This window comes from Leptidea sinapis, chromosome 1 (assembly GCF_905404315.1).
Source record: "Leptidea sinapis chromosome 1, ilLepSina1.1, whole genome shotgun sequence".
In the NCBI taxonomy this organism is placed as follows: Eukaryota; Metazoa; Arthropoda; class Insecta; order Lepidoptera; family Pieridae; genus Leptidea; species Leptidea sinapis.
In genome coordinates this window covers 7,156,367-7,228,455 of record NC_066265.1, presented here as the reverse complement: position 1 = coordinate 7,228,455, position 72,089 = coordinate 7,156,367, and the positions used below count along the sequence as shown (strand labels likewise).

The 72,089-nt window shown below is 36.4% G+C and overlaps 1 protein-coding gene and 1 long non-coding RNA gene across 2 annotated transcripts; both read right to left on the bottom strand.

The window, feature by feature from the left end:
- Positions 1 to 14,034: 14,034 nt before the first annotated feature.
- On the bottom strand, positions 14,035 to 16,424 carry LOC126972156 (uncharacterized). The gene is made up of 3 exons (XR_007731063.1): positions 16,308 to 16,424; positions 14,557 to 14,647; positions 14,035 to 14,093 (listed from the first exon to the last, which is right to left on the bottom strand). It is a non-coding gene; the product is annotated as an uncharacterized LOC126972156 (long non-coding RNA).
- Positions 16,425 to 34,657: 18,233 nt separating this feature from the next.
- LOC126979457 (retina and anterior neural fold homeobox protein 2-like) lies at positions 34,658 to 70,885 on the bottom strand. Its single transcript, XM_050828781.1, has 7 exons — positions 70,826 to 70,885; positions 63,416 to 63,428; positions 56,603 to 56,754; positions 55,910 to 56,050; positions 43,332 to 43,419; positions 36,116 to 36,227; positions 34,658 to 34,859 (listed from the first exon to the last, which is right to left on the bottom strand). The coding sequence occupies exons 1-7, from the start codon at positions 70,883 to 70,885 to the stop codon at positions 34,658 to 34,660; spliced, it is 768 nt and encodes a 255-aa protein (XP_050684738.1).
- Between the last annotated feature and the right edge of the window lie 1,204 nt (positions 70,886 to 72,089).

Here is a 72,089-nt window from a genome sequence, read left to right as displayed (position 1 = left end):
CTATAAGCTTGTAATTATTTCTAGTGTATCAATTATGGTTGTCGCTTATTTTACTGTACAAATTATAATGTTTATGTACGTGCAGGGGATTGCTATAAATATATTGGCCGTACATGGTCATAATATGAATATCTTTGAATTTTTCCCTTAGAGATTCTCGTGCGCTCATTTGGTATATGGCACGTACAGCTCTCTTTTGAAGTAATGAAGATATTATTTACTTCCGCTGCACTACCCCATAGTATAATACCAAACGACATAACGCTATGAAAATAGCTATAAAAGACAATTCTTGCTATATCTATGTCAGTAAGTTCTCGTATCCTTTTTACTGCAGAACCTGCTGAACTATATTTACTAGTTAAATTGTGTAAATGAGGCCCCCACTGAAGTTTGGTATCTAATATTATACACAAATAAAATTTGAAAAACAAAATCTACTGAACGATGCGGGACTCGAACCCCCGACCTCCGTGCCGGTGCTCTAATCAACTGAGCTAACCGTTCGAGTAACGTCTCATTATTAAATCTTAATTTGCTTTGTTCAACTCTCAGGTTGTGGCTTCATCTACAGGATCTCCTTTACGGTTGATAACCTGCTCAACCCTGATATTTGCATATTAGGAAATGATTACACACTCTCAAATCTCATTACCCTTAATATATAAAATATAATAATATGGACTTCATACTACACAAGCAGCATTCTAAGACGTGATAAACTAAATTCAAAGACGCAAAATCAATATTATGTAGAACACTGAAATGGAGATGGATAGGACACAATATGTTAAGGGAAACAAGAAATAATAACAGATTGGTATCCAAGAGATGGTACCTAGTAGAAGAAAAGGGCGACAAACTAAACGTTGCGTCAAAAGATGAAGTCAAAAGAGTAAAAAAGCGAAATACAGAGAGTGTACATCTTTTGATGGGGCAACTTTGTCAAAATACAAGCTGTTTAAGGGAACATGGACGACGATTGCTCTGTAAGGTGATAACGTAATATAAATAAATCATTTTACAAATAAAGTTAAGCCTGTAACTAAGGTTTATTGTAAGTGTTGTCGCCATGTGTACACGACCCTAACATAAAATTATTGAGCCAAACTATTATAAATATCACAACATTATAAAAAATATAAAACAACAATGGCGAGCAGCCACAACACTCACAATACACAAAACAACACAACCCTTCACCGTCGGCTCCCCCCCCCTCTCCCCCCACGTCTCCCGTACCGCCACAGGAGTTTGCTTCATGTCAATAATTATGATAAAGCGAAAAACCTCATTAAACACCGATCCCCATATTTATATTTATACAGGCTATTGCTAATGGCGGGTTCAGCGGCAATTTGTAATGTGTTGTGAAATATTAAACCTACATTACTTACTCGTATATTAAAATTTTGTAGTTATAAATATATTTTGAAGAATTTTGTTTTAGTTTTTGTTCTCGAAATTTATAGCTACGTACTAATTGAGATGAGAATCATATTATTATGTAAGCTGGTACAGGTAAGTTAAGCTTAACATGACACACTCGTCCAGCCTCCCGGTGTGAGGAGCCCGCGGTGGCTAGTCGTCCATCACACGCGGTGTGCTATACGATACGATATTTATCTATCTGTATTCAGTCACGTTTCATTTCTTGGCTTACTTGTCCTGTATACTCTAGATGGATAGAGGGCGTCCACAGTGCTTCACCATCCTGGAGGGTCTTGAGCTTCACTCTTCAACTTTACTTCAGGTGTTCCAATAGTCTTTACTACTACAATGACCGCTCGTTGCGGTGTACTTAGAATGGCTCGTTTACTATATCCTGAGGATTGCGATTTGTACGTTCACGCAATGAAAGCTCTACTTAACTTAGAGTAACAATGCCTGTAACAAACAGTTCTAAGCCCAACATAATACAATATATGTCGTAGTACCTACTTTCACGGTCAAAACTATATTTGCACATCTCTTTTCATCTAATTCGTACACCCTAATTTCATAATAAACTTAATATCACTTCATCTTTTAGGCAAAAAACCTAAGTTTATGATAACATTTAATTCAACTATATCTGGGCTAGGCTTACCATACAATAAATTGAACAAAGCATGCAAAACTTCCACAGACTTACTAAAAAAATGTAAAAGTTCTATCTAAAATTCTTCTAATGTAAAAATCTTTGCGATACATGCATAGGCGACACAAGGGGGAAGAGGTGGTGCGGTGAGGGCAGAAGACGCTTGCGTTGCATATTATTTTGAAATAGGTATCTAATTGTCAGTTTTATTTTAAAATGTCTTTGTTTTCTGTTGTGTAGGTAGGTCTTTAAATTAAAAAGTAAAATGTTAGTGAATTTTTAATTAAATTAATTACACACAGAAGTGTACGTATTTCATATAGATTAGTGTTAAAAAGTATGAACAAAAAGGTCGATCCAAGATATCAGTTTTAACGTCTTTTCATGCAATTAAAACAATAGTTGAAAAAAATGGAATCCCTGAATTGTCCAGCTGTTATTTTTGCGCTTGGACACATATTTATACGAATAAATAAGTGCTTAAAAACATATTTTTATTTATACTAATAAACCTGTTATCATGGGTTTGATGTACGTCTACAGAAAAGTAGCTACTATTTCAAGTTAATTGTTTGTCTTAACGATACGAATTAATGAACAATAAAATTTTACATATTGCAACAGTAAAATGATGCCGACTATAAAATTACAAACGCAAAGAGAAACAGACTTAATCCTTAAAATTCTTTCTTAACGTCTGTTACATAAGTATGTATAACGAGTATTAATTATTAACAGTAATCCTCCGGCTCTCAAAAATATAGCTAGCGTTCGCTTCACATATTACTGCCGCTGCTGTCCTGCAACCTTACACATAACAAGACGTAAAATGCTCTGAAATCGACACTCGGAAACCGTCACTTTGTTACTATTGTGTGTTCTATTGTGAAATCGCAACATACTGCACTCATTTCCGTTCACAAATTGTCACAAACGTCGATTATACGTCGCGAGTTACTCAGCTTTGCTAACACAACGGGATAAGGTCGAATATCGCTCGTCAGCGGAGCTGGGTAACTATATATTGTATGAACTGAACAATGGCTAATAATAGATCTCGCGTAATTGTTGCGGTTTGTAAAGAGATATTATAAAGCGATCAATTTCACGTAAACGTGTTTATGTGAACAAAGTGAGCTAAGATCAATAGAACCTTTCGCGATATGCGTCTGACAGAGCATTGCTGTAGCGTACGGCAATAGATCCGATGTCAAGACATAGTGACCTGATTTTAGGAATTATTTAAGGATCGTTTTTAGGTATTTGGGACAAGGTAGAAGTAAGTTAGTATACACAATTGTGGCTGGCTTATTTGTTTTGTTTACCATTCGTATTTCTTTAGTGAAACACGACATAATTATGATGTTACGTTCAGTCAATTGAAGATTGTTAGTTTTTTCTTAAACTATAATCTTTTTTTAACTTTCCCTGCATGTATCTATTTAGGTATGGAACGGACTCATTGAAGGTTTTTAGGACCCGTATCAAAGCCCGATGATAATCCTCACCTGGATCACTGGGATTGGGACTACCCAGTTAATACAACATTAATAATTGATATTCAATGTACCATCAGCCCCTTGAACCAGACAATATACAATATAAAACAAAGTTTAACTACATACACTAATAACTATTGTATGATCTTAAACGGTAAAAATTTTAATAATAAAAAAAGCAAGAATAGAAACAATTAAACATAAATTTGAAATAATATAAAAAGTATTACTTCTTAAGTACATACTAATATTAAAGGTAGTAATTAATTATTAAGATTTATTTCTTGAATATTTTAATTAACGCACACAATATCTATATAATTAAAATCATTACACAAATAAAATTTAAACAAAATTTATGAACGATGAGGGACTCGAACCTACGATCTCCGGCGTTCCGTGCCGGTGCTCTAACCAACTGAGCTAACCGTTCGAGTGACGTATCGTTAGATATACAAGAGCGACATCTCAAGTCAATTTCCTAATATTGGGGTTGAGCAGGTTATCAACTGTAATGTATCCTGTAGATGAAGCCACAACCCGAGAGTTGAACAAAGCATACAAGATTTTAAGACGATACGTCACTCGAACGGTTAGCTCAGTTGGTTAGAGCACCGGCACGGAACGCCGGAGGTCATGGGTTCGAGTCCCGCATCGCTCATACATTTTTGTTTTTCAAATTTAATTTGTGTATTAATCCTAGTAGTGAGGGTTATCACTTTAACAAATTGTTTATAATTATTATTATATTATGCTTGAGTTATGCAATATAATGGAGATCGTTTGTACTACATAGTATGGTAGCCAATAGTTTATGAGCTCTGAAGTAATTGAAACTCGTAGGAACTTTGTACTGAATCTTATTACACTCATAATATTTATGATATAATATATCAATATCATAAAGCATCATTACATGAGATTGGAAGCGCCTGTCCTTCTTTGTGTTAAGTTTTTAAATAAAAGATAATTGGCTACGACAACATGTATAATGAATACAGCGTAGATTCTTTTTTGCATATAATATTCCAAAGAGTCATTATATACCTAGTCTTGCTATAAATACTGAAACAAAGAAAAAATAATTCTATTGCAAATAACATTTTATTTTACTTGTCCTTTAAACGTTGAGGCTAGTGATCAATAGAAGCACGCACTCTTTCCATGGGGCTATTCTTCTCTGCCAATCGTATGGATTGTTTTCTTTTGACAATCATATAAAAATGACAGATTCCAAATTCAAATGTTAAATTTTGTTTATATTTAATTGTAACAGTATTTATGGCCAGACTATTACTACCTATTACTACTATAATAATTTACCTATATAATGTGGTTCCCTTACGGGCACAGCATATTCAATCATATACATATGAAGGTAATAGTGTTTTTTAAATTTACCTAACCTTACCAAAAGAGCGCACAGAAGATCAGCTTTCTCTTTTGTCGTATGGGCCAGGGTATCATTCCTCATGTGCAATGGCGGCAGGGGCGGCTGGTTGAAGTTACCAAGAGCAGATTTCGACAACGACCAAAACTTGCGTGTACCGGTCGGGTAACTGGAAAGCTGCTTGCCGATTTTGATAACGTGCTTCGATTTGCCGCTTAAAAAATCTGGAGGCACGGTTATATTCCTTTTAAGAACTTTGCAGTTCGGTTCGAACCAGGGCTGTGATCTGCCACCGATCGGTACTACAGAGCTTGGTATTTAAATATCCATGCCCTGTAGTATCACATCGGCTACTGCAACGGCGCAGGCACTAGGATCATTCGAAGGGAAACAAGCCTTGCCCCAAGGGTAGCATGCAAAAAAGGAACGCATCCTATCCCAATCGGCTGAGTTGTAGTGCCAAACGCGGCGGGTCGCTGGTGGTCTGTGATGTTGGCGTCAGATAGGCACTACACTCCTGACCAGACAATGGTCGGAAGTTCCGAGAGGGGCGTCGACAAAGACCTGGTAACCATCGGGATGTGTAGTCAGAAAGATCTAATAAGGACGGCATATATACATACATATATAATAATATAATATATAATAATACTGACACACTTTTTACACAAATTATCTTGCCCCAAGTTAAGCATATATAGCCTGTGTTATGGGTTACAAGACAATGATATATTTAATACAATATACTTACTTAAACATACATAAATTCATATAAACATACATAAATACATTTAAACATCCATGACTCGGAAACAAACATCCATATTCATCATATAAATGCTTGCACCTACCGGGATTCGAACCCGGGACCTCTAGCTTAGTAGGTAGGATCGCTAACCACTCGGCTATACATAGAAAGCATATATTAATATTACCACTATCTGTTGTCTGCCTTAAGTAATGTAAATAATTATTCTAAAATGCGAACTTACCGCTTGTACATAAACCTTAAAAGTTTTGTGAGTAGGTTTTTTGTAATATACATATTAAGAGAATTTTATTCATTACATAAAAAAATATACAATGTTTGCTTGCTTACTGAAAATTCATGCTTCTAATTTTACACACAACGAAGTTATAGGGGGCTGAAATAGGCCTGAATTGCTTCGAGAAAAGGATGGTACGGCTGTGCCGTTTTTTTGCTCGACTTAACGATATATTGAGTTCGGTAAAATCAACTCAACTACTTTCAAATAGGTACTCATCAAAGGCTGTGAATCTATTTTTTTTTTCGATATACTATACTATATGAATCTGTCTATATGTAAAAGCGTTTTTTTTTGTGAAAAATAAACGATAAATGACTGACATCGAAATAATTACTCATGTAATGAATAAACTTAAAGAATAAAATATGAAATAAAATTTTATGCCTATATCTTGAAAATTAATTCTATTAAATGTATAATTACGTTTATATCTTATCCCTAACTTACACTTAAACACAGGTTTGTTACCCACCTGGAATTTGTTTAGTAAGGACTGAGGGAACGCCCCTACTTTTTCCTTATTCAATCAATACCGATATAAAAATCCACAAATCCAATATACACAAAAAATAAGTCCCTAAGTATGAATCAATGTCTCATCTTTAATTTAGTCCCAGCTCTTCGTCACCATCGATAGCACTTACTCAATACTAAAAATCCTTTTCTTAGAACATATTAGCATAATCTTCAAATTTTTAACGTATAAAGTACCAATTCATAAAAATGTGTCTAAACTTTCTTTTTGTCGAAAGTAATTAAGTTCCTTCGCGTAAAGAAATCTATTGTCAGTAATGTTGCAATGTGTGGGTGAGCTCTAACTGACCAAGGAGGCTCCTTGGGACCACCCTGCACAAATCCTTTTATGATAGAGTTGTTAGTTAATGTAATCCTCAACACAATGTCCGCGGTGAGGAAGCACGCTCGAACAAGCCATCGCTCGGTTCTTGTAAATATTTGTGTCAATTAGTTAAGCGCGGTGGCACCTTACTACGCTTTCATTTTGACAATCTATTATTTACTTTATCACGTGTGCATAAAGTTTATATTTGTAGTAGAATTCTATGAGAGTATTTTAAACTTCGATTTAGTTATAACAACATTTATAAAGATTGAGTTGGTCATTGTTGATGACCAATGTTATACCAACAGTGATGTGAATGTGGCTTATAATATCTCAGGCACCGCCGGAAGTGTCCTCGACTATGAAGAAGGTGTTTAAATTGAAAAAAAGTGTTTTTATGAGTCGCGGTGGTGAGGCCACTCGCTCACTGTTAATTTATATTGACTGTAATGATACTGTACGGGTGTTACTTGCAATAGATATTCATTATTATATAATTTGTTAAAAGAAAAATTAATTAATAGTTAATAATAATATTGCATGCCAGAAATGGCCGATAACATTGATACCTTAAAACTATTTACACCCATTGTTACATGTTTTCTAGCAAAATAAAGGATTTATGATTATGATTTATGAAGAAAAATGCTTCGAAAGTTGACACGAATTAATAGTAGTTTTACAATATAAATATTGAACATAAATCATAGAACTTTATTCACACAAATCTTCAAGGATTTAAGCTTTCTATTGTAATGTCTAAGTTGTACGATATCTACTAAATATTACAATGTATTTTTTTATGGAATAGGAGGTCAAACGAGCGTCCACCACCGCCCACATTCACTTGCAACACCAGAGGAATCACAGGAGCGTTGCCAGCCTAGTAGTAATGTAGTTGTATCATAACCATAACCCAGTTTTCGACTTTTGTTGGAGATAAACATTACTTCGCATTTTTATCAGTTTTCACTCATAACGTTTTTATAAATTTTATTTATATCTTATAACAGTACTATTATATATAATATGTTGTTTCGTTTGGCCATCAACAATGCCTTTCCAATCCTACCATACACATCCCATCACCTTATTGCGAGCTAACCGGGGTTTTGCCATAATTTGTGAAGCCTGACAATTGACGAACACTTTTTCAGGATCTTCTTAGCATTCGTGGTCCACTTTTCATCACCAGTCTTTTCTTCCCAATCTCTTCTACAACAGCTTGATTTCATTACGTTCCATTAAACAATCTTAAGTGAGTACACGGTTAAATAGTTTTCTTTCATCAAGCTTCAAAAAAAGGCGGGTCACCGATATTTCGAAATTTTATTTATGTACCTAGCTTTATTCAAACGGTTCACAATCTTGCTCCAACTGTTTAAAAATGGCGTTCATTTTTACCGTAACAGAGCGACCAGAGTGATGTGCTTTTTTGACATGAAAATTCCCGAATTAAAATCGCTTAAACCAACTTTGTGGTTTTCTTATTGACACTACAATAAGTCCACAATCGTCACAACATTATTCGCGGCTTCCGTTGCATTTTTGCCTTTTGTATTTTTTTTATATTATAATTAAATACATTGTTCTACATGCCTAATATAAATTTACAGTCTCAATCTCAAAAACAGAAACAAAGAGGCACCTTTAAATTAAATTCCTCTAGATGGCTCACTAGTAAACCCTGTGCAGAGCCAACCAGTGATTACCGTCTGCTATGTAATTTTATATAATGTTAATAATTAATGAAATAGAACTAAGACTGACACTTAAACAATATTTATCTAACTTTAAAGTTCTTTCTGTTCTACAACAAAATTTTATCTTTTGATAATTGAAATGTAAATTTTGTAACCCGACCTAATAATACACACATTAAAAAGTCTAAGCAAGTACATGTTGTACTAATTTCAATTTTAGGATGGTTTTTCACATTATAACGTTGTATTTTATTTTTAAAATAATATTTTTAGGGACCTATGATGTAAAAATAACAACTGTTGTTTTTATAAGTACTTTTCGTAACAGAAATCAACAATATTTGAATATACTGCAGAAACTAAGGTACATAAGCAACTAAACATTTAAAAAAAAAGTAAAAATTCTAAAGAAAATGAATTAATTTTGAAAGAATAGGATAATTTAATACAAAGTATGGCCTCCTCTGCTATTCAGAACTTGTCGGCAACGATTATTGATTGAATTAATGAGACTCTTTATGTCATCTTGCGGTATTCGCTCCCAATGGAATTGTAGCAAATCCTTCAGCTGTTGGATTGTTGTCACTCCGTCCAAGTCCTTCAAAACATGTCTCTGGAGCATGTCCCATGCTTGCTTGATGGGGTTGAGGTCTGGCGATTGTGTAGGCCAGGGCAATACCCGGACGTTCTCCGTTGCCAAGTATTGACTGGTTTGCCGAGCTGTATGTGAACGCGCATTGTCATGCATTAACGTAAAATCGGAGCCAAAGGTTTATGCAAATGGATGGACATAAGGTCTGAGAATATCCTCAACGTAATTTTCAGCGTTTATGTTTCTATTAACAAAAACGAGCTCAGTTCGCCTGTTCTACATAATACCCGCCCATACCATAACTGTTGAGCCGCTGTATGGATGAACTTCCTGAATGCACCTGAGCCTTTCAATATTTCCGGGCTGACGGTACACTCGCACCCTTCTTGTATCAGACCGAAACCCGAATCGTGACTCATTGGAAAACATAATTTTATCCATTGTTCCTGGGTCCATGTTCTGCTTTCTCTACACCATTCATTACGACGAGCGCGAATCCCGTGACGTATCGGTGGGCACCTAATTGGGCGTCGAGCTCTTAGGCCGTACTCATGCAGTCGATTACGCACAGTTTGGGGACTCAAATCAACATCACTTGAATTTTGTAGCCTCAAACTTATCTCTCGAGCGGTTAACATCGGCTGGCGTCTTGCAGTCATTTGTATGTACCGGTTTTTCCGAGTGGATGTACTACTTTTACGGCCTGAATGCTGTTTAGCGGGTTCCCTTGTATTATTGTAGCGCTGCCAAAGACGACAAAAAACACTTCTATGAATGCCAAAAGGCCGAGATACCTGAGATTGATTACTTCCCGCTTGCAACATCCCTACAACATTTCATTTGCCGTCAAATAACCTCGGTACATGACGTAACGAATATCTAACAATACAATTTTGTCGCTAACTTTATTTAAATTGTTGGTAAAATTATAAAATCAAGACTAAACGTACCAATAAAAATGCACTTAAATTCAAACATTCCTTTTCATTTAATTTTATGAAAAAAACAAAACATAATCGATTTTTTTCTTACAAAAAGCCAGTATGTTTTCAATAACAAAAAAGTTTACATACCTATCTACTTTGAGTGAATAAATTCTTAGAAATTAATTAATATAAATGGTTAATTTGTAATATCATGCATGTTGCTTAGAAGTTTTGATGTGTGTATAATAAGTTCGTACGTCAACATCGTAGTGTGCGTAATATAATTTATCAATGTGTTTTGAGCACAGAGAAACTTCTGCAACTCTAGATTTGGTGGTAAGCAAGAGAAGCTAAATGACGACAGCTTTCTCAAAACTGTTTTCATTTTATTTCACTCTAAAATGTGCTCCACAAACAACATGATTCAGAGTTCCACAGAACAATGAAGCAAATAAAGTTTCATGCTGTTTCTTATCAAAACCGCGTTTCTGTATGTTTTAGTTCACTCTCGAAAAGTTTGTTTTCATATGTGACTCAGCACAAACAGTTAACAAACCTTTTTCAAAGAAATGCTTCCACATACAAGTAGTCGATATCCGAACGACCGAGCCTTGCTCGGATTTTAAAGAAAAAAAAACTAATAGGACATCTAGATTCGAACCGGAGTCTTCTACTTTCTGGATCACCCAATGTCCCATTTTAGCTGTAATAGTCTTGTATATAATGGCGAAATTAACCTTTGTATTCTAATGTCCTCCTGATTCTCCTTGAAAACAGAGAAATTTTTTTATTGAATTTATCGTCTCTGAAGTCCCATGTATACTAAATTTTATGAAAATCGTTTGAGCCGTTTCCAAGATCAGATTTATATATATATATATATATATATACACGAGTATAACTAGCTGACTCAACAGACGTTGTTCTGTTCATAATGAAAATAATAATAGTTTAAAAAAAACTAAAAAGCACGCTATATATAAAATTCAACTAAAATACAGAAATAAATTTAAATTGAAAATAGTGAAAAAAAAAATACATTTTATTGTAAAAAAAAGCGTGGGGTGTAGAAGAATTATTATTTCAATAATATCTTAAAAAGCACCCCACGCTTTTTTTTACAATAAAATAAATTTTTTTTACACTATTTTTAATTTAAATTAATTTTCTATTTTTTAGGTGAATTTTATATATAGCGTGCTTTTTAGTTTTTTATAACTATTGTTTATTTTTAATTTTTTAGTTAATTTTCTATAAAAGCGTATTTTTAAAACTATTAAGTACTTTAACATCAATTCCTGCCTTATTGACGATAGATGAAAATTATATAAATTAACAAAAATCATATTTTATCAAATTAGTGTAATGTTATCGGTCCTCGATAAATCTACAAAGTTTGAACGAAATCTAGCCGTTTAAAGTGGGTCAAAATCGCGCCCAAAGAGACTTCTTTGTAACCGACTGGTTACAAACATACAACCATACAGGTGAAGCTAATATAAAGCGTATAAAAACTCTTACGGGTGGAATTTCGTAAAATTCTTAGCTGACCTCTACTCGGCGAATGGAACATTCCTACCAAATTTCAAGTCTCTACGGCTTATGGCTTATGGCTTATATACGTGGAAATCTCTTATATATATAGATATATATACATATATACAAGAATTGCTCGTTGAAAGATATAAGATAAATCATCCTCTAATTATTTAAATGAATTCACACTAATCTTGTAACTTGTTATCTTAAATTAAATGCTAAAAATGGAATGTCAGAGACGTTTTTTGCAAATCTTCTCTTCGGGGTTTTGTAAATACAAAATTCACTTAAAGTCTAAATAAAAATTACTTTATTAACACAAAATCAACTCATTGCTCGTCAACGTCAACCACAAAAAATACAATATAAATACATGCTAATTACACAAAACTTTATTCATATATAAATATATTTAAAATAATGCAATCTAGTAAAATAAATTGCACACACTACATCTTACCTGCTCCGTGTACCCCCTCATCGATCTCATCGCTAAAATAATTAATATAATTTTAAAGGATAACTCATAATCAAACACTGTATCATAATAATATAACTTTATTGTGTCGCATATATAGTGTTAGGATGTAGTGTCAAACACTGGTTTTCTTTCTACATTGGAGCCACTTCTATTAGGTTATTACTTCTTATTTTTATTTTTCATATAACATCTTTTATCAATATAACAGTTAAATGGTCGCTAGTTTTTTACTAGTGCAAAAGTTGCGAGTGCATTTTTACAAATACACCGCTAACTGACGTCCGCGACATTTACTCAATCGCGATTAGCTATTACCTGTGACATGATGTCTCGATCATAACGAAAAATATTGCAATCATTAGATAAATAAATAATAGTTCTATGAGAAATATTGTTCTTCGTTAGACACTCGTGATAGAATTTTATAACAGTTGCATACAAATATGACATCTATTTTATAGAAGGTAAAGGTGCTAATTGTAGAGTAATTTAGTTACCATTCTCTCTAGCGTTAAATAGTCAAATTAATTGTTTAGGAATCCAGAAAGCGATAACAGTATGAAACATGTATTCCAAAGCTATAAGAGCGCTTAATATAAGAATTGGATACTGCGTTTTCTGGCATTGATTAGTTGAAATTGATCCTTAGTGGTGGATTTAGATTGTGATTGGAACATGAAATGGAAAAATATAATAATATTGATTTTGACATTTTAAACTAAATTCTATGGTTGTAAAAAGCGTTAATTTTGAGCAACAAAAAAGAAGTTTTCGTCAAAGTCGCATTTATAAGTTGTTGCCAATTCTATCATTGTTTTCTGAACTTATTTAACTGATTTGCAAATGTGTGAGTTTTGGTGACATTGGTTCCTATACTACGGAAGTTTAAAATGTTATCATAATTATTACTTTTTATAACGGTTATCAATGTCTTGGTATAATTGAATTTATGTATTTTTTTAATAGTATAAAAGTATATTGATTAAGGCTAAAAATTTTAAAAGATTAACATCATAATATTTGTAATATGCTAAAGGTAGATCTTGGGGTGTATGTGGTTCCTTATGGAGTACCGCGGAAATTACTCTAGCGCCTCGTACTAGTAAGGAGACGAAGAGTATCAGTAGAACTCTCCATCGGAGAGCTTGATGGCGTAGATGTGGAGCGCGCGGAACTCACAGAACTGGTCGGTGCACCAGCCGCCGTGACCATCCGTGCAGCGGCAGGAGTCACACTCATCCATATACTTCTCGCCAGGGATGCACTTGAAGAAAGGGTTCTTAACCACTGCGGACATAAGTCGAATCGAAAAGTTAAAAGAATTGACCATGTTGATTCACTGAAACACGCTATCAAAGATTATAGTAATATTAGCGTTTTCAATTATTATTTAAGTATTATTCGGGCGTCCAAGTCCTGTCTTTAGGGCTGACCACACGGAAAGGAAGTTATTAGTCGTTGTGTACACCCGAGTCCGACATATGGACTCGTTGGGGTGTCTTCAATACATAAATGTATTTTCCTCCTCTAAAATAACATAAAAGATTCTGTATTTATTTAATCATATAAAAGTAACAATTGGTTATAGTGAGTGACATATAAGGAACCTGCCTACTGCGGTCATCTGACAGACAGACTGACTGAAATCAGACAGACTGGCAGCTGGCACCGTCACGCGTTACGTTACGAAGTGGTTTACCCTCCTACAGTTATCAGTTAAAAAAAGTATTATTTTTATGAACACTACAAACTGGAATCCTGATTCTCACCCACTGACCACTGACCTGTACACCTGAGGCAGGGCGTGCTCCGCTCACACAACGCGGTCACTGTGGGCTCGCAATAAACACACGAGGGCATCGCTCGGCACGCCCCAGAGTCCTGACTCTCACACAGAAGACAGTTCCTATTCTCCGGAATCAATGTTTGCGAAGTCTCTTCCTCCCAATACTGGTGTGGGGGCTTGGGTTTCACGAAGTGCGATACGACGTATCTGATCAGAAAATATTTTAGTCCATTTACAACCATACATTTCGGTTTTTTTGTGTATTCTGGTAATTATGTTGTATTTAACTACAGATCAACTAATGTTAGTCCTTTGTGTGTATGATTACAAATTGATTCCCAGTTTTGTACATTTTATAGCTTAAAATTAATATAAATGAGGAATAGTGTAGGTCCTAGTACTCTCCCTTCAGGAGCTCCAAAGCTTTTGTTATAATACTGACTCATATACCATCCCAGTTTAATCCATTGTTTTCCTCTTATACCTGTATGTTCCCATATAAATGGGTATTGGTCCTTATTCTTGACCTTATGGTCAAGAATATGTATACAAGGCATTTCGTCTCATGTCTTATAGTAAGGATCTTAGCATTTTACCAAGAGTGGCGTCATTCTCCTCTACAAAAATTTAAGTCCTCCGTAGCTGGTATAATGGAGCAGGGTTCACTTACGCCTGGGATCCAGGTCTGAAGATGGGCGGGGAGTGTTCTTCGGAGCCCACCGAGCTGAGAGTCCCGGCCAGCGGCCCTCTACTGCGCCCGTCTGTTACATGAGACCATTTCATTAATCTAAATTATTATCATATATTTTCGAATTGACACATACATAATAATTCACATATCTATGTTAGCGTATGGTAACTTTGATTGACGTAAATTGTCCTGCCAGTAAATGTTCCTGTCACCTTTTGACTGAATGTTTTCTAATTGATGTATCTTACTGAAAAAAAATCATTTTGCAAAATAAATGCAAATTTATTTGTATGTTGGTAGTTAATTATGATTGAAATAATTAAGTTGGTTATTGAAAATTGAACGGTGTAGACCCTTTTGTGCATACACTTATCAATTAATTACAACTAATCGACTAATATGCCTTATGAAAGAGAAGAGACATTCGTTGATGGAGAAAACGAATAATATCTTCGGTTTATTTAAGGTTCTATATTAATAAATTGGTGATGACCAATCCGACTTTGGTTATCACTGACCTGGCGATGTTCGTTGGTCCATCATATTCGGTAAGTATTTTTTATTTCCAATAATACAATATCAAGCATTTAACTCTTTTACTTTATTGTACTGAGCAAATTGTTTAAACTTTACTTCACGAATTAATACAATAATGTAAAACAATTTATAATACAACAGATTGAAAGTGTAAAGGTGGCATTAAGAACAGTGGTAATATAACATTTAGTAACAGAACCTAATACGTGTTTATGTTCCGCCCTACATGACACGTCCGGCTGTTCAAAGAGGGTTGTTGATTTTTATTGAAGTTGTTTTAGTGAAGTTGAGTTAATTGTTTACAAAAAACTTTTACAAAAATTATACCACTTTTAAACGTGCATGTGCAACTACTCTTACGAGAAGAATTAAAAACTCGATAGAAAAATTTAATTTCTCGGGCTTAGTATTGAATTGAGCCATATTTACCCTGTAGTAAATATGTTTTACAAATGCAGAGCTGACTTTTAATAGTATTATATACTGATTTACAGAATGTAAAAAAATATGTATTTAAAATTATCGATACACCAATACAGAACTTGTTAACTTATGTTAATTATTATTAATTAAAATAAGCAAATTGGAAATGAACTGATCTTCAATAGTTCAATCCGCACTCATGTCATATGGAAGAAACTGATACTAGGTACAGTATCTGGGGAGGGTCCTAGAGGTGAGAACGGTACTCCATGTGAGTCCGTGCTCACCTCTGGGCAGAGGCAAGGAATAGAACGGAGCCTTGCGGGACTTGAGTGTTCATGGGTTTAAAGTTGGAGTGGGTACGTTCGATAACAACCTTGATGCTCCGATATGCCAAAAAGCTAGTGGAGGAGTGTGACATTTGGCATAATAAAAAAAAAAAATTCCAACCTTGTATACATTCTCTGTGAAGTGTTAAACAAGGAGTATGTAAATATATTTAAAACAAATTTCTGTACAATATTTTGCTTGTTCACTGTCAACGTTCATTTAGTGTAGCCACGAGTGTACCCGAGAAATTACAATGTCACTAAAACCAGGCCATTAAATTGTAAGAAATTAAATCGATTGACAATCTACCGTTTTATTATAATATCACTAGTGAAATTGTAATATCAAGGCTTTGACAATATAACTACGACACTGAACACTGAACAACAGATGTGAAATATTTTTTTTTCAACAGCAGTTGCCCTGGGCTCTGTACATACCAGAAGTCTCCATGAAGATCGCTGCGGTGTCCCGGGGCCAGTGCACCCCGCTCAACAACAGCCAGCACCCGAACAGCCTCATATCGCTGTGTGGCTCGTATGGTATCGAATAGCACAAATCAGCGCTGATCGTTTTGCCGCCAATTAGTGCGCCATCGGCTCGTGAGCGTATACAGGCTGTTGCGGATTTGTGTTATTGGCGTCGATTAATATTATTCGCAATAAAAACAATGAGTACTTTTTACAACTCTCATGATTTTAAGCGTTTCCGAGTTCTTCGTATAGCACATAATTATCTCGTTGCAGACTGAACTCATTTTTTGTTAAGTTTTTGCTGTACCTTCAGTTTGTCGTATATGTCACTAGAGGAGTCATCATTCTACTCACTTCAAAATAAAATACTAGAATTATAAGGATAAATCAAAACATAAATTAAAAATAGCAAACACACATATTTTGTTTATAAAAATATAAAACATATCAAAATGGTGAAGTATATATAAAGTTGCATGGCTCGTTTGTCTTGAACTTATATTAGGCTAAATAGTTGGCTTTATTATAAATCTACAAGTTAACATTATGGTTATGACAGTTACTAGCAAATTCACTCATGCGCCTACTTACACATATAACATTATCAAGAATATTTTGAGAGGCAACTTTGGAGTGTTTTGCCAAAATATGTCAAACTGTATTTTCTGCGTTTATGATATTCACGTATTATTTTCAATATTTTGAATAAGTGAAGTTATGTTTTTCTGTATAAATTATGCATGGTAACAGAGTTTTATTCGTATTAATATAGACATAAAGCAAGCTCCCTGTATAGTATCGAAAGCCGATTTAAGCAATTATAATGCAAGGTGCGGTGCGGGGGCAAGGGGTTACCGATCGCAATACCAATTATATTGCAACTAGTTTTATGATCCTGTTGCAGCGCGACTTATGAGTACCGCCGACACGGCATACGCCCGGCTTTGTTTGCAGATTACTGCAATACTTATACGTGATAGAAAACAATGCTTTGCATCTGACCTCCTATAATATCTTAACCTATAATATCGGGACTGACTCCATTCATCGATGCATTCTGTTGATCTCAACACTCACTCTTTATAACAATAATCACCACCATCATGTTCCTTACACAAGCAATCAATTTCAATCAATCAAGGTTAAGAGGTTGATGTATCCAATATATGATAATTTATATTTATACAGTTCATTCTTTATGACTTTTTTATAAAATATTTGTAATTATTTAAATACGATTCATATTAAAATACTCTATTTGATTGAAAAGAGTGGCCGTTGAGTCTTGTATGTGCTTCTCACGAGCTCAACTTTTTACGAATATAATATGGTAACTTCAGTAATTTAAAAGAAATATATGTAGTGACGATTCAAAAACCCTTAGCTTTAACATTATTGAATAGTGTTTATTTGACTTTGACATCATTACAAATTTATTAACCATCCGTTACAGTTGCAGATTTTCTTGTAAAGTAATTTATTTATTTACGATTAAATTATCATGCTTTCATATATTGTTCATAGGATTGCATTTTATCGCATCGGTAGCTTCTAATATTGTGTAACGTATAGTAATATTATCTGGACTTCATATAGATACTACATTCATTCTTACTACTTGAGAAATACATTTTCATTTTGCATCTATCTAGGTTAAATCTAAATTCGACTAAGCGATTGCAATCAACGGCGAAATATGCTCCGCACGTTTTTTTTTTTAATTTTCACACACTTTTTAAATGGCTCGCGTTCGGTTATCTTTATCATACAGGCAACATGCTAGAACAATGTTTGTGACTAGAAATTTTACTTACTATCAATATCCACATTCCAAATTCAAATCACTTTCAGGTGCTAGCACATAAAGAGGTACAAAATATTTGGAAAAAAGTTCATATTTTGTTTATTTCTGTGCCTTAGATTTTGATGAAGGGCTGTGTAGAGTAAAAATATCTAGGTAGAGAGCTGTCGAAGTCTAACTTATAAAAATACATTAAAAACGTCACTCGAATATTTGGATAAGTGGAAGAGGTCGGAAGGAACACGAGAGGTTGCGGGGTCAAGTCCCGCATCGTTCATAAATTTTGGTTATAACTTTAATTTAATTATTCCTAGAAGTGAGGGATATCACTTTAAAAATAACAGATTTGAAAAAGCGACATCTCAAGGCAATTTCCTAATATGCAAATATTGGGGTTAAGCAGGTTATCAACTATAAGGTTGATCCTACAGGTGAAGCCACAGCTTAAGAGTTGAACATGACATACCAAGATTTACGACGGATACGTCACTCGAACGGTTGGCTCAATGGATGAACTCTTGGACACAAACCGAGAGTTTGCGGGTTGGAGTCCCGAATCCGCTACAAATTTAATTCAAAATTTACATTGCTATAGCTTTCATTATTATCTCTGTGTGTTTAATTTAACATTAATATAACATAAAGAGTGATTTGATTTGATTGCAACGGACAACCGACATAAATCGCGGGGCAGAGCTAATTAAATTCATGTAGAGTTAATATAGAGTCGTTATCGGTCAGAGATAACAGATAGCAGGTGGTAATCTATGAGCAACGAGCAGTTAATATTATTATAATGTATGTCGGTGTAATCAGTTAATATCCGCCGCCCGCCCGCTATCTCCTGGACTATATTGTCAGAGGCACACAACGTGTATCACAACCTAATTGTTTAGTTTCGCGTTATCAGCGACTATTATGAACTCATATTACAATAAAATATACATTATAGTGAATGGATATTAATTTAATGAAGTAATATGTTATAATAGTTTATAATTTTACCAGTGGGAGCCTTCCATTACCTTTGCACAGGATGCTGGCTAGATTATGGGTACACCACAACAGCGCCTATTTCTGTCGTGAAGCAGTAATGTGTAAACATTACCGTGTCTGATGGGCGCCGTAGAAAGTGAAATTGTAGTTGGTTGTTGGTCCCAATTTGAGACACTCAAATATCCACTCACGTACCCAAAATAATAATTTCGAGATATTAACCATCTTTTATATCAAATTTAAACCCATTTTAGACAAACTTAAAGCCGGTCACCGGTCTGACAATAATTTTTTTATATCTGTTTTTCACATCTCTCTAGTATACAGCTAGAGGCCAAGGTGGGCGAGGCAGGAGTCTTACACAAGACACCCAAGGCGGCAGGAAGGCCTTTTAAGGCCACTTATAAAACTTAGGGTGCAACCTTCGGCACCCTGCATGATATACTGGTAGGGTCAAAATTTGATTTATTACATTAGTAATTGAACGGCAAAAACTACCCATACAAAATTTATGCCAGATGCCTTAAGAAAATCGCGCGTTTCTAAATAGAATCGAATAGCCTGAGATCGGTCACCTTTCCGAAGGTGTGTGGTAAGTATAAGAAAGTTCTGCCAGGTAATATTTGATTGCATCTGTACCAGGGAAATGTTTGAAATATCTGTTTTTTTTTGGTTGCTTCGGAGATGGTTTCCTTGTTGAAATAAATATTACAAGTAAGGTAGATATTATCTGTAGTTGATTTCTAGTAGGTAAGTAATGTACTTGTAGCCGATTGTGACTTTTTCATAGATATATTATTATATAAATAAATAAAAAAAAGTAATAGTATAGTTGAACCATTCTGGATACGAGTTACTCTGGATAGAGATATTTGGAGCTAACTTTCAAATCGTGAGCAAATCTAAATGTAATTCAAATCTGCAGGCAAGAAGACTTCTTTATTACTTTTTTCTGATGGCTTTCAACTAAGTTTCTTTAGAAATATATAATTTGGTCGCTGAAGGAAGGCCATCTAAGACATGACACAAAAGGTTATCTAACAAATTATTATTCGTGTGACGCTTTCGCCGCGTACACAGCAAGCGGCCAGTGGATACTTACACATGACCCGGATCATCAGTCGAGTCATAGCTACAACACGAGGTCGGTGTCACCTGGTAAACTAGAATTACCCAGAGTTGCAAATTATAATGTCGATACAACTTTAAAAAACCGCTGACCGTATTTACTTAATAGTTTGCCTATGGACATCCACCTCGAGCCAAATAAATCTAGGTTTCAAACTAAGTTAAAAAAATATTTTTAAGCACCCTTCCTTAACTTAAGTCTATAGATACGAGTATATGTAAATATCTATTTTTAAAGAGACTTGTTCTTGCAGTCAAACTGTCAGAACAGTTGTGCAGGGTTTTGTCATCATTTGAATGTTATAATTTAATAAATAAATAAATAATAATAAAAAAATTGTAGCAGTGAAACCATTTCCACGTGGTTGTATGAAACTTTGTCTCTGTACCGTTTTAGTTACTCATGTGGTAACGCCATCGCTGTATTAATGCAATAATTAACCTAAAATCAACAAATAATGCGGCCGTAGCAGATCACCGAGAGTTGGTCACTCCGAGTGAACAGAGTGGCGAGCGAGCTGTTCACACACGCCGCGTAATTCCAGATCACTGCGCATCCGCGTCCTTACACTCGCTATGGGAACTTCCCACGTCTCATTATTCTTTAATTAAATTATTTGCAGCGGGATGCGGCCAAGTGTGTGCCGTATTGTGTGCGAATTAACTCACAACACTTGATTAGGTTTCTATATCACAATGGAATATTTTTTGTTTAAGACATATTTTTAGTGAAACCTAAAAACAATATATTCTTATACAAATTCGCTTTATAAAATATGAGTAAGACTAGTATGTACACGGTCGCGTTGAATTAATGAGACAGATATGAAGCTTGATATTTCAGCCAAAGCATATCAGGAGACTGTAGATCGTATTATAAAACGTCTTGGCAATACTGTACCTTGGGCTTTTGGTGCTAGGTCGACCTGTAATATTGTATTTGTTGGATGCAATGCTAATTATGACAGTAATCACGACCATCATGTTCACGAAGCATCCTCACACAAACAATTAATTCAAGCTCTAAACGTTGATGCATCCAATATACGATAATTTATATTTATACAGTTATATATTTATTACTTTTTATTATTTAAACACGACTCATATATTGGAGGCAGCACCTTACAAACTAATTTGTTATGTATATTACAGCCATTGTAAAATGCTCTATTTGATTGAAAAGAGTGGCCGTTGAGTTTATTGTATGTTCTTCTCAATTTTTTACGAACATATGGTAAATTCAATAATTTAAAAGAAACATTTATAGTGACGATTCAATAGCGCTTAACTTAAGCCTAATTGAATAAAGTTTATGTGTATATGTATATTATTTCGAAAACCTTACTCAGGACCCTTAAGTTAATTATTTTAGCATTTATTGTATAAATATAGTGCGCAGGATCCCAAACTATGACATCGTATTCAATAGTTCATATTATAAAAGTAATTACAAGGATATGAATAGTTTCTGGTTTCATATATAATTATTTTCTCTACTCGGGAAACGAACACAGACATTTGAAACACTACAGTTTTAAGCTATTTTCAGGCTACGCTATACTATTGTGATATATAGTTTAGCAAATAAGGACCTTATGCTATACTATATAGCACGGTGTTCACATTTCGCGATATAATCGCAATTATTTAGAATATATGGCAAGCTCAGTTGACCGCCATCTTTGAAGATTGCGCACACGATAGACACAATGGATTAAATACTGGATGATCTTCAAAGATCATTGAGCGATGGTGACAATGCTGAATTTGACACTGTCATTAATGCTCTGAAAGAAAATGCCAGACAATGAATATAATGGGAAGTTCGGAGAAGAAAGTGGTGATTTGAAACTTTTTGAAGATGGAAGAAGGAGGAAGAGGGAGGCTTACGATATAGCACAGCATGAACTCAGCACACGATCAATTTTATTGTGTATAGTAAGCCAATAATATATCGTACAGTGAAGTGTGAACGTGTCCATAATAATGTATGGGGCGCGATATTGTTCTACTATATGCTATTATAATATTACAGCGTAGTCTGAAAACAGCTTTATACTGCAATTTATTGGACCGCACGATATTTTTAATCCCTACCCCAAAGTCCACCAAAAAAAGTATGTTAGTACTTATGTATGCACGTAAGAAGCTATACTTCTTTGGCATAACGAAGCAAAAATCATTGAAATGATTTATTCTTCGTGCTATTCTACGTTTTTGTAAAAATCTTGCAAAGATGGCTATAACAATTAATTATTAAATCATTAATACGGCTGTATGGGTTTGAACCCTTTGCCTGTCCGAATGAAGGACCTCATAATAAAAGGATGAAGAAACCAAAACAAAAAAACGAATGACGCAAACGTCAGAATATTTTAGGAACCAACTTCAACCTGTTACTTATGTGTTACAATGATGCGCGCGCGTCTTGAAAATTTCAGCCTCATATTTTTCCATAACGCGCCTAAAGAAACTCAACAATGCCTTTCGTAATACTTATTGGCGCTATTCAACTGTTTATATTAATACTTTAGTTAGCTTGACTAATTCCCACTTATACTATCATAATACTGTAGAACTGCAATATCAATATTATTTGCTGTGGTCTCCCCTCCCCCTCCCACTACCCGCGCGCGCTAGCTCCCGTGTAAAAGAGGGTACAAATCGCTGTATAAACTTAATATCGGGACAATTTGCGGGCGCCCCGGGGCGGGGGTCACGGACAGACAAACATCTGAAGCTTTTATTGCGATGATCGTATATTGATTCCGCTCATAAGCCGCTCTTACCAGTATAATGTCATCTAATGCGGCTAATAGGGCTGCCTCCGCACTCAAATTATCCAACTATGCACAATCACGACACTCGGTCGAAGTACCGTATTTATAAAACAGTTTGCCTGAGGACATTCGACTAGATGCCAGTAAAAAAAATTGAAACCTCAACTTAAGAAATACTTATTGTCAAAATTTGTTAGACTTTAAATTAGTTTCTTTACTATATTGTTATCGATATTTGTTGACTATACTCGTTTCAACTCAATGTCATCTATGCATCAGTGTATTACAAGAGACTTGATCCTATAGACAAACTGTCCAAATAGTTTTGCGAGACTATGTTAGCTTAAGATTGTTTCTATAAATGATTAATAGTATAAAGAAATGAATAATAATAAGTATAAGAGATTCGCATTTCGTTAAATTTAGTAATATGAGTTTATATATATATATATATATTATACAACAGAGAAATCAACAATTAATTATTTTCTTGTAACCTGGATTATGTACATATCTGTACAGATGGCCGGGTCCCTTCCTATTTGACCCCCACACTTTAGACAGATAGATTTTTTAATTAAAAATCACGGCGATTACATTATAAATATTGTGACATGTTTTAAGCTTCTAATTCTTATTTGTTATAATTAAATAATTTCGGGCCATTTCAGATATATTTTACGAGGTTCATATTGAATCACAGTAACGGGATGGAATAAAAATAAAGTAACCCTTAATTCTCGGATTAATTACACAAATAATAAGATTTGTAAGAGCGACATCTCCAGTCAATTTCCTAATATGCAAATATTTTGAAGAGAACAAGGCATACAGGATTTATCGTTGATTCGTCGCTCGAACGGATGGCTCAGTTGGAAGAGCGCTCCGAGGTATCGTGAGAAGTCGCGGGTTCGAGTCCCGTATCTTTCATAAATATTGTTTTCAAATGTATTTTGTATCAATGAAAGTACAGTAGGTATGGAGCCGTCAATCATTTTAAAGACAGTTCAAAAAGTTGTATTGCGTACTATCGACAGATATACAGAGGAAATCTGTCAAAGGCTGTTGGAACTAAAATGGCTGTCCTGTTAAAACCAGAAGTCACTAAAATCCGGTTACGATTCATCACAAAACCAATATTGTGACAATTGAAGATTCCCGCTGGAACTCAGAGTTTACTGAAACTCAGGGGTATAGGTACAGGACATACCCTTATTCGAGAGATAAATATCCTTTACAGATTATACAGCTGAGAAAATTTTTAGAATTGAAAAGCATTACATCAAGCACCAGCGTCAGTCATGGTTCTAATACTACCGCGTTGCGATTGTCGTTTTATTAAAGTAGGGTTTATTTTTGTATGTTGGTGACAGCCCTAGCAACGGTACTCTCTCCACGTTTGTTGGTTGATACAGCAGCGGGGCGGCGGGGGTGACTCTCGCAGATTAACCTTATATCCCGACACATTAGCTCAACGTTAGCGTGTTGCATCCCCTCCCCCTTTTCCGTGCCCGTAGGCAGCACGTCCGCGCTGGTCGCATACTGAACACGTCCATATTGATACAATACAATAACCTCACCGCACGATAATTATAGCCATAAATAATGAAAAACGTTTAGTTAGCAGATACTCTGGATCCTATCAGCTCATAATGACGGTATCGATAAGCAACGAGAAAGAAACTCACCTTATAAGTCTAACATATCTCTACCTCTTAATAAATAAACAAACATACATAAAACTAAATAAAATGTATATTATATATTTTTTTATGAAAATAAGGGACGAGACGAGCAGGACGGTCAGCTTGTGGTCATTACAATGCCCTGCCGATTAGGATTCTTGAAAAACCCAAAAATTCTGAGCGGCACTACAATTGCGCTCGTCACCTTGAGACAGAAAATGTTTAGTTTTATTTGCTCAGTAATTTCACTAGCTACGGCGCCCTTTAGACCAAAACACAATAATGCTTACACATTACTGTTTCACGGCAGTACGAGGGCTGCACTAAAAGTATCGGGAATGGGATATTTCTACTGTTCCTGTCATATTAAAATCTTTATAATTGAAAACACATTGCTTTTAAAACTCGAATACCATTTATTTATTTAAAAAACGATTCTCGGTTTTGTCACAAGGTCTTTTCAAACATGTTTAGTCGTTGCGAAAATGGAATTGACTCGAGGAAATTCTAGAGCGATGATTTATTATGACTTTCGAAGTGGTTTAACACAAAAACATTGTGTTCACCGGATGATTTCTGCATTTGGTGATATAGCCCCATCCAAAACCACAATTTATCGCAGGTTTGTTGAACTTCACCGTGGACGTGTCAAGCTCAGTGATGATCCCCGTCAAGGTCGTCCAAAAGCTGCAGTCAGAAAATGTTGATGCTGTGCGTAAGCTGATTGAGGAAGATCGACATGTGACATACCGCGAAATTCAGGCAACTTTAGACATTGGCATGAGTCAAATACAAATAACCTTACATGAACAATTAGGTGTAGAAAAGCTGTTTTCCCGATGGATACCGGATTTGCTCTGTGAAGAGCAAAAAGCGGCTCGCGTTACTTGGTGCGTCAGAAATCTCGAAGGATTCCACGCAGGATCCTCAAAAGCTGTATACATCATCGCACCAGGTGACGAATCCTGGATATACGCGAAAGAACCCGAAACAAAAAACCAGTCCTGAGTTTGGGTGTTCGAAAATGAGTTAAAGCCAACAAAAATTGTTCGTTCACGGAGTGTTGCAAAAAAAATTGTGGCCACGTTTGTCTCCAAAACCGGCCATGTTGCGACTATTCCTCTTGAGGGACAAAAAACGGTTAATGCAGAATGATATGCTAGCATTTGTTTGCCACAGGTCGTTTCTGAACTCCGTAAAGAGAATTGCAACTGCCGCATCATCCTCCATCACGACAATGCGAGTTCTCACACCGCGCACAGAACAAAAGAGTTTTTAGAGCAACAAAACATAGAATTATAAGACCATCCGCCGTACAGCCCCGACCTAAGCCCTAATGATTTCTATACTTTCCCTAAAATAAAGAATAAATTACGTGGTCAGAGATTTTCATCACCTGAAGAAGCTGTGGACGCCTACAAAACGGCCATTTTGGAGACCCCAACTTCCGAATGGAATGGTTGCTTTAATCGTATGGAAAAATGTGTCAAATTTCGCGGAGAATACTTCGAAAAGCAATAAATACATTTTTTAATAGTAATTTTGTGTCACTTCCTTGATTCCCGAAATTTTCAGTGCCGCCCTCGTAATAGGCGCCGTCGTGGTACCCATAATCTAGCCGGCATCCTGTGCAAAGGAGCCTCCAACTGGTAAGTATATAACAAGATTACTCTGATTGTGGATCAGCCAAGAATAAGTGACCTTTCTGAGATTGGTGATGCCGTTAGTACTTTATTTTCTTTTGGTATATTCTTGCTATTACAAAAGCTATAGCTTGTTTACAGCATTGCTTAACTTATGGATGAGTATTGACTAATATAGAAGATGAAAAGCATCCGTAAGGTGTTAAGGCGGGTGAATATATGAGGTGTCCACCAATTACGTGCGCCTCCCCCCGCCCTCTCAGCCGTGAAACCTCCCACCGAGTGCTGCCCGTCTGGTACTTTAGTGCTAGTAGGTATCTACCATGTGATTAGCTGCCTTTGAGTATTATTTAAGTGGTGACAGCAAAGAGCAGAGGACTGTGTCGCTAAATACTGAGGATTTTCGCCACCATGCGGTGTGGAGGCCATATTGTTGAGAGAACAAATGTGATGTAGCGGCTACCGGTAAGTACCTATAACGATATTCATTTTTTTTTATAAATTTCCAGATAACACGGGTCTAAGAAAACAGGAACAAGAAACTCAGTGGGAAACTATTACCGGACCTATTATTATGTATATATTACAATTATTATATTCACTTGCCATATTTTTCAAATAAATTGTCATTTTTATTTTTATTATATAATGAGTGAATTCCCAGGTGATATCTTGCCACCATCTGCTAAATTTGCTATTGGAGAGATCAATTTTGGTTGCTTGTACACCATAATGGTGGAAACATTGAACAGTACTGTGTGTTCGACATAATCAGACACCTAAACAATATACATACGATATTACATTATATTGGGGCCAGATTATTTATTAACATAATAAAACCTTTGTTGTACTTCCAATATTTTGTTATAGATACGGGTTTCTGCTAGAGAGTTCATGCTGGAAGAAACCTTGTACTAAAATACTTACGGATTAATCTTGGAAAGAGATATAACGGAAAATAGAAACAGAAGGAAGTTAAGGCCCACCATCTCCACTGGCTCGGTTACGTAGAGAGCATTGAACAGGACCATGAAATGAGAAAAGCATACTCGAAACTTGTAGCGGGCCGGCGTACAGTAGGTCGCCCTATGTAGGTACAGGTGGAGAGACGGGGTGAACGCTGACCTGTGCGAGATGAATATCATAAATTGGTGTGATATCGCACAGGACCAGAATAAGTGGAGGTCTCTCGAGTCGGGCCGTGACCCAAGTCGGGTCACCGACTAATAGACTTTGGGTCGCTGCGCCGCAGTAGAAAGTAAGTATGTATCTTGGAGCTTTAAAGAGCATCTTAATCTATATATGTAAAACAAAGTCGTGTTAGTTACACCATTTATAACTCAAGAACGGCTAGACCAATTTTTTGGGTTTCTCTTAGTCCGGAATAGGATAATAAGTAATAAAATATCGAAAAGATCACAAAAAAATATTATTATAAAAACATTTATTTTCTCATACATTTTGTATGGATTGACATTTCCATGACATCTCGAGAATAGAAAGAATTCAATGAAGTTTTTTGTTAGTTTCACGATAAATGAGTAATAAAGTACAACTGACAGTGCACGTCATGTTATTCAAGTTGACTGGTAGATGCAATGACGTTCTTATGTATAGAATGTCATTGGGTGGGTGTGTTTGTTTCGAGTTTCTATCAGCTTATTGTGCCAGCTTATTGTGCCATCTTTCCCGACATAGACGTAATGCAACTAGGATTCGAAACATTGCGAATTGGACTGACGAAGAACAAGAAATTGCAGCTAAAAAGCACCGCGTTAGTATGGGCTCGACGTTGTGTTTCTGAATCACAAGAGCAAAGCGAGGCAGCCAGTAAACCTCAGAGATCAACAACTAGATAATTTTCGACGCATAAGAAGAAATTTATGAAGTACTGATTTGAATCGAGCGTTTCGATACGATTGCAGTACTGATTACCGCTTGCATACTAGCGTTCACATTGAGTCGATGGACTTTGTTTGCAAGAATTTTCCGGAGAAACGCCAGGATTGTGCTGCCTTAGTGGGAAACTACCGAATCACGACATTTTCTAGCAAACACTTAAAAATACAATGTTCGTTTCCAAATTTCCTCATGTGGGGCAGAAATTATCTAAGAACGACGATTTACTTCGACATTCAGGGTATTAATTTATTTATATTCTTACACACAATACAGTAGAAGAATAACATACCTACTATACTTATTCCTATGTATTATGTATGCTAATTCTAAAAATCAGTAATACTTAAGTGTTTACAAATCAGTAATACTTGTAATAAGACTTTGCTTTTGATTTTGTAGATACCATGACAGATTCACCATCGAATTGGATCATTGCAATCTCTCCAAGATGCATACCATAAATTTTAACAATTATATTTCATTGGCACCGTGGAGGAACAACGACATGAAGAGATCAATGCAGCAATGATAATAGCAATTCTTCAAGATCTGCAGCAACTACTTCATGAACATTTTGCATGTCGAGTTAGCCTGCAAATCTTTAATTTCCGATCCGTCTTGCATTCGCCATGACCATTAACAAATCTCAAGGCCAATTCTTGAAAGTTTGTGGTCTGAATCTAGAAAAGCCATTTCCCATGGTCAATCTATATATATACTTTTTATATAATTACACGTATATAGTCACTCATCACGATATCTCTGGAACTATAAGGCTTAGAGACTTGAAATTTGGTAGGAATATTCCTTTCGTAGTAGTAGAGGTCAGCTAAGAACGGATTTTACGAAATTCCATCGGCGAGAGTTTTACTTTAACAGAACAACGTCTGTCGGGTCCGCTAGTATTACATATAAATTAAAAACAAAAAATCATTTATTCACTGAGGGGCCGTATACTCGTTTGTCCTTCTCTTTCATAAAAAAAGTAAGTTATTCAATCATAAAAATAAATAAAACTGCGAGCACAAATGAACTTTTGTTTATGAAAATAATGGACAAGACGAGCAGGATTTTCTGCTGATGGTAATTGATACACCCTACACATTACAATGCAGTGCCTCTCAGGATTTTTGAAAAACCCAAAAATTCTGAGGGTCACTACAATTGCGCTAGTCACCTTGAGACATAAGATGTTAAGTCTCATTTGCCTAGTAATTTAAAGCTACGGCGCCCTTCAGACCAAAACACAGTAACGTTACTGCTTCACGGCAGAAATAGGCGCCGTGGTGGTACACATAGTCTAGCCGGCTTCCTGTGAAAAGGAGCCTACTGTTAAAAAATTAAATGAACTATATAATAAATATTAAAATTTAAATAAAAGACTTCAATGAAAGGATTGACTAAGCATCACAAGCGGGGTCGTTTCACGTGCATGACGTATGGACCAGCCATAGCTTCCCCCGCTTAGGAAGCCCAACGACGCTGCCACGAACAATAACCATTCGAGCGTAGATGACTGACACTGCTGTGGTAACTAGGAAATTACAGGAAGAAGTAGGTTTTGTACCTTATTTTACCATTTTAACAGTTGCATCAAATTCTTGTAACTGCGAAATGGAGAAGTATTCATCTCGGTCACGGACAAAATCATTCTCTTTGATTACTACCCCTCTCTATTACGTCAATATAAAATAAATATAGCATGGGAGAGTTAGAGCTGGTGTGGGCACCACGGTATCTAAGCCCGCCGGAAAGCAATGGCGGATCCCAATTTTTTCAAATTAATCTTTCTTCAAACACTCGAGTGAGAAGCGATCGAGACGCAAATTTAATCTTGCGCTTGTTGATCAAGAGCTTTCCATCTAGACCGTGAGTTGCCGCATAATCACTAATAACTTTTTTTTCTTGATAACTTAAATAACTAATCAGTTGGAATTTAAAACGAATAAATAAAACACTAAGTGGTAAATACTAGTTTTGTAGTACCAATAGTTTTTTGAAAGATATTTAAGCTTATGTATAACTAAAAGAAAACGTTGCTTTGTGCTTCCCCGGTGTGAAAAGTATAGAGACATCCTAGGAGTGCCGACGTCTTAGGGCTTTCCGGTGTGGGTGAGTCATGCTGCTGTCATGCAATGATAGCAGATACAGGCCAGGCTCAGTAATCAGCCAGAAACCGGCATGGAGTAGTACCAGCGAAATAACTACGCTTATGTTTCGCAAATATATTACTGAGAATTTGTAAGTTTATACATCAGGAGGGTACTTAGTCCGTGAGCATTCTCGCCCGAGCCTTCAATCGTATTATAGGAAGGGCACAGCACCGCTTATCGCTGGACAAACGAGTCAACAACACCACTGCAGCCCGCTTCACACTTAACATGGACTTTTGCAACATTGTAGGAATTCACTACAACTTAAACGTATCATCACCACCTTGCGACGCAGCGTACTTAAAATACATCAGGTATATATTTTTGTAAGGTAATGCATCTGTGCTCCTAACAGATCTTCCCTGCTGTCGCTGTTACGACAATTGTCAATCTATTACACCATCAAACGATAAAGCATTTTAAGCAGCTGACAACATTAGAAATCTTCCCCGTGAGAAGAGAACAGGCTGAAAGCCGTCCGTTACGTCGTTAATGTAGATTAGACAGAGTGGGACCGAGCACACTACCTTGCGGCGCCCTGAAGATTCTAGTCATTTCATCACTGCTAGGAACTGTGTTATTAGCACAATTGTTATATATATGTCAGTGCTAAGATTGAGAAATCAAAATATTATATATATATATATATATATATATTTTCCACATTTTTTGTATGTATGTATGTAAAGTAAAAACCGTCACCCACATTCTCCTGTATCACCAGAGGAATCACAGGAAGGAAAAATAGTGAAGTGAATAAAAGTAGAAATTAAATCCAATGTGCTGCTCCTGGTCTAGTTAGGGTTGAGAACAAAGCGTGAGTTGTTAACTGAAGTTCTGTATTGTTTAAAGAATGTTGTGCCACGCGGGGAGCGGGGCCGCGGGGCGCGGGACTGGTCGCCGGCTTACACTTAACGAATCACTTACATCGTCGCCCGCGTGCCATTATAGCGGGATTTGTCATCTCTGCGCGATGTACTTGATTTTCACTTTAAATAAAATATAAAGCATTGCAAATTATAATCTTGCTATAAGAATATGCTTTTTTGTTATTATTTGAAAACAATTTCATCTTATCTTTCTTTGAAGGAGCAATATTTGTGTTTGAAATCTATGAGATGGCTCTAACAAGTTCTATGTTGCAGCTAGGGACGAAAAAGACTTCTCGTCTAGCTCTTATCTTCGCTTTCTATTCTCTGGGTAAACGTTTTACAATTATACACAGGGTTGAGATTGTTCACTCAGGTATTGGTTACTAATAAAACCTAATATTACCTTACCAGGCAGGTAAGGTACCAGCTGATTCAAAGTCAGGATCGTTCTCCTCAAGTCACTTCCGCGTCGATCACAGACTATACATCAAAACTTCGTGTTCCAACCGGACCCACACATTTCAAACAGCATAGATAGAATGCTGAAGAACTGATGCTAGAGCAAAGTAGATCCTTGGGATCAGTGACGGATTATTTGAGAACGAATTTGACTGTCATTGGTCCTTAGAAATGAACAGAATAGAGCAGACCCACAAAAGTTAAAACACACCACAGACACGAATGAAAGACAATACATTTGTTGGTATAGTTTATTGTAATGTCGCTACTTGCACATATTATTAAAATGTTATTGCAAAACATTCTACAGCTAGCTCAATAAATAACAACTATTTACCTTAACGCATTCAATGACAACTTATTATGGTACCAGTTACCTGTTACCGGTACTCTCTCTTTGGACATCACAAACATAACTTGTTGGTGTAATGCGGTAAGCATTTGGAATGTTTCAAGCGATAATAAGGAATTATAAGAAACAAGTTAACTTTTTTGATACTTGGAAGAGGTTACTAGGACTTCCGATGGTAATTATTTCATAAAATAATACATTGGGATTGCAGAATCTAATTAAAACTAATATGATGTCTAATTAATTAACGGACACTTATAATCCTGATATTTACAATAGCTTACGGCTAAATGTTACATTATATATACAGTTCTATGTACAATTGTTCAAGTCCATATAAATTTAGGGATCACTTCACATAAATATACTGTACACTGCTGAGAGACAGACAGTCCGCACTCTACGAGGACGATTTTGAGATCAAACTTCAGGCCAAACAAAATGTCTATGAAACAATTTGGCATAATCGAACTCAACACTTGTTCTTACGTTTAGCGTTTACATGTCACATAGACAATCGTCTTAAAATAACACTGCTTAAAAATATCGATTCTGATTAAGACAGAGTTTTGAGCTATTGTAAAAAGGAATTATTTCAATCAATAATTATTTCAATGAAACGTGTTGACAAATAACGGGTTTTGTGTCAACACATAGACACAAGTAAGGCACGAACTTATGAATAAATATGGAACACACACATCAATCTAATGCTTCCATACTGTTGCATCGCACACTAATAAAATACCATAGAAATCTATATAGGATGGTAATATACATGAAATATTAGCTAAATACTTGCAGGATGACTGCCAATGGTAACAAGTGCACCTCGCAGGCTCTTTGGAACAAAAAGAAAATTGGCTGGTACAATTGGGATTAATAAAAGTGATAATTAATATAACGATTAAAAAAAATAATAATTAAAATACTGTATTGTTTTCAGTGTTGAGGAGTCTGTTGTTAAAATTAGATGAAATTGAATTGCGTGTGGTTATTAATTAGTATTCGTGCTTGTAATATTTCAGTATGTAACACGTTAATCAGGATTTAAAGGATACTTTACGTAAAACATCTCCACCGTTTGTCCACCTTTTGTAAATTGCACGTCGATATGCTGAGTTTACCAAAAATAGCCCTAGCTTGTGTCGCCTAACAATGAATTATTAAAGAAGCTGAATAAATTACTTGGGATATCGCGTCACAGTACGATTTATAGACTAGCAAACAAAGATATCAGAAATGAGGAGATCCTTAGGAGAAACAAACAGGGCACATATATCGACGGACAGATGGCCGTTGGGGCAGTAAAGTCCTCGAATGGCGAACACGTACCGGAAGACGCAGTGTTGGTAGGCCCCCCACTAGATGGACCTGGTCAAGATCGCCGGAATACGTTGGATGAGGACAGCGCAGGACCGATCGTCGTGGAAATCTTTGGAGGAGGCCTTCGTCCAGCAGTAGACGTTTTCCGGCTGATGATGATGCTGATGAAACAAAGATTTGGATTGTTTGTTTGCATAGCATTTTACATGAACGAAAGTATGAAAAAAGTTACCATGCGCTGAGTTTCCAGAACAATTACCGATGCTCAGAACCAAATGAGACTGAACATCTTTCGACATTATTTGGAACTGTACCAACAAGGCTCTGAACATTTTTTTTAGCTCGACTTATTGCCATGAATGTAACGTGGCTTCACCATTATAATATAAAACAAATCCGTCTATAACCTGGCAGAGACCATCATCTCCAACCTTTTAGTAATTCAAGACGAGTTGTTCGGCTGGAAAGATCATGGGCTCCTTTGTCTGGTATAGTAAAGAGGTGGTCATGAGTGAATATCTTGACGATGAAGTTACTGTTACTGGCTCTTTAAATGCAGAGTAAATAAAAAAAAAATATTAATAAAGTCTTTTGTGACTGGTGCACAAAAGACTTATCGATGAAAGAAGAAGAATACGTTTTAAATCAAATGATTTCTTATTGGTGAAATAAAAAGTGAAAAAATAATTTGTTGGTATAGTTTTAGTAGTCTTGAAAGAGTCGCAGTTAGATGTTGTGAAATACAGCAAATTGAAGCGTTTTTTCACCCCTGCCGTTATCATTAATAATAACTACGTACACGCCGGTGCAGATGCCCTATAACTACTCGTGGGGCGATATATTTGACGCGACTGTCACTTGTAGAACCTCTTCATTTAGATTTCTATGGTATTTAAATATTTATTTAGAATACAGTTCACATACGTCAAATATAATTGGACCCAGTGTCAAACAGAACACCTCACGCCCAGACTTTCCTTACAGTAAGATGTATTCAAACATATAATATGTAAAAGTTTCTGTAATTGACAAATATTGTTTGATCTTTTTCTGTTTACGCGTCAAGTTACAGTCATGTAACTCTGATAAAGTATAATGATTTACGTCTCCACTGATAAGCAAAAGTTGACTCCATAGTGCGGACTGGTTGAAGGTCCATCAAGGTTATCCCCGGCAGCCGTCTCCCACATCCTCACACCGCGATGGGGAGGTTGTTACGTGTGCTGCTGCACTCTGACGTACCGCTCGTGCAGCAGCCGTAGCTGGTCAGGAGTCACGCCTGGCAGGGACAGGTGCCCGCCCGGGAGGAGGCCGGGGGGCGAGCGCGCAGCGGGCGGCGGCAGAGGAGGGCTCCCGGGGGAGAGGGGGGCGGGCGGAGAACGAGGAGCTGGTGGGGGCGGCAACCGAAGCACGTACCTGCGGAGCACACATTTATTTGTCACCACGATGTTGCCTTTCCTAAAAAGATGGATACTTTAGGCAGTTTCCAGTTCAACATTTACGAAGGAAAAGTTCCACAAAGTTTTGGGAGCGCTCTCTTATGATTACGTTTTTTAGTGCCACGTACCACTGCGTAAACAATACTGAAGAGTCCAAATCAGATGGAAATCTGAACTTGCAAGAGCAGAACTATATTGCGGATGCATTTACACTTCCAAGAAAAACTCAATTTTTGCTGAATGGTAGCTAGAGATGTTTGTAAGAATCAAAAACTATCTATCGATTAATTGCGACCGTATTCTCTTCTTCTTGATTCAACCTCTCCTTTTTAATGCCCCTCCAACCTTCTTCCAAGACGCCGCAATGCGGAACGACATTGGCTTGAGTGTTTTTCATTTCGATCATTCCTACAGCAGCTGTTTCATATAGTTTTATTTCCTACTTTTGTATAGTTTTAACTTAAGGTGTTTTTCTAAAATTTAACAAGTGGTTTCTGTAGCTTTTTTAGTGTTTAGAGAAGCAACATTTAGTTGAAAGATAAGTTACATTCCATTATTGAAAATTTCAACCTCGTTTTTTTGTTTAAAAAAAAGGTGGATATACAAAGACGTTTTCGACTCTGTTCCGTTTCCTTTCAAACAATATGTAATTGAAACTAATATATGGTTCAGACTTTTTTGATGTGTAACACTAAGTTAGCGTCCAGACCACAACGTCATATCAGTTTTTATGACATGAAAAGACAGCAACCTTTTATAGCAGATACCAGTATTTCCGTGAAATTATGGACATTCACAAAAATTTAAGTGTATTGAAGTGTATGTGGGTAGTGTGTGTGATTCTTATTTAGAGTTTATTCTTATAGCTAGGCAGGAATTTCTGCCGTGAATCAGCAATGTGATAACATTATTGTGTTTCGGTCTGAAGGGCGCCGTGGCTAGTGAAATTACTAGGCAAATGAGACTTAACATCTTACGTCTCAGGGTGACGAGCGCAATTGTAATGCCGCTCAGAATTTTTGGGTTTTTCAATACTGAGCGGCACTGCATTATAATGGGCAGGGTGTATTAATTATCATTATCCAAACGTCCTGCTTTTCTCGTACCATACTATCTTAAAAACAGTTGTTCTGTGGAATATCTAACGCATTATATCGATCAGGAAACTCCTAAAAAGCTGATCGGGACCAGCAGAGCGGTAAGGTGGTGCGGCGATGCAAGCTACGGACTCACCTGTGCAGGAGCGCGGTGAGGGCCGGCTCGGGCCACAGCGGCGCGCCCAGCCCCAGGGCCCACCACTCACTGCCTGCGCCCGGCGTCACGCCTGCGCCCCATTCACCCATACCTGCACGCACACAAACAAACACATTAGTATAATTCACGGGCGATCCCAAGAGCTAACAGTATTCAGAAGCAGCAAAAGTTCTGATACCAGAATAACACACTAAATATAAAAGTTATTGGTAACATAAAAATATTAATCGCCACCTCGTCTCCTGGCTTGGCTCAGCTCTCTTCCAGCCTCATACACCTTACCGACTCTCTAATGTTGGCCGTAAAACAATTGGAATTTGAAAGGTAGGGAAAAGGAGGCCGATTATTTTTTACAGCGAAATATTCTTTCAATATTTATGAATCATCTCCTGACATACTTACGGGCCTTAACAAAACACAATATGTTATACTTTCTAAATTATAAAATATGCTATTTATGTTTAACAAAAGTCTCAAAACTGAATATTTATTTTGAAGTGACAAACAATTACATTTGGGTAACTACATTGTACATAACTTGCCCACACTACACCACTTATATTTCGACCAAGTCCCGATATATCTAATTAGATTTATAATACCGCGAATCTCCTTCTATTCTAAGTATATCCTTAACCTTCTATTCTAACTTTTTATGTATCACTTTATAAAAGCAATTATGCAGGAAATACTTTTGTCTGGTGCTCTTCTACCAAATTGTAATTTTTTTTATTGTAAAGTTGTAGCTGTTTAAATTTTCGTTTTATTTGTTGTAATTCTCACTTTTGGTTTGAAATACTTGTTGTTTCTTTCATTATTGTCTATTGTAGAACTAAGACATATTTTATTGGTGTTTAATTTATGGAACTGTTTTGTCTTCTAGTTTATGTACATTTTTAATCTTACTATTGTAAAAACTATTTGTTCCTTAATAAATAAATGGTAAAAAATTAAGATTGGGAATAAAATTTATTAAACGGGTCAAATACTGCTGTAATTCCGGTCACTACTAAACCCTACCCTATAAATAGAGATAAGCATTTCGTACAAGTAAGGCACTGTTACGCCCGCCCCTGTCAACTGTCACCTGTCACCTGGAGCTTGGCGACGCGAAGTTTATCAATGCCCGTAAATTATTTTAATTTTCGGTTCTAGTTTACCATTTTATTCTCATTAAGACCTATTGTCACTTATATGAGAAATTAACATTTTAACAATTAAGGTAGGTTACATACAAACAATGATTTTGGAAGGTATACAATGCAATTCAATGTTAAGCAAATAGATAAAACATAAAACGATTGAGTGTCTGCCTTTGAAGACTCGCCTTAAAAGAAGTTAATGTTTTGGCATTTCTTATTTCTTAGGATAGGTTGTTATATATCTGAGCTCCCTCAAAGGTTATTGTGTGTTTTCCATAGTTACTTCTTACTTTTGGGAGCTCAATATGACTAGCTCTTCGTGTAACAATTCAGGTTAAATCCTTTTTTTTTTTTAGGAAAGAAGGTGATTTTTTTATTTAAAACCTTGTAAATGAGTAAGCGTTTAGTGTATGTGTATAATTTGCATAATTTTTGTTACTGTGTGAAGATGAGTGAGTTAGTGCCGTTACTTCGAATCACTAGTACTCCACTCGAGTGTCTTATCTATATTTGGTTGTAGGATTGAGTACAATATATTTCTTTATATGTATGCTAAATAGACATAATAAAGCAGGTATGTTAGGATGCTGCATCTAATCTAATGCCCAGTGCTTCCCTGGGGCATAAAAATAAGGAAGTTCCAGGCCCAAGGGTGTCTTAAGACTATGGGCATTTATCAGTTTGAGGCTTTTTTGCACAGGATGCCGGCTAGATTATGGATATAAAAACTGCGCCTTTTTCTGACGTGAAGCAGAAATGTGTATCAGTCAGAAGGGCCGCCGAAGAAGAAAATTACTGGGCAAATGAGATATAACATCTTTTGTCTCAAGGTGACGAGGTGTGTGGTGCCGCTCAGAATTCTTAGGTTTTCCTGAGCGGCTCTGTATCGTAATTGGCAGGGTGTATCAGTTACCATCAGCTTAACGTCATACTCATTACGTACCTTTTTGTCATAAAATCTTAAAGTATTCTTTGATATTTTAAAGATTATCTCTTAATTTGTTTCAAATTGTTCCCGCTCGAAATATTTGCGATATATGTATATGAATACGATCTACCCTCTCCACACAAAGCTCTATCAAATTCAAATTCAAATATTTTTATTCAAAATAGCATATAAAATCACTTATTGAAAGTAAAAAACTACCACCAAAATATTCCAAAAGGTATGCCTCAAACCAGAGAGGAACTGGCGCAACAAACTCAGCGGGTTTCTATTTTTTTTAATAAAAATAACTAATAAATTTATTATTTAATAGCCTGTGAGCGGTCGCTCTATTCCCAATTAGTGGTATCATTATTAAAGTCATTTATACAATAGTAACCTTTACCACACAAACGTTTTTATCAGTTCTGCTATTTTCAGTCACAGTATGCCTGTTTTGATTGATATTGTTAAAAGACAGTTCAAACAATGAGTGTGATAGTTGATTATGAGTTAGAATTTCAAATAAATATAATAAGCACAGGTGATACAATCAGTGGAGGACAGGTGACGCAGCCGAGGGGCGATATCGAATATTAGATTGCCCAGTGTTGTGTCGCGGTGGTGTGATATCGACGCGGACGTTATCAGCGGTTCAATCGAAACTGTCATCGTTTACACAGCGCTAACACGTCATTATAACCACATTAATTACTCGTTTATACAGAGTTCCCGCCGCCGCGCCGCCCGCACGCGGTAATTACGCTTAAATTTAGCTTTACCTCGATTATATTACCTATGTCACCTGTCACAGCCCTGTATTGATAAACAAGAAGATATTGGCTTATTTAATGTGAGTAGAATCAGAACGTAGGTATTATATTATCGCCTATTTGTAATAAACGCTTATCGACGGTATAATCCTAAAATCGTTAAAACGTATTTCAAGCCGATCGATAGTTCGATAAAATTCTTTATTCAGCCTTATGTGACCCCAGATTAATATTACGAACGGACTGACATTGAAAAATTAACCTCAAATACGAATCAGCTGCTGTCCGACATTGGTTATTACTTTTATCTACACCCATGCTTTAAATCCTTTATTAAAGATTCTAAAATAGTTAGCTTATTGCCAGTATAAAAACACAAAATGTCCTAATAACCATTACATCATCTAGATGGTGTAGATGAAGTCTTGTATGCAACCGTTGATAATTAGGTATTAAAACACTCATGTGATACTATTATAACCCACATTCGTGTTTTAATGCCCCTTATTACACAACAGTAGTGCTTTATTAGCTCTAATATGCGATTAGGAATATCATTCTTAATAAGTGATAATCGTTTAAGTATCCCACCGACTGTGAGCTTGTTTGTGCAGTTTCCGGCACGAAACGACATAGGTACCTTCAAAAAAGCGCTACACCTACCTTAAAGGCCGGCAACGCTCCGGTAATTCCTCTAGTGTTGCAAGAGAATGTAGGCGTTGGTGATCACTTAACGTTAGGTGACCCGTACGCTCGCTTGTCCTGTATTTCATAAAAAAAATGTGCCCGATGAATTAAAAGATTTAACATGGTGATTGCAGATAAGGCGCGGAAGACACAACCCGTGAAGCACGCTGGAGAGGAAGAGGTGGTGAAAGGTACAGGTCGACGGTGGACATCTGCCTTCACAAGGCGCTAGATAATAGATAGAGAGAAGAGAGAAACGACATTGATAATGTTTATGTTTGTGTTTAGTAATGTGTTGCGGAGTTTGAAAATAGATATACTCAATAGGAACTTAATCTAAGTTTGTTTGCTGACACAGACTGCGACACTCATAATATTTACATGAGGAACAAACTTAAACTTCATATGCCTACTACTCGGTTAAGTCGAGTTAGTAAGTATTTTCTTGGGCGATTTAAAAGCATATACTTTTACAACGTGATCCCAGAAAATGTATAAAACAAATGTATTACCAAATTAAAAATAATTGCTAAAAAACGTTTGTGTGGTAAAGGTTACTATAACATAAATTATTTTATTAATGATACTACAGACTGGGAACGGAGCGAATGCCCTCAGGCTTTTTAATTATAAATTTTATTATATGATATAACATATTATCTAAATTAAGAAAAAAAAAGCCCGCTGAGTTTCTTGCGCCCGTTTTTCTCAGGTCTGAGGCATACTATTTCGAATGGGTGATTGTTTTTGACATTCGATATGTAATTTACAATTGAATATATAAAAAAGAAATTGCTGTTCGTTTGTCTCAAACAACGACTTCGATTATCCTTTCATGTGTCCCCCGTCGGTCAGAAATCAAGTTAAAATAATAGTTTAAAATAAATAACTATTTAGAATTTATATCTTTCTAAATTTCTCAAAAGGTAAAAAACAAACATAATTTTAGTTAACCATAAGTAGTAGATAGATTAACTACAGTTGTTAACTATCTATCGGATTATTTTTATGTTTGATTGATAAATCGTAAGTTTTGTCAAAAATTTAAATTTCTGAACCGCACCACAAAACAAAACAAAAAATATAGTTTATCAGAAAGTTTTAAATTGAATAATTACTGACTACAATTAAATTATAGTTAAATTGATTAGTCTGTCAATATCAAATTGAAACCTTATAAATAGCCAGTAATTCAGGAAAAATCTGTTTTGTAAGTAAGCGACATCATTTGTTATTGAATTAAATGATAATAAAATTTCATTCATACCGAGCATTTGTTTTAATAAAAAAAGGATTCCTTTTTTTGTTTTAAATTTAATTTATACAAAAGTTTAGTTCTTTTACTTATCGATTGAGGCAGTACGAAGTCTGCCAGGTCAGCCATTGAATAAAAATATTTGAATTTAATCTGAACGTTGTTTATTGTAGGCAATGTCTGTTGCATGGTTGACGATCCCACAGCCATACACATGCGGGTTCAAGTATATACTCATATGATGGAAGGTCAGTTATGCCTTTGCGATAGAACTGTGGAGAAATATTTATAATTTTATCTACACCCATGCTTTAAATCCTCTATTAAAGATTCTGAAACGTTAGTTAGCTTATTGCCAACATTACAACACCCAATGTTCTAATAACCATTACATCATCCAAAAGAGTGTTGTAATGTTGTACTGAATTTCATAACAACACTCCTATGTTTTTTTTTCGATCCCTTCATGCGCAAAGAGTTTCAACAGACATCCACATTCTTATTGCTCGATGCGTGGTATCTGTATAAATTTCAAAAAAAGAATATTTTCGTTTACACGCGTTCCACACTACCAGAAAGTCGCGCGCCGTAAAAAAAAAGTAGGTTATTCGAATCCCCGCCATTTTTCTTCGATATTTTTATTCTTTTGTTTACAAAAAAATAGCGATTTATTTTAAACGTTGCAAAAGAACATAATATTCAAGTGAATTTTAATTATTGTAATGTAATTGTAATTAATGTAAATTACTACTAAAATAAATAATTGTTTCAATACTTAGTTTATTTGTATATAATCAGTAATGAATGATATTAGGTTACTACTAGGACTGGTATTTTAGTGTTAGCAGTAGGCTAACTGTTTCAGAATCTTTTAGAGGATTCATATTCTGGGTGTAGATGAAGTCTTGTATGCAACTGTTTACAATTAGGTATTAAAACACTCATGTGATACTATTATCACACTCGGCTTAGCCTCGTGTATAAATCCACATACGTGTTTTAATACCCCTTATCACACAACAGTTGCATAAATAACTATATTTTCAACATGATTATAATAAATAGTCTAAAGGACGATAACATAGACCGTTACATTTCATACTTAAACTATTTCAATTAATTTGTTTCGTTCAACAAATGAATCGCTGTGAAAGCGTCAAGTATACAGAAGTACTACTTACTAGGAGATACTATTATCATATACACTCATGTCTTTTTTTGATGTGAAACATCTATAGCCGCACGTAAAACCGATTTCTGGCGTGGCGACGCATGCCGTGGCGACGAGTCGCCTTGTCACAGTAATACCGTCCTCAGAGGCAACATCGAATATAACTATTACCGAAGTCACTGATTAAACGAATTAAGTAGTCACGATTTGAAATAAATTCGTAAATTTTTGTATATAATGAAAATAAATGTTTATTCAATAAATAGTCATCGTTATCTGGAAAAAAATCGTAATATTTTATTTTATCATTATGTCATATTTAGTTCCTATCACAATATGTTCTTTTCTGCATATTACTTTTACAAAATAATGTCGATGTTTCACATCTGCCAGGCGTCCCGTGACGGCTCACATTTTTTTTCAACAGGCAGGTATTAAGGTATATCAATTATGATGTAGAGATATAAAACCCTATACCGTGTTTCACCTCGACACCTTTCCGGATTATATCACATACTACGTCGGTCGCGCAATAGATAGAGCCCTTTTTTATGAAAATAAGGGAGGAGACGAGCAGGACTTTCAGCTGATGGTATTTGATACACCCTGCCCGTTGCAATGCAGTACCGCTCAGGATTCTTGAAAAACCTCAAAATTCTAAGTGGCACTACAATTACGCTCGTAACCTTGAGACATAATATGATGTTAAGTCTCATTAAATTACACTAACACAATAATGCTTACACATTACTTCTTCACGGCAGAAATAGGCGCCGTTGTGGTATCCAAAATCTAGCCGAGTTCCTGTGATGTGTAAGGGACCCTTGATGCGCTGTCGGTTTTTGTATTCATACATATGTTTATTATCTATACATGGTTGGCAACGCTCCCGTGAATCCTCTGGTTTTACAGATGACTTGTATGCATTTGTCCCCCTCTTCAATTGGAACAAATAACGGTTCGACGTCAGTTGGTTCTGCTTTTATAGAAGTACTTATTTTCAAATGTATGCATACGTAATGTTAGAATTGATGCAGCTCACAGCACTTTAATAACTAAGTATGTAATATTATCATAATTTCGCAAATATGTGCCCCTTATCAAAATAAGTTATTCGTTAAGATTACTAAATTCAAAATATTGAGTGCTGTTAATTACGGCCAATGATACCACCACAACCACCATCGAGTAACAGTATGATGGTGATACCAGGAATGTAGCAGTACGGGGGAGGTGACTCACCGTGCTCGTGGTGCAGGAAGGGCGCGTGTTCCCTACCGAGCGCCTTCTCCCGCTTGCGCCACTTGGCGCGACGGTTTTGAAACCAGACCTGAGGGCACAAATTATTTTATTTATATTATTTTAATATTATATTTTAAATATATTATCGCTCGTCCTCATTAACTGATGATAAATAATACAATACTAGTAAAAATTAAGTTATTTATATAGCCATTCCAAACGACCAATTATTTAAACAAACTAACATAACGTACACATTAATTTACAATATAAAAATAAAAAAATTAAAATCGTGGTTATATAGTTGTGAGGGTAGGGGGTGGGGGGAGGTGACTCAAGTCTCAACTCGCCACTCTTAATGTTTTTATCTCATAATTGTCGCCAATTGTCCGCCCGCGCTGTTCCCCGCCGCCACCGCTACAATGGGGACGTAATGAAAAGCAATTACGCATACGTGGTTTTGACGCTCACGGCTGCACAATGCAAATGCGGCCTTAACACTTCACTTGTGGACTCCAAATTGCCAAGCAGCCGAATGAGAATAGAAACAAATTGAGCTCGTCGAGTCGCATTGCGCTAATAAAAAGACATTGTAGCTGGTGAAACGCAAAAATGGTATAATTTGATAATTGGATGGAGTCACTCCCCGGAACCCCCGGAGCCCCGGACCAGGAGCAAATAAATGACTTAACTACATACAATTATATTACTACAATACTGTGAAACTCCCATTGCTATTACTTTTTAAAAATGAAATAAGTCTTATTATATCGTTATTTTTTTTAGACGACGCCACAAACGAGCGTACGGGTCACCTGATGATAAGTCATCACCGACGCCTATATTCTCTTGCAACACGAGAGGAATTACAGGAGCGTTGGCGGCATTTTAGAAAGGTATTAGCTTTTTTTGAAGGTACACTATGTCGTATCGTCTTGGAAATACCGCACAAGGAAGCTGATTGAACAGCTTTGTTGTACGGGGAAGAAAGTTTCCTGAAATCTACACTGTGGAGGTATGCCACACACCCAGATGGTGGGGACAATATCCTCGTGTGTAGCATGACATGCGAAGGTGGAATTTGGCCGCAGGAACCAGGTCAAACAGCTCTTCGGAACACTCCCCGTGATACATGCGGTAGAACACACACAATGAAGCGACGTCTCTACGCAAAGCCAACGTTTATTAACTTTAGCCGTGATCAATAAAGATATGTCGTAATCAATAAATTAATAAGTTCACAATGAAATTAGTAAAACTTACATCAACTGTGGAAGAAAATCTAGTCATTCAACTCGACATATGAGCGTTCAGGCAAAAACCCCCTTTATTTTTTAAGCTATAACCGCTTAACCTTGTTGGCTAGCGGTGTTTTTCCCTTCTCTCTTTCCGGATTCCACCCTCCTAGTCCAGCATCGAGAGAGATGGCTGGCCGGTGACGTTGAGCCCGTTTTCCAAAATGCCGGATCATATTGTATATTCTAGATGGATAACTTGTAAACTGCTGCCTATTTTGGCTATTCAGTAACTATGAATTGCTGTTAGCGAATAAAAGGTGTACTCATATAGGGTATCATGATTAGATAGTATATCTATTTAATTTCAATTCGAGTTAAAATTAAGTTATACATATCTGAAAAAAAAAATCGCCAAATTGTAAGCACCTATTACGGGTTTTCTATAGAATAAAGTGGTTCAATATATGGTGAATGACTTTTAAACAATTAAGTAATTATTTTAATTGAATGCTCTGATAGGGAATTAAAACGATCCGGTTGTTGATCTCTTGAGAGTCGCTCCCGGCCGCTCCAGCACGTGCCCGGAGCCGGGAGCAGGCTGACTCCAATGCTGCTTGAAGTGTCGCGGCGACTTAAACTCTCAATATCAGCTCTCAATGGCTTTCTAATTCCACGCATTTATACTCATAAAAATTAAATTCGACCGTACACATAGATACAAAGAGTTGAAAACTGAATGTGTATTTTTCAAGTTGAAGCATTTCGTGGCTCGTTTGTCGGTAAGCGCCATCTATGAAGTGGATTAAAAGCAATTTGCGCCGGTTCGAGTGCGATTAGCGAGGACTCATTGTGTCGGGGAGGGATTGCGTCCCTTCAACGCACCTTTCATGTTTGAAAAATGATTTAAAATGATATCGCGAATGCGAACGCAAGTACAAGACGACGAGCTGAGCGGTGGCATGACCGAAATGATCCACAATAACGCCATAATTGCCGAAACTGTAATTACATTCTCAACTGTAAAAGTTTCATCAGCACATTTGAACGCGAAATGAATTCCTCATTAAGTCCGCGAGCGTGAGCTGCTACATCTGTGAGTGGTTCATTGTCTGTGGGATGGCGCCGCCGCCGCGTCGGCTCGAGTGTCCGCGGAGGTGAGCGGCAGGGGACGAGACGCGGTAATTACCAAATTGCAACGGGCGCGGCGCTTTAGCTGCACCTACACTCTGGAGAGCTCTCGGCGTTCAAACCGCGCTTAATTAAGCCATTGTTGGATGCTGGTTGCTGCTACCGTGTCCCTGCCTCCCCCCCCCCTCTGCACGGATCATACTAACTGCCAACATTTAACATTTATTATAACCCATTGTTAACTCGAATTCCATATTAACAGTTAGCTCCTATTATACCATCTGCGTTCTTGTAAGTTGTGTTGTGGGCGGTTCGTACCTATCTTGTTAGTTTGCTTTGATCGTCTGTTGTCACCAGGAGGATCGCCCAGCTTTGTCGGCACTCGTTATATTTTCCGATGATATTCATAAGTTTTCTGTAGAAGTTTCTGCCTTTGGCTCATATAGCTAACTATGGGTGTGTTTGGCATTCATTACAAATAGAAAATTATGTTACAAACATGTGCAATGTATCAAATTTTTATATAAATGATAATTTAATACGTGTTTTCCTAATACAAAAAATAATGACTTCAGCATTAATGTATTAGAACGAAGTCACAGTACAAAAACTAAAGAACACACTTAAAAGCACAAATTCTCATGTTTTTCGTGATTATGATCGAAAAGAAAATGAAACACGAGTCCTACGTGGTTAAAACAGGTGACAAGTTGTTAAGTGTGGCCACACTTAACTATAGATAATATTACGGAGCCAGTTGGAGAACTTGAGCATATCGGAGGCTTCGCATAGATAATATTACTTAGTCTGGCCATAAAAACTACTACAATTAAAAAAAAAATATTACATTATTTTTATATCATTGAACATTTTTTTTAAAAAATTTCTCAGTTTGGCGCACAATATTTGCGATATTAAAACGGAGTGGGGTGATAAAGAGAAGCGAATCGCTGTGAATGTATTACACAAAGAAGTATGGAGCCAAATGCAAATTTAAAACTCTCCATACGCTTGGTATGAGTTAAATGTTTGTGTACCGGGTTATTAATAGGTACAATGAGACTTCCCCTGTTTGTGGCAGAAAAAGATCTGGCCGTCCACGTAGTAACTGATCATTATCTATTTTTTATATATATTAAATGAATAGGGTGGTATAATTAAAACGACTACTACGGTACGCAAAGCGAGGCCACAGAAAAATTTTGCTTACGGATAAGATTTTCTTTACATTTAAGCAACATTTTAACAAACAAAATGACGGTATTTATCGCTTATTTCCGGAAGCTTCTGTGTTAGTCGACAGAGTGCAACATGGGCACTATCCGACTTCTTAAGGGGGAAGGAGTGACTCAGCCATACTTTTGTGAAAAAGGTATTAAAACATCGGCACAAGTGTATCAAGAATCCATTCTTGAGAACGTAGTGAAGCCCCTTAATAACACCACTTTCACCAAGAATGGTCCTTCTAGTGGCAGTCTTGGTTAGAGACGAACGTTTCGGACTTCATCAGAGCTGAAGACTGGCCGTCGTTTAGTCCCGATCGTAATCCGGTGGATTATGATTTATGAGTACGGCTTGCTCTAAACGCCATGATAATTTGGAGTTCCTAAAACAATCCGTAGTATTGGCAGTGAAGATTTTTCCCATGGAAAGATGCACACTTTCCATGGGAAAAATCTTCACTGCTTCTATTGATAACCTCAACGTTAAAAGGACTGTATTGCAGCCAATGGAGCCCATTTCGAATAAGCTTTTTATATATTTTTTTTTATATTTATGTATAAGACTAACACATTGTAAAAGTAATAAATGTTATTTGCAATAGTTTTTTTTTGTTTCAGTATTTATGGCAAGACTATTACACCTAGTCTTGCCATTGTTTATGGTTTTATTTTTTACTTTTTCTTTATTACGTTGACCAACTTTTCTAATTGGTATTACGGACGAGAAAAAAAATAAGGACTCCGTGTCACCTTACATAACAGTGAGGCAACAAAACAAGCTGGTAAACGTGTAAATACATAGCCCCACGCATACACTTACACTAATACAAGCCATCGTCTGTGACAGATCAGTTGCAGATGCGTCGCAATAAAATATTTTAAAAATGCCGTCGTGCGTTGTGAAAAAGTGTTAAAACAATAATATATAAGTACTTGTGGATATATGATTATTTAAGGGAGAAAAAAATTGTGTAACTGGTATAACCCGTAACCGCACACACACTAGCATAAAGGTGCTTCACTTGCTAATATCACGGTGCGGAGTCCTTCTATTCTTACTAGTCCGTGATTGGTATTTATAAAATTTTAATGTTAGGAACTTTTATTTTTATTTCTAGTTCTATCGTTACCTGCTCTTAAAATATTGCGGCCTGCGACATTCAATTTTATTTTTCTTGCAATATCTTTAAAATTACTATTTTAGTTACGGTTTGTGTGGATTGCTGCATCTACTGTATTTTATCATCATCTACTATATGTAAAGTACTCAATAACTAATATCAATATATATTTTAACCTACTCGTGTAAGGCATTTAGTAATTAAGGTTTGAGGGTTTTTGTTGCATCACTTTGCATATTATATTGTAATTGAAATTATTTGTAAATTTAATTGAACATAAGAACTTGTAATATATTATGTTTTGAAAACAGCGACTTTAGAGTTTCTTGTTTGTTCTTCTCTAAGGAAATCTGCCTTCCGAACGAGATGAATCAAAAAATTACATGTTTCAAGTGTAATGCAATTTACCTACAAAATATTTTTTTTATTTTGATTTGATTTACTGTTAGTGTAAAAAAGATCATATCTTCGTTATTCTTTCGATTAGTCTTAGAATTATTAAGTTTCATTCCTATTTGTGACTAAATGTAATTTCTTCGAGTGATTTTATTGAATGTCAACGTTTGGCAGCCACGTGTAAGCAGTTCAAATAAAAAAGCCTATTTTTCAAAAAATAAATTTATCGAGATTTTTTTTCTTAATCGTGTTTTCGAAACTGCAATAAATCAGATAAAGAAATGAAGATAAAGATGTCAATAAACTGGAACCGTTTTTGTAGAAGTATTTTAAGTAGATTTTCAAAAATGTTAGTTTTTAAGACTAGAGCGCCTTAAAGTATGACTCTGAAATTTTTACTATTATTGCTCTCATTATTGTGAAACCGACTCGATATAGGTTATAATTTAACTGTACCTAGTTGCTCTAAGCTAGTAAGTAATATTACAGCTCGTAACTATTACCACACAGTTGTCTCCTTTTGCTCAGGCATAGAGCTAAGTGTTAAAAGGAAACATTCTTCAAACAATAGGGGACAAATGAGTGAATGAGTGACGTCACACGAAGGAATGAATGACGCGTAATGAGAGCGGCTCAGTGACTCACCTTCGGGGTCACACCTCATTCAAGGACCAAACACTGGATACTGTGGAAACACGTTGAAAGTTATATTTAATATAGGATATGCGGGCAGTTTGAAATTAAACCCATTTTTAACCGGCTTCATAAAGGAGGTTCCCAAATCGATCGGATATTTTTTTTAAATATATGTACATCAATTACCCTGAGATTTATGATCTGATTAACGTAATTATTCTTTAGTTCGATGTGGAATAGATGCCATTTGGTCCCATAATTTTTTATATGAAAATTTTTGTCTACGTGGATGATACAATTATATTTTTTGTACGGCTTTCTTCGGAGTTTTCATTCAGATTTATTATAAATTAATATTATTAACTGACACTAAAAAGTAAAAAATAAAAAGACTACGTTCAAAAAAACAGGCCTTAAAAACTGAAAAGTATCAAATAACTAAAAAATTAATTTAATACACCTCTTATGCATCTTTACCTTTAACATTTATAAAATAATACTATTTGTATGTGCTATATATTGATAGCTTTGAACTCGGTGGCAAGCCAAATGTAAAAGTAGGTACCTACACTCGCCACGCGTGACTTTGAGCGGAATAGGTTCGTCTACAACAAAACAACCCAAGCGGACAGACACGTTACAGTAAGTAAGCTGTTTATAATATTAGTTTTATTTTGTTTAGGTCTTCGCACCGACATAAAACCTATCAGTACGTAGCACGTAATATAAGTAATAGTATTTTATTAATATTAAAGCTAACGGTTTCATATGAGGTGTATTAAATTAAATTTCTAGTTATTTGATACATTACAGTTTTTGAAGTCGGTTTTTTTAAGCGTAGTTTTTTTTTTATTATTTCCATATGATCGTAAACTACACTAAGTAGATTTCCATATGTTATTAGAGTAAGATTTAGTTTAGGTTAGAGATAACTTAGATATATTCTTGTAAACCTTCTCGAATGTTCAGTTGGCGTCTTGTCAGAATTCACAATTCCTACTTGGACATGAGGAAGTAATATAATGTAACGGCAACTATAAATACTGAATCTCTGACTCACACTTCAGAGATTTAATTCTCAAGCAGGTTAATGTGTTTCATGTTTGTTTGTGTATGTCTGGCGGCAGTAACCACAGGCAGTACCACTCAGAATATATTGAGGAGAATGGAGCTAACTAGCTCGGTTGAACATTAAACAAACCAGTCTGAAGCACGCCGTAGGCACCCGGCATTAAGTCATTTGGATAATTGTAGGCAGTAGGCACGTAATTACCAGATAATTGTAACTAATTGCATAGTGAATGTGAGTGGAGGGGGTGCAGCGGGGAAGAGGGGAGGAGCGGGGGCAATGAAGCGAAAAACATTAGCGCTTCTGGAGAGTGGGCGTAATGAGCTGAATTACTGGAGTGAAGAGTGGTGAACGGAGGAACGACTTTTTTTGATGAACCCAGAGAACAAATTGTGCGCACAGGTCGCGTGGTGCCATGTGATCACCTCTGCTTATACATGTAGCTAGAGCCAGAGTAACTACACGAATGTTGTCAACCTTTTGGGTGAGCGTATGCACTTTTTTTGAGTCCTAATCACTCGGAAACAGCGAGTATGAAAACATTCCAATTTTGGTTGGCCGTGGAAGAATATTCCTTTCACATAATATCGTGGAGGAACACCATTCTCAAATGGTATTTAAGTACATCATTTTTAAATAACTTACTAAAACAAATTGTTTTTCATTACCAGATGAAATATGAACTGCTGATTAGAGACACAGGTTGACGAAGTTGACACTCTGCGTTGCAAACGTTTAATTTATAAGTCAATAGTTGTTCATTCAGGTACCTAGGTTGAAAAGTGACAAATAACTGTCAAAGTTACACACATTACCATCCAAAAACACCTCGGGAGTTTGAGTTGAGTTGACCATACTTTAGGTTCAAAGGTTCGAGCTCCTTCTGTCGAAGAGCGGCTAAATATTGCCATACCTACAAATCGGCAAATTAGTGAGTATATTATTAAGTGCAATTTCACACATGTTCCATTTCATGCCATTCCGTGACTTTCTCAAAAGGTACACGAAGTTTTTTCCGGCACACACGAGAAACACAATCTACTCCATAATACTGCATCTGCACTACTCACTTCAGCATTATAATGCATGTTAGAGGCATACAACATGGCATTTCTTAAAATAATGTAATTGTAAAGGAACATTTTGGGTGTGCTCGCATCGAATACGCCATTATAGCACTGCCTTGCAGCTGCACAACTCAAAAATAATAACAAGCATAACAGTGCAGTTGCAATAATTGCTTACTTGAATAATTTCCCTACATACTGATTGTTACTATTATTGACCTATTACAACTAGTATTAAGGACAGCGTTTCCTATCAACGTAAGAAGTAATAGCTAATAACTATACTATTTTTTATTAATAATAATAAAAAAAAGCGTGTGTGTCAGCTCCGACGCACGACTGGAGTTAACTCCTCAAGAACGATTGTCTTTGAACAGGTACTAAACAAAATCAAGTCCAATGGAGTCGGTTACAAACAGACATAGAGCAGAAGCCAATAAAAGCGTATTAATAAAAAAAAATATAGGTATTAATAGATATTAAAAAAATAAAACAACTTCATAGTTAATAGATTTTTCTTATGGTCATGCGCCATCTATCGAAAACCGTTATTTATTTTGAATAAATCGGTTACAACATCAATTACATTAATCATGTACATAATACTATTGCTAGACGCTATAATGCGAGGACTCACAAAAATGAAGCAGCAACTGCACCAACACCTCAAATCTATTAGTAAATAGAGCACAATCAGGGCGGGCTTCTACGAGGTGATTAAACAATTTCAAGACTCGCGGTACGGGCGCCGCAGTGCGTGCTACCGTGCGACACGCGAGTACCGCCATCAGACGGTGATTTCTACTACGAATATAATTGTTAGGTATATACAATCGAATCAGCTCATTATGAATATCAGGGGCATCTATTAAACCCCGGCTAATTTTAAGCAAGGTAGTTACCTGGTCGAGAGCCCGCCTGGTTTCCAGAGTGTTGTATCCGAGGCTCCCGACCAGATACGCAGTCGGATACAAGTACGGGTAGTAACCCAGTTTCCGCAAAAATGCTTTTTGTATTTTCTCCAGCATAAGGGAATAGGTTACTTCGTAGGCTCGAGCTACGCACGAGCTCGCTTCAAGCTTACTACGCACAAGGGTAAAGCAGTTGTATTATATTGACGCTGTGGAAATCGCGCGCATTCCTTAATATGGACCCTAGTCTCATAAAGGACTCTTGAGTGGCTTTTATTATATCGTGGTCTTGTGATCGTGTCGTGTAAGGTAAGCTTTTGGTCAAATGTCACACTCAGATCTTTCATTGAATTTCATCTACGTATGAGCTTACCAATAATGCGGTACTGAAAAGTGATTGGTTTTCGCATACGACAAAAAGTGACAATATAGCGTTTAGTGAGATTAAATTCCATTTTATAATAAAATCATAAATAAAGCACACCCCAATTATAAACAGCATCTATGTCCACCTGAATAGCCTCATATTGTGCCTCATTTTGGATGCTCGCATATAATTTTAGGTCATCCGCGTAAAGAAGCCTATAGCACAAAGTATAGTAAGCAGGATGTCATTATTAACCCTGTCGAAGGCCTTACGAAAATCAAAGTAAAGCACATCTACTTGTAATCGTGTTGATATGAATTCTATCTAAAACCATACTGAGCATTATTAAGAAGTTTAGCTACTTGTATATAAATTAGTCTGTGGAGAAAATTTTCAAATATTTTAGCTGCTGAAGATAGAATTGCTATGGGTCGATAACTTTCAACATCGGATTTATCAGAACTCTTCGGTATAGGCGTTACACGCGTTGTTTTCCATTGGAGGGGGTAGCAAGTTGTTTGCTTAGATAAATTAAATATATGACATAAAGGGGAGGCAATGCATGTCTTTAAATCCTTGAAGAGAAAAGATGGTTATCTGTCAGGTCCTACTGAAATGGAAGATTTTAATTTATTAATACTCTATAGAATACCCTGAGATGTGAATTTAAGTATATATACATAGTTGCTATTATGAGAAGTGTCACTATTATTGGCTTGTGCTGTATTTTCCTCGCTGGGTTTTCCTCCAATTTCTATGTAATTTAAGTTTAAGTTTAGTGTCTTTTATAATATCAACCAATATCAATATAATAAAAAGTTATGTTGTCGTATTACTCGAAAGATTCAGCGTTCGATTTGTAAATACGAAATAGTTTATGAAAGTGACACTAGATGACGTTTAATAGTATTATTTGTTTTTAATTTGAACTAAGATGGTGTGTCTGTGGTTCAACGCTATCTAATAAAGTTTAGGAAACTAACTTTCACTAGCCACAACACTTCTTATTGCAAAATAAAATAATTTTCAAAAGTAACGCTAGGTGGCCGACAGGAAAATACAATGCTGATTGTTGCCTTATTTGTAAGTTGACAAAGTCTGTTTTTATTTAAATGAGAAAAACGTTACTATCAAATTTTGATGAGCAGATTTTACTGTCCATATTTTTCCCATACCGGGCCCCTTATATGAAAATCGATTCTAAAGGAGTAAACTCCAAAAACATTAACAAGAAAACAAATCAAAATATATATAAAGGAATCACTTAGTGAAGTAAATATTTGTTTTGTATAGCTTCGCATCGACTTTGAAAATCTTAATTGATCGCGAAAATTAAAATCCACCGTAATAAGCCCTTAATATATTTTACTATCATCCAAATACTTCATACAATCTTTAATCAAATTTTTCTCAGTCAATTATTAAAGACTAATTAAAATGTATATTCAGTTACTCAAATATCTTAAACGCTGATTGAGCAAAAAAAGAGCTCACAAAGCGTCGTGGTCACTAAAAACCATCTACATCGCAAAATTCACAAATAATAATAGGTCGGTATGTGACCGTCACGCTCACAACGCGTTGTGGCAATCACAGATAATCCACATGGCAAAATCGGTATCCTGGCCGCCACGATCACAACGCTTTGTAGTATCACAGTCAGAACACATGGCGAAGTCGGTATCTTCACTGTCACGATCACAACGCGTTGTAGCAATCGTAGTCAGATCACATAGCGAAGTCCGTATCGTAAACGCCACAATCACGACGCGTTGTAGCAATCATCAGACATGGCAAAGTCCTTATCGTGGCCGTCACGGTATATGATCACAACACGTGGCAAAAAAGGAACGTCATAAGATCTTATTTAACTATCACGTAGACGTGGCGCAGATAACCAGGGTATCTGAAGTTAAGGATCTTGGAGTGATTCTTGATACCACCTTGACGATTCGTGATCATGTCACTAAGGTATGTAAGAAAGCTTTTAGGGATCTGGGGTTTAACTTACGTTTGACTCGTAGTTTTTCGAATATTAAGGCAATTATTAATTTATATAACGCTTTGGTTAGCAGCCAGTTAGAATGCAAGGCCGTTATCTGGGCTCATAATCAAGCCAAGTATGGTGTATAATGTTAGAGCGGGTACAAGATAAATTTATACGGTACCTGTATGTGAGGCTATACGGAGTTTACCCTTATAATCCCGCTTATGTACCCGACATTATTTATTTCGGGTATGGTAGGATATAGCGAGCTGAGACTAAGAAGGGACCTGGCGCTGATCTCATATCTATTCAAAGTACTAAGAGGGCAGGTGCATAATGCGGATAAATATATCCGCATATGTATCTACTCAATAGAGTAGACTGTATAATGTATAATATTGTTCCGTTGCACTCAGGGTGAATTCACGAGAGTAGCGTTATTTATAATATGTATAAAATTTAAGGGTGTTTAAATGTAAAGTGTAAAAATCTGTATCGCATTGTTATGATAGTGTGTATTTAGACAAAATAAATAAAATAAAATCTTTTTTCGCACAGTGTGTATATTCAATCTTTGAGCGTTAGGTACGCTACATGAATATTATTATTAACACAATAATTCACGATGCATATTTGCAGACAGTGCTTGAATTTCGATATTACCCACCTGTAGTCGGTAAAGGCCCCGGCCGGCGGCTGTTTATTGAAGAGACATGTAGACTGTGTAGATCCACTCTGTGGCCTCGTGGTTAACACTAATTAAACATCCGATATTCATAAAGTAATTAAGTTTCCCTTTAATGTATTACAAGATATTTATTGCTTTCAGCAATATCTCTATCAGCAAAATTTACTATAATTTTATTTACATTTTTACTAATTTCAATGAAAAGTGGTGTTTAAGAATAGACATACAGGAGAGTGTCATCGTGAGGTCGTACTTTTCATTCGAATTAAAATGACGTGCCACATTTGTTTAATGGTTATTTCTGCTTTTTAAGTTGCAGAAGTTATTAAAAATTAATTAAAAAATATCAAATACAAGAAAAATATAAATGGTCCCGAAATGAAACCTTGTGGAACTCCTTAAGAAATAACCTTTTGTCAGAATTAAATTTTAAGCATATCACGACTGTGTGTTTGTTTATGCAATACGAGGTTGTGACTATCAAACTATATCAAAGCCTTTTCTAAATCAATAAACACTGTACTGCAATGGCGATATTTTGTCTTACTTTTGTTAATAAAGCTGCAGTGGTAGTGTTACTTATAATTTTGTATGTTAATAGCTTGAAATCATATGGTTCTACAGATATAAAATGTAATCAGCGTCTAGGTACCTACTTATGTACGAGTATATGGGTAGTAGACCATGACCTCTAAGCTTATAGTAGTAAATAACCGAACGTAGCTTGGTGTGCGTAGCAGTACTGACCTGCACTCTGGCCTCGCTGAGGTCGAGCCGCACGGCCAGCTCTTCACGCGTGAACACGTCGGGGTACTGCGTCTTGTCGAAGGCACGTTCCAGCTCGTGCAGCTGGTACGTCGTGAACGTAGTTCGGCTGCGGCGCACCTGCTTGACGACACACGAACACACATATACATGTGGTACGTACACACATTAAGTGACACAAACAGACTCTAGTCCTAGGTGATGTCATCGTAATTAGATTTCTGTAGGTACAGTATGTGTAGCAGAAACCTGAGACCTTTAAGAAATATCTACGCTTATTTGAATTTGGTGACGGTCCACTTTGTATGACGTCATTCTGTCGGATCCGCAAATTTTGGTTGAACTCGATCAACGAAACTAAATTGAATGTGATCTAGTAGTTATTTAGAGAGGCAACTATGGACTCGAACAGCAGAAGACAGGACAGAATGGAAATCTTTGGAGGAGGCCTTTGTTGGAAGACAAGCTGTAGGTACCCAAGTAATGACCATTGCTGATACTTATTTAAAGCCCCTTTTACTTTATTTCATTAGTATTATGTAAAATAAGTACAGCAATAAATGATTTTTATTTTATTTATTAATAGTTAGAATAGTTGACTGTTGTCACCACAGGGATTTGTGCAGCTTGTGTCAACATTGTTGGGACAAGATGAAGTAATGCTTAGCAAGTTACCTTGCGAGGCCGGCTTGAGTCGAGCTGCTCCAGCTGGTCTAGCTGATCTAGCTGGTCCCCGCGCTCGGCCACCACCTCCGACGCCTGGTCTGGCTCGTGATCAGGCTCGTGCTCGGAGTCCGAGTGGACGCTCTCACTCTTCAGATCCATCGCTCCATCTGCGATATGTTATTTGTTATTCATTTTCAAAGTTCATTGAATAAAATGTTCAGCGCTAGTGACTATTTGAGAAACGCTTTGTTGATTCAGGTTCATCTGTTTTGTGTAAATTTAATCCTATGTAAACCATTTCAATGGAAAGTAAAAAAAACATTTCGCAAACAAAATTTTTACTTTCGTCCATATTCGTAGAGGCATAAGCTTCTTTCTACGTAATGTTTTGTAATGAGTTACTTTATGAAATTAATTGATAAGTACAAGAGTATGTAATATTCATTCGTTCTGTTTGCCACTATGGACTCATCTGACTGGGCGACCAGCAGGTTCCTTACTCTACAAGGTACTGATGATTCGTATAATATATTCTCCTAAGCACGACGTGTCGCAGGGCCGCGCGTGCGGCGCACATAGTCGTTCTTTCGCCGGTTCCCATCGTCCTGACATCGATCTCGTAATCCGCACACAACTGGCTCAATAATACTTGTACCCTTCCCTGCATGTCAAACTAATTGTGCAAGGGCCGACGCCACTACAGACTCTGTGCTTAGAGCGGTAGGGTCCAATGTCGCATGTTAGGGGGCCGCTCGCAGCGAGGTTGGACAAACAAAACGCACGTTTTTATAAAGCACTTAACGTCAGGAGAAGTTAGTTGCGCTATTTATTTATACTAAATAGTATTTTTGTATCGGCTTTGTAATTTTTGTCGGGAATTAGCCGAACAATGCGAGATTACAACTTATTACATCGGGGTCACCCCCTGTGTACCTGCACTCGCGGGGGGAGGGGGCTATACAAATTGAATTAGTTATAGTTCTGTGTGAGCAGTTCGAGCCCCATCCGACAACAATGCGATACGACGGTGATCCGTGATTTTAATGCGACACTCGGCTGACTGTTACCAATCTGTTTACTTTGATAACAGTAGTGCCAGCTACAATTCCTTTTAAGTATTGTCTCTGTTCTTTATAGAACTTGTCTTGTATCTCAATAATTGTGGCGGCCATTTCAGTGTTCAAATAGCTAGATGCAAAACTCAATAATTATATCTACCTATTTCTGCCGTGAAGCAGTAATGTGTTAGCATTACTGTGTTGTGAAGGGCGCCGCAGCTAGTGAAATTACTGTGCAAATGAGTCTCAAGGTGACGAGCGCAATTGTAGTGTTGCTCAGAATTTTTGGGGTTTTTCAAGAATCCTGAGCGGCACTTCATTGTAATGGGCAATGCGTATCAATTATCATCAGCTGAACGTCCTGCTCGTCTCGTCCATAGAAAAATGGTCGTTATTTTCCATAAAAAGATAAAAAAAACCTACGTGTACTCTAGGATTCATACTTTGTCTAAAAAAAATATTTTGTCGTGTTGTGTTGTTTGATATATTTATATTAGGCACTTTTTATACTGGAGGATGAATATTTTAGCTTAGATATACTGTTAATAATACAACTAGAGTCAAAATATTACTATTCCAATGCAAGTATAAGAAACTTTTGGAAACTATCCATCCAATCTGAATTCTCCAGTAAATAAAAAACAAGAATATCTGTTTAAGAATACATAGAAATAAACTATTGCAAGACGTCGTAGAGTTCAGCCAATATTCATATGGGAAACTTTGTCAAAAGAGTGCTCTAGTCATTGAAATACCGTTTACACAATAATTAATTAAAAAAATTCATAGTACTTACTTCAAAATTGAGGGATTTTAAAGAGAGTTTGGGGTATACTCATACTAAGACTTAATATAGCGACGTATAACAACGCCTTCAGAGCACTGTTGGAGCTGCCACGATTTGTAGAGCGTCAACTTTGCACACGCAGAGGTCGACAGCTATAGCACCGTTCTACGCAAAAAAACGGCTTCTATACTCCGCCGAATACGAGGCAGCAGTAATACTTACTTGAATTATTATTATCTGGCGATAGCCGACAGCGGGTACTGTCCTTACGTTGGCCATATAATAAAAAGACATATGTCCCGTCATAGTGATAATTATAAACACAATTAGATTATAAGTTTACTAACAATGGATTGTAGTTATCTGAAAATAACTTTGTTAATAAAATTGTAATCTTATAGTGTTGATTTCCCAAATACGTTGATTCTTAAATAAAGTTTGAAATCCTTATATCTTACTTGTATAAGAGAGAGATGCGCGGGGTGAAGAAGAAAATCCTGGCTGACAACTGCTTTGTCTCACCGGTGATTGGGACGGATTCAAGAGGCACTTGAAGAAAAATACGTTTTACAAATACATTTAACAACTCCGGCCTCTGATAAAATAGGATACTTGGACCAAATGTTATGTTGGGCAGTTTTAGTTCTTATTGTTATGTATCTTATAGTTAAAAACTGGAAACATCCATTAAAACGTTATCTTAAAGATTAAAGCTTAGATACGTCTAGATAGAGTCTCTTGCTGCTAGACAACCGATAAAACAGGCAAGGTTTATTACTTTAGTCTGCGTGACAAGCTAAGTCTTGCACTCGCGATTTGTATGTCACTTTGTGTTTTTGATTTGCGCGGATAGCTCAAAATAGAGGTTGATTATCAAGCTCAATTTTTTTAGACGCTTTCACAACTGTCACAGTCCATCTAGGCGTATTAATGATCTAAGGGTTAAAGTATGAATTTTTATGTACCAAAAACTACAATTTTTTTTTCATATGTATTAAGGCATATGTTTCTGGTGTCTGACTGGAAGATCAGTTTATGTCTTTGTGATACAACTCTGTGGACCTTTACTCAACACAACACACAGTGGGAGGCTCCTTTGCACAGGATGCCGGCTAGGTTGTGGGTACCATAACGGCGCCTATTTCTGCCGTGAAGCAGTAATGTGTAAACATTACTGTGTTTCGGTCTGAAGGGCGCCGTAGCTAGTGAAATTACTGGGCAAATGAGACTTAATATCTTATGTCTCAAGGTGACGAGCGCAACTGTTGTGCCGCTCAGAATTTTTGGGTTTTCAAGAATCCTGAGTGGCACTACATTGTAATGGGCAAGGCGTATCAATTTCCATCACCTGAACGTCATGCTCGTCTCGTCCCTTTTTTCATAAAAAAAAACCCTGTGATGTTATTTTGTAAATGATTGAACATTGTAGTAGTCATTCGGAGCTACGTACAAAGGAATTATCTTACCTTTGTCACTACAGAATTACATGAAAGGCAGAAGTAATTTTAAACTTGGACTAACTTTACATTGCGTTTATTAATAAAACAGTTACTATTGAAATGCTGTAAAATCCACGAGAGGTCTCGTGCCAGAAATTTAGCGAGTCAACTTCTCTTGAAGATGCCTCGTGTAGAGGCGAAACACGTGCCGAATTGATTAAAGACAGAATTAAGCAGAATTAACACTCAATAATTATCCCATTGACAGAAAATCATAAAATTTATCACAGTTCTTAGTAAAAAAATAGATAACTTCGACGTCTAAACTAACAAAATTTCATGTCATCACGGTACCATCGGTGTGAGAGACAGACGCGCACTTGTCCATTTGTTCATTGTTAATGAGAAAATGTGAGGAGAAGAGGAAGACTTTCACCTGATGGTTAGTAATACGCCCCGCCCGTCACACTACAGTGCCGATCAGGATTCTTGAAAAACGCAGTACTTTGCCGAGTATTGCTAATTAAATCACCTATTACTCATTATTTACGAGTTCCGGCGCTCTTTAAAACGAAATACAAACAATCTTTGTACATTACTACTTCACGACAGAGAGAGGCATCGCTATAATGGGGTACTACAGATATTTATAATAGCCGGTACTAAATACTCCTCACAAGAAAATCCTCTGATTGGCTTTACCCACTAGTTAAATATAAATATTTATAATATAATATTTTTTTTATTACAGGTCACATTCTTACAAAAGGGTGGTACATTAGGTAGACAATATGTGACGTCCAGCAAGGGCACAGCAATGTTTTATATAAAACTAGCTGACCCGGCAAACATTGTTTTGCCATATATAAAGTATAATTCACGCGATAGTTTTATAAGTAATAAAATATTGCCTGTAGATCATTTTGTTCTATTGTTAATAGTTTTAGCAGCGCACGCAAAAATAGGTTTTCGATTTTACACCTTGTGTTACAAAATAGCAATTTTCTTAGGAATCCCTAATTTTGAAAAAAAAAAGCCTTCCTCAATAAATGGACTACCCAACACTGAAAGAATCATTCAAATCGGACCAGTAGTACCAGAGATTAGCGCGTTCAAACAAACAAACAAACACTGCAGCTATATAATATTAGTATAGATTTATAAGTTTCAAACAAATTAATATTGAGAAGTAAGAATACATATTATTAACTATTATTATTAATGTATCAATATATTTCTACATTTTTCTAACTTTCACACTAAGTATAATTAAAAAGATTATGTTAATCATAGAAGTTTTGTAACTAAGAAATTTTTAAGGTCTTTTTTAAATAAAGAAGGCTTCTCTTTATATATAGTTTAATTTGAAATGTGACATACTTGTATGGGGTAATTTTAATTTATTAAAATTTCTATTATTTATTGAGTATACTCAACCCTACATAATAACAAGCCAAAAGAAAAATTTTTGGACTTATAAGTCCAAATTATTTTTTAACAAATTTACATGCTTCTAGGATAGGTTGAAGAAACAGTTAGAATTTTGTGTTTAATAAATTATGGTGAATATTTTCTAAAATTCTGATATATTTTTTCTATCGGATAAATATATCTTTTATAAACAGCCTGGCGTCAAATAATCAGATACCGTCTTCGGGATCGAATTAGGTATATGAATATCAATAAAAACTTCTAAGTGATCAAAATAAACATCGTTTGATATCAAAGACGATTTTCTATAAACCAATTTGCCCGCTAACGATGTGATGACACTGCGAGCTGTTAGCGACACACGGTGGGAAGATCTCGCAGCTAGGGACGACCGTCGCGAACATTCTGTGGACGGCTGATGGTAATCCTGCCAAATTGGCACTCGAGGCAGCCGGCTACGCTCCAATAGCGACTCTATATCGCCGCAATACAGCCGATATCGAATGGCGGGTGGTGGCTCAGCTTGGACCGATCCTCTTTACAAGCTCTTCATGCTTTACATGATTGACGATAACTTCTCCAGCCAATGCCGACTGCATTAGCTGTCAATACTCAATATTGTTCGTTAGTCGTTCATCCCTAATCAATCATAGCACACGATTTATTGTAAATGAAATTAAATTGATATCAATGTCGTTTATCGTCCTCAATTCATATATTTGAGATGTACGGAGGTTTTTAAACTGAAGTGAAAAAGTATCGCCATTACGTCAAAGACGGTATTTGCTGTTATTAAATAGGTTTTGTTAAAATGAATAACAGTGTCTTCTTAAATGTGTTTAATTTTGAGATTTAATTTATTTAAACTAATATTATAAAGAGGAAACATTTGTGTTTTTGTATGTGTGTTTGTTATGTTATCACACAAAAACTACTGGACGGATTTCACATATTCTTTCACCATTAGAAAGCTGCGTCTTCACTGAGTGATATTTATTACATTATCAAAAAATAGAGAATTTTTCCTCTACAGTATTATAGAACGTATCAATATCTACAGAAAGGTCCGCGATACCATATGTCCTACTACTATGGTGTACTATTACATTTTAAAAATTGATACAAGTGTCGTCAAAAATCAAACCATATTATTCATACCTCTGTAGTAATCCTTATCCCATTAAATTATATTTTACTGGCTGACCCAGCAGACTTCGTACTGCGTCAATGGATAAATAAAAACAAAGACAAAACTTAAGATTTATCAATCTACATAATATAGTTTGTTGTCAAATGTCAAACAAAATTGTTTGCGTTCAGAAATTTAATTTGTGACAAAGCTTAAGATTTATTAATCTACATAAAAATAATCTGATAGCTAGTTAACAACTGTAGTTAATCTACCTACTATAGTTACCTAAAATTATGTTTACTTTTTACCTCCTGAAAAAGTTAGAAAGATATAAAAAATCTAAGTGGTTATTCATTTTCAACTATTCTTTCAATTTGATTTCTCAACGATGGGGGAACATCAAAATTGTTGTTTTTATTTTCATGTTTATTCCAACCTTTTAAACCTTCCCTCCACAAATAATTCAAGACCAAAATTAGCCAAATCGATCCAGCCGTTCTCGAGTTTTAGCGACGAAAGACATAACGAATGTATAAGTGCAGTCGTGTAGCGGTGCACCCGCTTTCTATTCCGCCCCATCTTTCTATTTTCCTGTGCATGCGAACGACGACGTAGGCAGCCGCTAGTAATATATTAAATACAAAATAAAAATGTATTAATGAGATTTTCTTTTTCACACAAAATGTAAGTTTACTAATTATGAAATACTTATTTCTGTGAATTGGTATTGCAATCAATGTGATGGATAAAATAAGCTATCGACTGGCATTTATTGATGTTTACCAGTTAGTATACCAGTGGGAGGTTCTTTTGCACAGGATGCCGGCTAGATTATGAGTACCACAACGGCGCCTATTCCTGCCGTGAAGCAGTAATGTGTAATCATTATTGTGTTTCGGTCTGAAGGGCGCCGCAGCTAGTAAAATTACTGGGCAAATGAGACTTAAGATCTTATGTCTCAAGGAGAGCGAGCACAATCGTAGTGCCGCTCAGAATTTTTCGGTTTCTCAAGAATCCTGAGCGGCACTGCATTGTAACGGACAGGGCGTATCAATTACCATCAGCTGAAATCCTGGTCGTCAGCGCAAGCGTATAGCGATACAGCAATGATACGTCCGTTATCCATCGCCGATTTCTTGAATGCGCACCACTACTACACGAAACCGATTTATATTACCTTTCGCATGAGCTGCACACTGTTGTCCACATTCATTCATCCACATCGATACAAATGTTAAATTCGCCACCTAACTTTTTACAATTTAATAATTTAATTCAATTTATAATTGTCTTCAACAGTTTTACACCTACCAACCCATTCAAGACCGAAACATAAAAAATAAAAACAACAAGCCATTATGTTCACAAAGCATCCTTCAACAAACAAGGAGTCCCAGCTCTGAAGGTTGATGCATCCAATATACGATAACTTGTATGTTTACAGTTTATTCTTTATAACTTTTTATGGCATAATTTATATTACTCAAACGCAACTCATGTATTGGATTGGATGCGTTACAAACTAATTTGTTATGTATATTACAGCCATTGTAAAATACTCTATTTGATTGAAAAGAGTGGCCGTTGAGTTTCTTGTATGTTCTTCTCATGAGCTCAACTTTTTCCGAATATATAGTAAATTTATTAATTTAAAAGAAATTTTTGTAGTGACGATTTAAAAGCGCTTAGTTTAAGCCTAATTGGGTAAAATTTATTTTACTTTGATGCTTCAGAATGGTAGACAATCATATAAAAACCGCCATTGAGGAACTTGAACAAAAGTTAGAAACGTTTGGAATACTCACATCAGGATAACATTCAAAGCGCAACCACCACCACCAAAAATTGAATTAAAACCAAATGGTAATTATTGGAATTTGCTCTAGTGGTTTTTATATTATTTATATTTTTTTTGTAAGTATAACGTATAATTAAATATAATATAAACTATATAATTTGACGTTCATTTTTTTCGTAAAACTAGTTTTAAATTTTTACAATTTTATACCCCACAACTGCAATATCTAAACGCATTATTGAGCCGTAGGTGGCCGTAGTGGGTGAGTCTCCAGTAGCTCGTAGCATGTAACGTGTCGTGTCGTAGCATAAGTCTACGCTGCTCAAAGAACTTTGTAGAAGATTGTATGTGACTCGCTAACATACAATATGTCTCCGCTACAACAGACTATGTTCGGAGCTGTAGATCGGAAGATGGTTATCACCGTAGTATAAATGTGTAGTCCCGTAGTGTATTCGTCATGGTGTTCACTTTAGAGTAATATGTGAATGCTACGAGTTGGGATTTTATATTGTATTACTTATGCGGGAAAAGTAGTATCTTGGCGCTCGCTGTTGCGGTTGAATTAGAGCCGTTTGCCCATTTAAAAATAATGCGTGATTTTTTTCGTAAATGAAACTGTTGTTTGAGTGCGAATAGTTTACTTGTCGCTCGCAAATTATGATTATCGCACGTAAATTTAGATAAACTGCGCGACATGAAGTTTGACTACTCTCGTCATGTACGCCGAAGCGTTGTTATGCGACACTGACGAAAAATTACAAGCGGCAAGCGGCAGCTAAAGCTGTTCAGCAAAAATTAAGATATTTTGTTTGGGTGATGTTAATGCATTCGCGATATAGCTCTGCACGTACGGACTGACTTCCATCTGTTTCAGTCTCTGTAACTGTCAAAAATACTTGTCGCGTTGTTTGATCAGTTTGATTAACATACATAAAGGTTACGAGTACCTACCGCTTCCTTGCTACAAGGAATATTTTGTGGTTGCGCCGCAATGTTACGCATACAATAATAATAATTCTTTATTTGCTTAGTGCGTGTATAAAAATTAACATAAAATACTGTACGACATTAGCCTAAAAGGGCATGCAAGTTACATGACCTCCACGTTATTGGAACGAAGTTCCTTACGGCAGGCTTGGAGGAGATAGGGATTTTGCTGCGGGACCGAACTGAAAAACCGTAAGAAAAAATCCGTGGAAAAAAGTGCGTGCAATAAAACCGTTAAATGAGACGTGCGCAGGCGCGACAGTTGCATACACAAGCGAGTAGTGTATATATTATCAATATTATTATATTAATTTATGATAACGATTATAGCAATATTAGAACGTTTTTTTTTGCAATTTGTGTCGATTCTACATTAGCCGAAGGAACTTCGTTCGTACCTGGTGTCCCACGACACCACATCATTTTATATGATAATAAAATTAAAACATTACAGCACATGATATTTCATTGTTACTTATCAAATTTACATCTACACAAAATATACATATCATCCATATGTTTTCAAAGTTAAACACAAGATTGTAGAAAGAAAATCACAAATTTAAAAAGTCAGATACAGCATATAAATTGTAATTAATTAGCCAATCATAATATAGTTGAGTTTGGAAAGGATCGATATTCAACATTTTAATAGTATCGGAAAGATTATTAAATATTTGAATACACATGGCATGACAATTTTTAGTATACAAAGTAGTCATTCACCAAACGCAGAGCGAATACACACTTTAGCACCTCAAGCAAGTTTCTAGAGGATTAGTGGGGGCCCCCAGCTGCAGTTGCAGCTATTGTTTCGTCATAACAAATTTTCATTTTTAATCTATACTAATATTATAAAGCTGCAGTGTTTGTTTGTTTGTTTGAACGCGCTAATCTCTGGTACTACTGGTCCGATTTGAATGATTCTTTCAGTGTTGGGTAGTCCATTTATCGAGGAAGGCTATGTTTTTTTTTCAAAATTAGGGATCCGTAATAAAATTGCTATTTTGTAACACAAGGTGTAAAATCGAAAACCTATTTTTGCGTGCGCTGCAAGAACTATTGACTATTGTTCTATTGAACAAAATGATGTACAGGCTATAATATAGGCAATATTTAATTACTTATAAAACTATCGCGTGAATTATACTTTATATGGCAAAACAACGTTTGCCGGGTCAGCTAGTATCATATGTTTCCCTACGCACACGACGGCGTGTACACAATCTGTAACAAGCTCGGATGCTGGCTCCTACTTGTTCCCGTAACTGTTTGTTATAGTTTACAAGAAACTCTAGAATATGTGCGGCTGCTTGTTTCGACACAGCGAGTGATGAGTGACAGATTCATAGTGCGGGGATTTATTAATATTATGTGTTCTCAGTACTGAAGTTGAAGTGGCCCCGGTGTCGGCAGGGGGCGCCACTGTTCATAGTACGCGCGCACCGAACCGTGACAATTACAATATTTAGTTTGCACACAATATAAAGAGCGCGGCACTCAGCGCAATCGATATTGACACGTAATAACTCGCATTAGTGTTCATTCTACCGTCAACTATTATATATTTTAATAAGCCCGATTTCGCCACTCGGATTATTTTCAATAGACAATTATAGTTCTTAATAGTAGAAACACACAGACTAGATTGGTGTGCAAGGGTGATCACAATACGCCAACGGGGGGTCTCAGTGAAGGCTTGGAAGAAGCTGTCGAATATTACATCAGGATGTAATTAAAGATTATTTATAGTTGTATGAGTTCATATTCAATGTTGATAAGCTGTTAACTGCGGGCTACTCACCGCACCCATAGTGCCCCAGTACATGTAGTGGCTGCGTTGAAGCTCATGGCGTTCTTTTTTTTTATTTTTATAAACAGACCAGACACTCAATACTTTCACAAAGAGCGGCAGTTTGATATCAATAATGAGTAAATAATTGAAATTCAATTTTTTTTATTTAAAATAGGATATTTATTTATTTACGGTGTGTGTGGTTTGATGCATCTACTGTACCATGGCCTACATATTATTATTGTTGATACAGTAGTAGTCGGCCGTGACTCTTGTTTTTACGTATTAATTCACATTTATTTTGAGTATTTGTAGTTTGAGTGTTATTGCTGCATCACTTTACATATATTGTAACTGAAATCAATTGTGAGTGATTATCACAATGAGTTTCTTGCCATTTATTCTTATTAAAGCTCAACCCTCAAAGGCAGTGGGAATACGAGAGAAAAGTCATTTCCTTGACCTGCATGAATGGAGTGATTTTGATTTGATTACCCTAAAGGATTGAGCTTTTGATTACTGTTAGTAAAAATATACTTTTAATTTCAAGTTTAAGCAGAATTGTCAAATTGTAAGTAGAAGTATTTGGTGAGTTTTGCATGATATGTAGATTAGGATTATTTTATTGTTGTTTGCTGAGTTCTCGTAACAGGTTTCGTCATGCTCGCTTAAATGTCACTGCTTGTGGCGGCGACATGGGACGGGTCTTCCCCTTCCCTAGAATATGGTTGAGGGAGGCGATGGCTGGCTCATGCGTCATGCTCGTGAACGGGCGCTGCTTGTGATGGCAGGATAATCCTGTTGCCGAAGACTCGGTTTCAGAGTCTTAAAAGTTGTATTCATTTACATTTACTCGTGTAAGGCATTGACGTTAGAGTATGTCTGTTGCATTATTTTACATATTACATTGTAATTCAAATGATTTGTAAATAGATGGAAATGTAAATCTTGATTTAAAAGAGTGGCAATGAGTTTCTTGCTACTTCTTCTCATTAGCTCAACCCTTTACGAAGTAGCGGTAGATTCAATAAGAAAAATATTTTTTTGACATTCATAAGTGTCATTTTCTTGACTAAAGAACAACTACATGAATAAAGTTACTTTGATGTGATTTGATTTGATGTGACTTATTGAAAGTCAAATAGTACAACACATACGAATAAGTATGCCTCAGACCTGCGAAGAACGGGCGCAAGAAACTCAGCCTTTCTTTTTTTTTTCATAAAAATATAGATATGATGTTATTACAATAAAACTTATTATTTAATAGCCTGAGGGCTGTCGCTCCATTTCCAACCTGTGGTTTCATTAAAAAAGTAATTTATGTTGTACTAACCTTTACTACTCAAATTTCTTTTAATAATTCTTTTGAATTACGTAACACATTTTGCTTTGAACATTTCCTGGTATCTTTTTGTAAAAGCATATACATTGAACCAACTAACTCGACATAGCCGAGTAGTTTAACATGTAAGCATTATTGTCTTTCGGTCTGAAGTACGCCGTAGCTAATGAAATTACTGGGCAAATAAGACTTGACAGCTTATGTCTCAAGGTGACGAGCGCAGTTGTAGTGACGCTCAGAATTTTTGGGTTTTTCAATAATCCTGAACGTCCTGCTCGTTTCGTCCCTCGTATTCAAAGTCAAAGTTCTTTATTTGCCAGATTTTCTAGTAAAGTAGTTACAAATTTAAGAGTAGGCACATGTTTCGTCTTGACAGACAAACAAAAATTTCAGTGGTTACGTTTTATAATATTATAACCTAACACAATCAATAATTACCGCTTCATTTAATCTTACCAACGTAAAGCCATAACTTAAAAAGCCTACAATATACAATTAGAATGATTAATTTAATGTTCTTGGTGTTAACAATAACATTATAATATAATGAAAGGACTATACACTGCGTCTGTTGTTTCTCACTGTCTCAGGATGGTTAAATAATATTTAATTAGTCATTAAAGAAGTTGCATGTAAAACATATTTACGTAAATGTAATGAAAAATTTTTAGGAAGTATATATACTTATTTATTTATTTATTTATTTATTAGGAAGACCAACAGCTATTAGCTACCTTATATGTTAATTTACATAACTGTGAGCCAATTATAGGTCTCCGCCAGTAGCTACAGAATAATTAATTTCAACGATACTAATAAACACTAAAGTAAACTAATAAAATACAATGCACAATTTAAATCAATTAAATAATTAAAACAGTTAGTACACCACTAAAGATTCAGTGACATAACAGTACTACTTTTAACTACTATCTTAATACTTATTAAAGAAACACCGGCTTAACATGCTCCTCGCTGACATAAATATCCCTAGATAATTTATTAAAATTATTGCTTGCTCGCCAAATGAATGTATTTTGTCTATAGTTGGTACTAGTATGAGGAAGATATAAAAGTGGGTTGAACCTAAGCGGCCTAGACGGGATTCTGAGTCTAATTAAGGATAAAAGTTCGGGACAGTCAATAAAACCAGAGGTATCGCGACGGAGGAGAGATACAGCGTATCCCGATGCAAACCAGCCCCTATTTTCTCATGATATCATCACAATAAACGTTAAATACAAATGTTAATACAATAAATCTTACGTACGGATGCGGCTCTCGTTATCCGTAATTTTTAAGTTTATCAAGACAGGTCTTTTTATCGCTGTTTTGGGTTTTAGTTGTAGGAACATACAGCAAGAGGTATTCTTTAATTTATTAAATTAACCTACTGACCAGATTAGAGACAACAAGAAATAAAATAATTCCTAAACACTCAGTCAGTTCCTACTAAAAACTCGAGCACCTACGGTGAAGTGCTACGTCGTAGTCGTCACTTACCGTGTTATCGCGTCAATACTAAAGTTGCGATCCGGTTTATTGTTTTGGCTTTAATAATGACTAATCCTATCAGGTTCCATTCCACAGAAATGAGTTTTTATTCATATCCATGCATGAGAATTAGCGAAAAATTATTAAGACATATGTGTTAAAGAAAGGCAGAAACAAGAATTGAGATTTAATTATTTTTCATCATTTTATGGTTTATGGTCATCAAATATAAATTATAATTAGGTCACAGCACTATCGCATTCCAGAAATGAGGAGCGCTACACGGCTACTATGATACGATCAAACGTTAATGTTTGTAGACAGGTAGGCCTACTAAGCTACGTAGGTATCTCTTTAGTACAGCCAATGTTTATTTCGATGAGGTTATCAGTAGGTACATACAAAAGAAACTGGCATTACAACCTTCTATTAGCCCGTGACCATGTCAAGACATGAACACCTTCAGATTGCGACGGGGGTGATCACTTGCACTCAAGGATGAAAGACCAGGGGAGCTCCCGATAGCAATCACCTGAATGGGTGACGGCGACTCTGCTGAAAGAGGCTTTTTTATTACAATAAGGGACGAGATGAGCAGGACGTTCAGCTGATGGTAATTGATACGGCGTGCCCATTACAATGTAGTGCCGCTCAGGATTCTTGAAAAACCCAAAAATTGTGAGCAGCACTACAATCATCACCATGAGACATAAGATGTTAAGTCTGATTTGCCCAGAAATTTAATTTCACTAGCTACGGCGCCCTTCAGACCGAAACACAATAATGCTTACACATTACGTACTGTTTTACGGCAGCAATAGGAGCCGTTGTGGAACAGGCTATCTGGAAATTGTAAACAACGACAACCGCTAAACCAGTTGTAGGTATACCTATTGAGTTTACAGTGCATAGCACGTTGTGGCTTCATTTAGTGCACTTCCTCGTGTACGTACCACGGGAGACGCGCCGGTGACCCAGGATGCTGTCGATGGTATGCGCTGCCCCGCGCCGCGCGCTCGCCATGTCTCCGCCGCCCACGGCAGTCCACATGCACCAGCCCCGACACCCACACCAACTGTAGACACCTTCCGCGTGACCCGGATTCACCGACACCACTATACATACGCCTATAACTGTTTGTATTCCGTCGTCAGTTCTGCTGCAGCAACAATTGTTTATTAATCACACATTTACGTAGTTGGTAGAGACAGTGACGTCACAAGTATGACGTGTACAACCGGGGAACTCTCGCGGAACTGTGAGCGAGAGCCGCACCGCAACAACGTGCACGATGTGGCTGGGAGGACACGCCCCGCGCTGCCATCCCTCTCACACGTATAGCGCGGTCGTGATGGTGTCCCTCTCGTGCGCCCCGCCTCAGCCTGCCATTGGTCGTCGTGCGGCCACTCCCCCCGGTGCACACTGCTCCGTGAGCGCATGGAGCTCAGGACACGCGGCTCGCTCGAACTCACAACAGCCACCAATCGGTAATTCTCCAACCTGTTTGTGGTCAAATAAGTTAGCAATATGACCCGATAGGTTCTCCCCACACGTCACGCACAGGAAGTGTACCCTTACCTTTACCTTAACACTTTAACAGCCGATCACGTACTGTGTACGGGCAGTGTCGATCAACTCGGTACGCCGATCACGTACTCCGTACGGCTTTGACTTTCCTATCGTCTGTTTAAATACCACGTGCCCGGTGCGTGAATGGCGTGTAACCCCGGTGTAGAATGACTCTTTATCTACGCACACATGTATGATTCACCGACGGGAGGTGCGGGGTGGAGACAGGACAAGCGATCTTTCACGGCGCGTCGCCAGTGCGCCCACGCCACTAACGTGAGAGTACGTCCTTGCATTTTGGCGCGAAATGGCTTCCGCTCGGCGCAGTTACCGGCTCGATTCTAAAGAAATTCTTGATGCTTTGGTAAATGATGTTGACTCAGACATTGAGGAAGACCCGGAAATTCAAATTGAAGGTAAATTATTGTATTTTATTATTGTATTTTTATTCAAATATACCCTTTTTGCGACGTATAGATTTTTATTAGTGTTTTCTCTCTCCAGAGGTAATTCAAGACTTACAAGAGGTGGTATCGGTCCAAGATGAAGTAAATGATGATGCTGACATGTCAGAAAACGTATCTGAACCAGACCAGGGACGGAGCCGGGGTCGCTCGAGACCTACACTTCGTGGCAGAACGAGATCGCGCGGCGGACG

Bases quoted from the DNA above. Each gene is read 5' to 3' on its own strand.
- LOC126979457 (XM_050828781.1), bottom strand. From the start codon at position 70,885: ATGGCGAGCGCGCGGCGCGGGGCAGCGCATACCATCGACAGCATCCTG. The intron at 36,228-43,331 runs GTGAGTCACCTC...GTGTGCGTGCAG, and splicing joins CTTCCTGCACCACGAGCACG to GTATGGGTGAATGGGGCGCA. The intron at 34,860-36,115 runs GTGAGTCCGTAG...TGTGCTCCGCAG, and splicing joins CTCACCGCGCTCCTGCACAG to GTACGTGCTTCGGTTGCCGC.